At 46.1% G+C, this 72,089-nt stretch overlaps 2 protein-coding genes across 5 annotated transcripts in view; one reads left to right on the top strand and one right to left on the bottom strand.

The window, feature by feature from the left end:
• Positions 1-18,680: 18,680 nt before the first annotated feature.
• On the bottom strand, positions 18,681-57,901 carry LOC125714914 (centrosomal protein of 128 kDa-like). 4 transcript variants are annotated; one of them, XM_048985997.1, is made up of 24 exons: positions 57,759-57,901; positions 57,190-57,396; positions 56,507-56,593; positions 56,308-56,434; positions 54,476-54,591; positions 53,778-53,869; positions 53,378-53,450; positions 52,751-52,867; positions 51,863-51,937; positions 48,539-48,613; positions 47,076-47,202; positions 46,228-46,355; positions 44,164-44,442; positions 40,892-41,476; positions 40,284-40,448; positions 34,533-34,706; positions 33,018-33,077; positions 32,295-32,487; positions 25,006-25,055; positions 24,868-24,891; positions 23,281-23,358; positions 21,832-21,945; positions 20,879-20,984; positions 18,681-19,518 (listed from the first exon to the last, which is right to left on the bottom strand). In XM_048985997.1, exons 2-24 carry the CDS (start codon positions 57,340-57,342, stop codon positions 19,415-19,417), a joined length of 3,102 nt encoding a protein of 1,033 aa, XP_048841954.1. In that variant the 5' UTR covers positions 57,343-57,396; positions 57,759-57,901; the 3' UTR covers positions 18,681-19,414. The 4 variants fall into 4 exon arrangements, with proteins under 4 accessions (XP_048841954.1, XP_048841955.1, XP_048841956.1 ...); XM_048985998.1 differs by having other exon boundaries at positions 57,190-57,404; positions 57,759-57,875; XM_048985999.1 differs by lacking the exon at positions 48,539-48,613.
• Positions 57,902-60,683: 2,782 nt separating this feature from the next.
• tshr (thyroid stimulating hormone receptor) overlaps positions 60,684-72,089 on the top strand; it is an 18,706-nt gene continuing 7,300 nt past the window's right edge. The window contains exons 1-3 of the mRNA XM_048986488.1: positions 60,684-61,240; positions 67,985-68,056; positions 70,488-70,562. Of these exons, the coding sequence (XP_048842445.1) occupies positions 61,071-61,240; positions 67,985-68,056; positions 70,488-70,562 (317 nt within the window). The 5' untranslated portion in view covers positions 60,684-61,070. The remainder of the gene's footprint in view (positions 61,241-67,984; positions 68,057-70,487; positions 70,563-72,089) is intronic.

Here is a 72,089-nt window from a genome sequence, read left to right as displayed (position 1 = left end):
TGTATAGAATCCATATTGTGCTATAAATACAGACATTTATTTCCTGTATGCAGCGTTGAAAATTGCGCTTGCATTATAATGCAGCGTGGTGCATTATAATTGGATTTAACTTGCATGTTTTAGGTTAAACTCCTTAGAGAGCGTCTGCTGTTGTACAATTCAGCGGTTTCTTTATAAATACCCATCTGGATTTTAGAGTAAACACACGTGGATGTCTTCCCAGAAGAGGAAGCTCATTTTAATTACGTACCTTGTTTGCCTTTTTTTACTGTCCTCTAGGTACAACAGCGACCTAGTAAACATGATCGCATATTTTAAAGTGCCATATCCTTGAAATGGCTGATGAGAATGGGAAGAATTCCAGGTGTTTGGATTTCCTGGACGAGCTTGTGAAGAGAATGTGCCTGGGCTGTACGAGATATTGGCTAAAAATGTGTAGATATCCAAAGCCACCTCTAACAGAGCATTGGTCAGTGTGGAGGACATCTCTTCAGGGTTACCGCTGGCCTTTGTCTGGTTGTACAGCAGCACGAAACATTCTAATTCTGTGCAACCTCAATGTGGCCGGATTTGTGATGCACTCTCTTGTCTAAAAGCCGTTTGCTTCCTGCGAATTATGTAACTGTACCAGAGCAGAAATGGCATTGTTATTATTATATTTGCGTATATATATATATTTGCAGGGAATTGTCTCATGGCACCTGTGTTGGAGTATCTCCTTCAAACCCCCTAGCCGTGCCAAACTCCATGCTGTTCCACTCTTCTCCCTTCCATAGCATGTCTAAGAGGATAAATGAATGGATTCACTACCCTCGGTGACATAAGTAAGCATGAAATGACTCTGGTTTGTTTCAGGGGACGGCCCCTTCCTTGCACTTCTCCCATTTCCCTTTTGCCGCAAAGCCAGTGGCAGCATAACAGAGGTACGATGGGCCAGTGTGAGGGAATGACAGTGGCTGAGGAGAGCAGTGGCCGAGGAGAGCAGTGGCACGGAGAGCACTAACCGCTAACTGGCCAGGCAGAGGACAGCAAGGGCAGCTGTCCATGGTCCTGAATCGCCTAAATTCACTTTAAGTTCCTGTCATTTGAATACGTTTCTGTTTTCAACCACTGGCGATTCTACCACTAAACTAGGGTTCAGCCTGTATCACAGTATGACTTGCTTTATCAGTCTTAGAGTCCATTTCAGCAACTATCACTGTGCATTTTTATCAAGAACTATCTGCATCAAATTCAGCAGGATATATAAAGCACAAGCAACACCTAGTAGGTCTGTCAGATAAATTCTTCCCACTTTTAAGGCAGATATATGCATCCAGCAAAATCCATAGATCTATAAATTCCGAGCTTGATGAGTGTTTCTAAACCCCAATTTTTAGGTCATCCGCCCCTGACGGATGGCCAAGCCCCTTATATCACGATGGCTTTTGCAGCAAATAGAATGAAATCAAAATTTTATGAGTCTTGAATTGTCAGCATCAGTCGTGGGCTGGAGATGCTGGCTTCACACTGGGAAAATGCAGTCGGGGCTGTAGGTGAAGTGAACACGTCTTTCTAATTAAAATGCAAACTTGGATTGAGCAAGGTTATTGGAACAAGCCTGTGGCTAGTAATGAAGTTAAAGGGGAAACGATGAGGCATAACGTATTCAGCTCGGGCAATTAGTCTCAAATGTTACCTGAAAAGGGTTTTTCATCCCCCGAACATACATGACAAACAAAGGATGAATCAATTTACACTGAGTAATTTCAATGCCCCTTGATTATAGAGCGATTTCAATCTTCTAATTACGTTTACACCTAGTACTTCATTTACTTTTCACAAATATGTACTTAATGAGTGCGTGATAATTTGATATCCATGTTCTGTGACAGTTATCTAGTTAGCTAGCTTGTGAAAGGTGGAAGGCCACCGGAATTCCGCGGTGCTGTAGTCATAGAAAAGCCATTTTTACGGCACAGGAAATGTGAGGTGAGAAGGTGGGGAGACAAAGAGGTGTGCAGGCTCCCGGTGTCCCTGCAGCCCCAGAGCCTTATGGGAGATGGGGGGGGTGGCAGGGGGAATACACTGAGCACAGCTAAAGGGCGGAGTCTTAGTCAGAAGGCAGGAGTGACGTGTGTGTGTGTGTGTGTGTGTGTGTGTGTGTGTGTGTGTGTGTGTGTGTGTGCCTTTCCTCTTTTAACTTCCAGTTATCTGCCACAGCATGGGAACAATTTAAGCTTTTACAACCAGCAGCTACATTCTCTTTATTAAATGGGTTTTAGTGTCTGTGGTTATTGACGTACCTCAAAGTTTTAAATACCTCAAATGCATCTAAATGGAAACACTGCTTTAGTAATTAACCACTGGTGCCAAGATGAGCTTAACGGTGAATAGACACGAGGCATTGAGAGCAAAGGAACTTAGTCTGGAAGTGGTCCAATCTTATTAAGGGGCCTTTAGCAGTCTCCTGTGCTCTCTGTCGTGTTTGGCTGATGGGTGGGCTGGGGTATGCATTAACCAATCCATACATTTTTAATGAAGCCTTACTTGAGTCAGGAGGTTGTCCGGCGGAACGCTGAGCAGATATAAGTCCATTATTGGAGACTGAGATGCAAGTTCAGTCTCCCAGGTACACGGAGGGCAGCACAGTCACCCGCAGGGCGTTTCATAATTCTGTGGGAGGGGCCAAAGGCTATCAACGTGGGGAAAAGCCTATAGGAGACGTGGTTGAAGCTTGTTCAGGGTGTCATTTGGGACTCAACCGACACTGCGTGTGATCATCGAATGCTAACACAGACACAGGCACTAAGAATGCCAAGATACATTTGTATTAATGAATGATGTCTAAAGCTTCCTTCATTCATCCTGCCCATTTTCTGCCGGTAATTTAATTCATAGCCAGTGGGAACCATTAAGCACCTACATTTAACCAGTCAATCAAACATTATTAATATTATTAATCAAAAAACTTGCTCTTTAATTCTGCCTTTTTATTTTTAAAGACGAACCTCCAACAAAATATTAAAAGAAAAGAACAGGACTCCTAATCAAGATTCAATCAGCAGCTCAATTAAGCTTAATTAATTAGCATCTCAGCTAGAACACGACGCAGCAGCACTCCTGAAATTACTTGGCAGAATATCACACTTAACCGCTTCTTTTCTTTTTTTCCCCTCTTTCTTTTTAGTCGTCACGTTCCTCCCATTGTCCCCCCCCCTCCCCCCCCGGCTTCCCGATCGGGCATTAACCCATGGAAAGCAGAATGGCCGTGGTGGTGAGGAGAGGGGATTCTAGCAGTGGGACAGTCTATGCAGCAGCCCTTCCAGCTGTAATGGATTCTGTCTGAGGTCATCACTCACAATGGGGCAACTCTAAATGTGCCATTATAACCAATAACTAAACCCACCGCAGACCACCGGGAGCCAATACTGGCAAAACAAGTGAAGCGGCATTTATAAGCTGTGCAGGAATTGGAGGCACCTTCTCCTCTCTGTGTGCACATGTAGGATTTTATTACCCCGCTTATCCCATCCTATACATCATTCCTTATGTCTATTTACTGTATGGCCAGGCTGGGCTGTTTATTTCAAGCCTTCTGCCATTAATCAGCGGCCGGCCTTTAATCATCTTGGTCCACTGCGTAAGCAGAAGCTCTTGGCTTGGGATCCATGGAGGACCATGGATCACTCACGCCGCTTTCCTTCTACATTTTAATGAGCCGTTTCTCTGAAGGCCTCCGACATCGAGCGCGGAGCCTTCCATGGCTCCCAGTGCCGACCCTGATGTGTCTCTTTAACAGCCATTTTAATAGGTTCCTTCATTTTCCACAACTTATTTGAACCATGTTAGATCATGACTCTTCAGTTTTGAGGGTGATATTCAAAGGATAATGACCACGTGGAAGCAGTGGCTAAATAACACCTAGGCTCCCCAATGGGTCTTGGGCAGAGCAGGCCAGTGAGAATGTTGGCCAGACTCAAGAACAAGCTATGTGTCAGTACTCAATGTCAGATAGGCTGCTTGGTATCATTCCAGTTGGGGGACATGTTTGATGTTCAAACTTCAGTAACAGATGGTGGACTCAGCTCAGCTTTGGGTCTGCATCATCTCAAAGGAGCAACCTCATGCATGCAGCAGACCAAGTCACCATCTAATATCCATTCACTCAAATTCCTCATTGTTTGCTGAAATCTCTTCTCAAGTCATCTTGTGAAACTGCTCTACAAACTATGAGGTCCACCAAGTATGAAGATTGGAGGGGTGAGCTTTGAATCTCACAAGAGGATTTGTACATTTATTCCTCAAATAATAAAGTATATGCCTTTGTTTGTTCTTCTTATCATCACCAACATCATCTTTATTATTGTCATTGTTATGGGTCTTATTACTGTGTTGCTTTGACAACGCAACCTTACTATTCTGCAAATTTATGCGTTATGCCTTCTTCAAGAGTAAAGCAGGAAATAACATAAATCAACAAAGGAACTAGGAATAGCACAAGACGTCTCTTTTTAAACTGACTTGCTTAATAAATAATACACTTTGCAAGGAAGATTTCAGAGAAGGCTGTAACTTATCCAGAAAAGAGGCATTTTCCAGGGCACTCCATGAGATAAATAAATGTGAGTGCTGCTGAGATGAAGGCCTGGTCGGGACCGGCCCTCAGGACTGCCGCAGAGTCGCCATTATACCTTCGTAGCATCAGCTTTTAAGGGTTCGTTTGTTTCTTGGAGACCTACAGTATATGCCAAGTGTAGCAACTTCAAAGGTGAGATTTTCTCTCAGCTTGTCATGTTAACAGATTAAGCGTAAAGCACGTGAATTCAGGCTATGTTTGTTTGTTTGTTTGTGTGTTTGTTTGTTTGTATGTTTGTTTGTTTGTTTTTCTTTGTTTGTTTCTTTCTTTCTTAATACTCACACACTTGAGTTGCCACAATTTCAGTAATCTCTACTTCGTAAATTTAAGACGTTTCACACACAGAGAAATGTGATGAAGAGTATCACAATATTCTTCCTTGCATGGAATGGGAAGAAATTACTTATTGTTTGTGTTTAAGACAAGGCTGACTGTGAGAATAAGAAAAGGAATGACCTTGAGAGGCCCACCCAAAGACCCAGTATGACGCCACTGACAACCTATGGAGAAACAGCAACAAATTGCTGTCTATATGCAACACAAGAGAGCTCAGGGGAATATGAGAAATAGTGGCACCGGCCGAATGACGCTGTTAGCACTGTATATTAGCACTGTATATTAGCACTGTATATTAGCACTGACTTACCTATAACGCAGGGATGCGTGGAGCTGGTCAGGGTCAAGGGTCACTCAAGTGCCTGGGTGACGGTCAAGCAGATTTCGGCTCGTAAACGCTGAATGGCACTGATGATTTTTCTGTTGAAAAGTTTATTTATTCTAAAACATTAAAACATGGGAGAAAAAATACTGTTCAGTCAGTCATCAGTGATGACTACTGATACCAAAATCATGTGCACACAAGACATTCAGGTAAGAACAGGTGTTATAATGAATGCATAAATGAAAGCTACTCTTGCAGTGGTGTGTAATATTTGGTTCTCTTACGCAGTGCACAGGTGTGGAGATATTTGGGCCATTGGGCCTCTATGAGGACCGTGCCCCATTTCATGTTTTATGATGGCTCCTGCTGAGGGCATCGATCCATGGAACATTCCAGAAGAATGTCAGGAAAGTGCTCGCAGGCCGATCTGCTCACACGGGTATTGCTCGGACTCCATTGCTCCCGGCGCTGCCTACAAAGGCCCTGTGAGCTGTGCCCTCATTAACATACCAGCATGCGGTCCGCTCTCCTGCAGTGCCAAGCTGCACCAAGCTTTAAGGCTGGCTGCCTCTGCTGCCCCCCACCCCCCCCCCCCCCCACACACACACACACCCACACAATGGATCCAGCTTGAAGTGGCTGGAAAGTGCTGGAACATGTGTCTCTGTGTGTGTTTGGCAAGGATGTGTTTTATAACTCTGCTTAATAAAATATGGTGCCATTTCCTTATAATTGTGCTGTTTAACGAACCGATCGCACCTCCTGACCAGGCAACTTATACAACACTTAGACCATTTATTTTCTTTATTTATGGTTGCTGACCGTTCATGATTACTTGTCTGTGCTCCAAACTGGGGAAGGAGTGATAGTGAACCTTTTCATTTTCATTCTACATTGCTGCTGGTTTCAAAAGCTAGCTGCTAAAATATTCATTCTTGTGCACAAATGCTAAGAAAGTCTGCAGTAAATGTAATTAATGAATGTAATTAGGTGACCCTGATCAATACACTGAGCGCATGCAGCACCATTGAGTACACTAACTGTTTCTATGCAAACATAGAAATTAATCTTTGATTCTGAAGGCCAAGCTTGTTATAAAAATCTGGTCTGTCTTGGCCTTTCCTGCTTGTTGCCCACAGATTACGGTCCCCACAGGCCAACGGACTAAATGTTGATTGAAGGTTTAAATTTCTCACAAAATAAAGTTGCAAGGCAGGCAAGAAACTTTAAGAGAAAGAGTAAACGCGGCGTCTCCTTCATACCTCTATGTCCCAAGCCGAGAGTTTCACACAAAGGCCGTCCATCAGAGGGAATCGGGCAGAGGGAGGCCGGTACTCACGAGTATTACAGGTGGTATATTACATACAGTTTGGAGTTTGACTACATACTGAAGCTGTCAGTGGTGGTGTTACAGCTAAGGTGATGTATTGCATACTGAAGCTATCAGGGTTGGTGTTTCAGGTAAGATGATGTATTACTGAAGCTGTCAGGGTTGGTGTTACAGGTAAAGTGATGTACTATATACTGAAGCTGTCAGGGGGATGTTACAGGTAAAGTGATGTACTATATACTGAAGCTGTCAGGGGTGGTGTTACAGGTAAAGTGATGTACTATATACTGAAGCTGTCAGGGGGATGTTACAGGTAAAGTGATGTACTATATACTGAAAGTGTCAGGGGTGATGTTACAGGTAAAGTGATGTACTATATTCTGAAGCTGTCAGGGGTGGTGTTACAGGTAAAGTGATATACTATATACTGAAGCTGTCAGGGGTGGTGTTACAGGTAAAGTGATGTACTATATACTGAAGCTGTCAGGGGTGGTGTTACAGGTAAGCTACCCTATTACATACTGAATTCTCATCAACCTTGTGGCTGAAAAGCATGCTTACAGTTAAAATTAACCCCCCCCCCCCGCACTCTTTTAGAAGCAGCAAAACAGGTCCATGCTGTGTGAGATCTATGAATCCCTCTTCTTCTGTACCAGGCCTCATGGCTGTGCCTTCTCTGGACAGCTCGTGGGAGCCCATGACCCCGGTAGGACAGCACTTACTGGAAGCAGCCGGCTGCCCTTTCCTGCCCCCCCCACCCTCTTCCCCCATACAGATCATTTTCTGTTGCTTTGCGGTTTTACACTTTCTCCATCAAGGTCCGCTCAGATCATCGTTTTTCTGGCTGTGTAAACACATTTGTGGAGATATTTTTAATGTCGAAGGAGTGTGGGTAATTTAAAGGTCAGACAGAGAATGAAGTTTTCCGCTGGCACGTCAGTTAGAACTGGGGGGAGAGGGGGGGGTGCCTGCCCATCATCCCTCTTCATAACTGACCTTTAAGGCGTTTAATCTGGAGTGCTGAGGCCTCGCTGCCTAATTCCTCTTTCTAGGTCCTCAGGCTAGCTCTCCCCATGCCTTTCACTTGTTTTATGTCTGACTCCCATTTCCTTCAGAAGGTTTTCCTAATCTCTGCTTGTCACAGCAATTATATAAAAATCCTGCCAATTGTTAATGGTACCCGTTAAAACCTCATGCTCTACAGAGATTAATGTCCAGGCACATTAAAAGCTGGACAACAATCTTAAAGAGGACCACAATCCTGGATCTTCATGGGTCTATTTTGACCTCATATGACCTGGAAAAGGTAAATCATCCAAACCATAAATTGGTTTTTCGGAGACAGTGCACCAGTCTTGTGGGCTCCGCTCAGCAAGGTTTCCTAATCGGCACAATCATCAGCAAGTCCCTTTCATCACGGGCGACAGAGCTCTCGTGGTGCTGTCTCATGCCATTATGATTCGAGAACAAACCCTTCTCTTTCTGGAGATCGCTAGCAATTTACGCTGCCCATCTGCGTTTTCTTTTTCCGAATCTCTGCCTCCCTCCCTCCCTGTATCCTGAGAAGCTGCTGCGGAGAGCGGCACAAAGACGGGTACGGTAAGACCATCTGCAACAGCATCGGAAACATCGTGTCACAGGCAGAAGGATCCACCTGCTACGGACCTTAATTAATTAGCATCTGCCAGGGCCTTGTTCATTTATTAGCCGACTGGCATGAGAGAAAGTGTCTTTTTATTAGTTTTCTGCTCAGTCAATCAATTACCTGACTGCAAAAAAAAATAGAAGAAAAAGTGGGTTCTGTTTCCCCCCACCCCCGCATCCAGGAGAAGATGGCGTCAACGCTGTGTGGAAGCCACACACGCTCTCCCTCACCCCGCATGCCGGCGCTTCCTTTCTGCCTCTCGTTTAGATGTGTCGCTCGTCCTTTGCCGGTTGGTTGCCAGTACCTTCCCTTAGCAGTTTGGCATTAGCGTACGATACGGTTGGCATAGTCTGCAAAGCCCACAATGCCGCCAAACTGCCGCCGAAAAGGTGTGACAGTTTCACTGCCTCCCAGAGAATTTTTTCTTCCTCCCTGACAAACTGGAAAGTTTCTTTGGCTGAAGCCAGATCAGCAGACATGGTTAGATTCTCGTCGTCACACTTGCAGAAGCCTTGATGCCTTTTTGCAAGCTGCTGTCCTGACAGATCCAGCATATCAGACGATTGCGAAATCTGTACCAGTCTGTGCACACAGGTAAAACAAATCAGTGCACATGTCATAATTATTGTTAGCTTACGCAATGCTGTGGCATATCATTATCTTTGACCGAAGTTCAAGCCCAGCTGCAGGTCTGACAGTTTCCCTCGTGTGTACATGGATCCGATTGGGTTATAGCACACCGTAATAAAGCAGGAAACATGTCAATCTTGCAGCAGATCAGAGCATCTTGCAAGTATTACCTGGCAGACCATAACAATGTTTTTTATCTACACAATACAGAATTTCTTGTTTTATCTGGACCAGAAACAATCCGTGAGATAATCTTAGCAGTATTCAGTAATTCACAGGAATTCCATGGAAGAGATAAATGCAGACATCTATATACATGCAGTTTGGTAGTGAAATATGTGCCTCATCTTTGCAGAAAACTAGGCTGATTTTTAATTCAGTTCCAACAACCGAAATACGAAAGACTAAAACTCGCCGTCTGCTTTGTGCAGATGTTCTTGAAGAGCACCCGTGATGGATGTGTTCCTGCCCTAGGCTTCCAATAACGGAATCCGTGTTGGATGTTTGTTTCTTTCTGTTGGCAGTTAGCCATGAGGAATCACTTTGTTCCTCTTGTGATGGGCTGACTGCCTGTATTAAGTCATTCCGCCTTGTTAAGCTGCTACATTTTTTAATTTAAAATACTTAGCAACAAAATTGAGAAATAATGGCTGCTACATTTGTTTAAAAGTGGAATTGCTCTCTGTAAATATCTTTTGACTGCTTATTTTGGACAGTGTCACACCCTGAATAGGATGCCAGTCCATCAAAGGGCACACGCTACTGACAAAATGGACTGCAGGGCGAAACCCAATACAACGCAGAGAGAATGTGTAGACTGCACATATACCACACACACACATCAGAGGCGGAATTAATTTACATTTTTACATTTTGTTATGTAGCAGACGCTTTTAACCAAAGCAATAAATTTTTTTTTTTAAATAAAGCAGGGTCAGACAAGCCCTGGAGTAATTGGGGGGTTATGGCCTTGTTCAGGGGTCCAGTGCTACCATTAATCTACGTCCTAACCTACTGAGTCGCACACTATCACACAAGCTGGGAGGTGTGAGGGAACAGTGCCGCCCAGGGAGCCACAGTGCCACCCCATTTATAGATATGAGCTGCTTTTATCCACCTCAGAATGGTTGCCAGGTGAGGGGCATCAGCATACAGGAAGTGAGGTCACTCAGCAGGAATGATGCAAATGTGGCTTAGTGGGTTATATTCTGCAGCATGATCCAAATTACTCAGCCCACCTGAACAAAAAGTTTTTTGTTTTTTTTTTAGTTTAGTAATAAAATGGTTTCTGGTGTATTTTCTTTCAGTGAAATTATCTAAAAATCGAGGTGCTTGTCAAATTCAGGACTATTTCTTGCTTAATTTCTGGATCCACTGTGGGTGAGGAGACCTGTTGTCTCCTTAAGTTTTGTTTCATGTTTGGTTTGCGATCGGATCTTCTCTCCCGACTTCGTCTTGGTAGGGATTCCAGCCCACAGTACAGATCCTGGGAGATTTTCTCACATTGCTGCTGTTTACTTACCCAAATTTAATTTCTGCACTGGATATTATACATTGTTGGTGATATTTTGAGAACTGGAGGACAAAGAATCAGCGGCTTGGTGGAGATGACATGTCACTAAAATGGTAACAATGCCGCTGGAGTCAGCTATTCCGTCCAAAAGCACCGGTCTTCATGTGGTCTAGGATGTAACCAGCTCACCCAAAACTTGTATTAGATTACATTAGGATGGATGGATGGATAGATGGATGGAAAGAGATTCCTTCTTTATCGTTATTGTGATGTGTAGAGTGCAAAAATATAAAATGTTTCCACGCTTCAAATATATGCTCATGAGGTTGGTTGGTTCTATCATACGTCAACAGCTGAAAATACTCTTTTTGTGTTAGGAAATGCTGAATTATACATTCAAGTGATTTTTTTGATAGCATATTTCTGCTTAGTCTTAGATATTTATTCCTGCTCATCTGGCAAGTTTATGGCTGGTTTTTGGCATCACACAATCATAGCAGGATTTGAGTGCTCCAGAGAAAGATTTACTGTTACCCAGATTAGTTGTGTGACTCATCCTTGTGTCTTGCTTGTGTTCCTCATAAACAGCAGTTTCACGCCATCATTTTAACATTAAGCATTTTCTGCTAATCCGGCTAGTGTTTGCCAAAAAAAGTTTCTTGCAGATTTCCTCTTATGTGTGGTTGTAAACATGACATAGCGCCCTCTAGAACTCCTGCCCCTGCCCTGTGCCCAATAACATCTTCCTACTTCAAAGGTCTCCCATTCCATACACCGCAGACAATGAAAAGCAGGTTTATCCCTGGTGTGTCAGCGTCAAGTCAAACAGCCTTTCCCAGCATCACGCAACACTCCTGCAATTTGTTATCTCACAGCCTTAAAATGTTGACTTTCAAATTCTTTGGCTGCAGCGGTGTCTTTGAAAGGTTTCCCAGGCTCCATGTGCCCTCCAGTAAAGCCCCCCCCCCCCCCAGTGTTAAATGCCCCTCTCCCATGTCTGGCTCAAGGCAGAATCAAGGCAGATCTTAACATGCTCAGATGTATATTATTATTATTACTACATTGCTTAGCTGACTCAGTTGTACAACTACATATTTCTATAGATTATTTCAGGTTAAGTGGGGGTTTAGTTACAACTGACAGGTCCCTTCTGGGACTCCTGCTATTTCTGTCAACTTAAAAATGATGTTGGGGAAATATATTAAGAAAGAATGTAAGCGATACTATTGTGGGCCTGCATTACAGTCCTGAGCCAGTGTGAAGTGAATCATCTCCTTCGCAGTTACAACTTTTTCCACTTACCTCTCTTGTACTCCTTGTGAAATACTGGTTGCAGCGGGACAGCAGAAGGCGTGTGATTTGGGAGGAACATAAACAGGTGCCCAGGAGGAGGCTTCTTTTACATAATCACGGTGCACATTGCCGTGGTGTCAAAGCGTCACGCTTCTGAAAGTCACGCCAGAAGGCAGAAGTTGTCTCGGCCCGGCCTGCCACTGTTCAGCGCAGGGCTCAACATAGTGGCGAATTCTGACGCACATTTTGATCCAAGTTTTTACCGCGGACGTTACATTTAAAAACGTAGCAGGCGTAGATTGTTTGCTATGGACCCGATTCAGTGCTTTTGTATGAGGCCCATCTGAGCCTACCTGCTTGCAATGGGAGGGACAAAATGGGTCCTTACTCAGTGGTTACAAGATTATATTATTTGTTCATTGATAGCCAATAATGAGAGGGTGGGGGTGGGGTGGTGGGGTGCATAGATGCTCCTAATTCTGTGAGCTGAACTTTATTTAGACTAAGGGTTTAGGTATCAGGATAACAGTTCTGCTGCATTAGCTACTCTTTGTCTTTCTGTCAGTTGGTCAGAGTCTTGGCTGCCTTATCTGTTGGTTGACTGGTTGATTGGCAAACACTCTCTGTACAGCTGAACTGTCTGCCTGTTGGTTATATCCTCAATCTCTCTGTATTTCGGCTGCACTGTCTGTCGCATTGTCTGTCTGTCTCTGTATTTCGGCTGCACTGTCTGTCTGTCACATTGTCTGTCTCTGTATTTCGGCTGCACTGTCTGTCTGTCACATTGTCTGTCTCTGTATTTCAGCTGCACTGGGTCTGTCTGTCACATTGTCTGTCTCTGTCTGTATTTCAGCTGCACTGGGTCTGTCGGTCACATCGTCTGTCTGTATTTCGGCTGCACTTCACTCTGTCTGTATTTCGGCTGCACTGTCTGTCTGTCGGTTATATCATCCGTGTCTGTATTTTGGCTGCACCATCAGCTTACTTCAGCTTCATTCTTCAAGGACACTTTATCTGCATCGATAACGAGCCCAGTCACACTAACTTGCAAAACTTTTGCACCGTCTGCCTTTAATTAAATTTAAAAATGAGACGTGTGGCACACATCAATAATAACACTAATAAAGGTAGCCGACATCAGGCGGATGCCTGATTAATGTCCATCTACACCGGCGATATCCTCTTTTTTCCAGCTGTCTTTCTTTCCACTATCGCGTGGAGGTTAATTTCTTTGCCCTGCAGCCCGATGGAATACATAATAAATGCCTTTACTGCTTTACTTTAATTTATGTGAAGAAGCAGCTTGCTGTTTTTTCTTCATTTAATGGAAAGCCTGTCCATTTCGCTAGCTGGTATGAGGAGCTCGGGCGGCGGAACACACAGCCTCGCTTCCTCTCGGTAAACCGGCACTCTGCAGTCTCCCGGCCAGAGCAAGAAAGGGGCAGCAAGATGGTCAGCAGCCCTGCATCAAGTCAGACATGATGGACATCAAAATGCAAACATTAGGAAATATCCATATACCCAGCATGAGAGTACTGCTGCACAATGCAACTCCAACAGACCCACCCCTTCCTCCCAGATCCAGCCTCTGATAGGCTACTCTAGGTGCTCCTCTGTCCAATCAGTGCCTCTGATTGGTCACTTTTGGTACATAGCATTTCTGTAATTTTATATGAATATTCATTTCAGGTTCTTTACCTTAAATAGTATACTTAGTTTGATATATGCCATTGATACTATCTATCTAGATAGTAAACCAATCTATGCCCTGCAACGGACTGGTTTGCCATCTATTAGGCTAATCGTCGCCTCTAAATTGGTCATAATGTGTGATTTTGTGTGTACACAAATGCCCTGCAACGGGCTGGTTTGCCATTTAGACAGATAGTCTGGTATATACCAGACTATCTAGATGGCAAACCAGTCCATTGCAGGTCATATATGTACACACAAAATCACACATTATAACCGATTTAGAGGCGGCGATTAGCCTAATTGCACGTTTCTGGGCTGTGGGACAGCAGGTGTATGACATGGAAAGTCCACATGCAAAGCAGGTGAGAATCAACCCCCAAGCTATGATGGTGGGACAACAGCGCAGCCCATGGAGTCACCATGACAACCTTACAGAAAAAAATAAAAATATTCATTTTTATTAATTCTACGAAAAAGTAAATACCGTAATACAATGAAGTCAATGATTGTGTCCGAATTTAGGGGCTCCGGGAGGCGGTGTAAGTAGCCGTTTCTAGGCTGCGTCCTTCATAGGTTCTCAAAAAATCTGCACAATAAATCTTGGGACAGGTTTTGGATATAGCCAATTCTTATTAATATTATTACTTTTTTTAGAGCCTTCCTGTGGTTTCATTCCGCTCTTATAAATAAATGTTTCCATAAACGTTTGGAGTCTAGTGTTAACTGCTCACAGCGTCACACCTCCACTCACGTCAGGTGCGATTTCTATAGCACATTCCTCGCCAAAGACTAAGCATTCAGCAAGCGATTTACTGCCAGCTCTGCTAGCCTCTGAAACGTGAACTGTTTAATTTTAGATGTAATTGCATTTTTAATTCTCATGACGATGCTCCAACAAAGGCAGAATACCAAGCCCTTGAGCACATTCCAGAAACTCGCGTTCACCCTGGGGAGGGGGCAAGGAAACTGGATCCACCGAATGGACTCAGCCTGGATACCCGGGAATACCCTGTTTGGGTAACATAGCCCTCGCAGTAACTTCGTCAGCGTCATACCGAGTCCACCGGCCCTCCAGACGGAGGGACCTTTAAACACACTCGGGTTTCCAAACTGGAGAATGGCGCCCCTGCTGGACTTTCAGGGAATTTTATGATCCCTGTGGAGTGAGTGAGAATCTTCAATGCAGACAGTGAGCAAGGAGACAAGCGGCAGGGTCAGACTTGTGATTTCCTGCATATCGATGATTCACCACTACACACACATTAACATTTATGCTGATAACCTGGCATGAATGAGAGGTCCCCTTTCCCTTAACTGCGCAGGGTTCCTGTGCAGTTCTCCATTAGCTTACTTCAGACCCCCCTCCCCGGGTAAAACTGTCACACATAGTTTGTTTGTTTCTACCCTGAACACCTGTTCTCAAAGCGACTTTGGCACGGTCCGCCGTCGGTTTTGTGCTGGCGAACTCAGAACGATGGGAGAGGAGAGGAAAAAATTTAAAGCATCATTTGATGTGAGCAGGACGTGAGAGATACGCACGGAGAGCCCCGGGCGGGGCCGGCTCCCAGGGGCCCCCGGGGGGCTGCTTGGGCTGGCGCTGCCACACGCTCCCAGAAGCTCCAGTGGACGTCCTTGCCAGTGATTTGCATAAGGATATACGACGCAGGAGCTGCTGTCGTCTTACCCCCGTCTCGCTTCATATCACACATCATCAGATGGTGGCTTTGGTGGGGGGGCGGACAAAAAAAATTAAAAGCATCCTTTATTCTCATTTTTTTGTACAAAGCTTGCCTGCAGTCTGTTCGCAGGCAGTAGAGTTTCTGCTGCAGATACTGTGGGTCCCCTCGATTGATGGAACCTGCTTTATTTAGTGTTAACGCCAGAACAGACCGTTTGCCTGGCCGCACAAAAGCTGGCCGAGAGCAGGCAACTGTAGGGGGGCGGGGGGGGGGTCTTCCCCGGCTGCGTGTGAGCCTGCAAGATGTCCTTCATTCAAAACGGGCATAACGGGGTCACACCAAACCCCGCAAACAGCTCTGTTTGGCTCTGTAAAAATGGGTAGTTCCAATGGACAGTATTGTAATCGAGCAACACTCAAAATTAGATTTACATTTTTAAAAATCCAGATTTATAATGTCCATCTTCCTTTGGGAAAACGGCTTATGCCTTAGAAGATAAAATATCTAACTTTGCACATACCACTGCTATTTTTAGTTCTTTGACAGCACCGAAATGCAAAGTATGGAACGTGTCGTGTAGTATTGAATTTTTTGCCTTGCTTTATGGGTCGTTAGCGTCTTACGTTAGCGTTTGAGCTCAGGACATTGTACTGAGCTAAGGCAGTGCCCCTAATAGTCTCTGCAAGGTTAGCACATCGCATTAAACCCTGTACTAACCTTTAACCCCTTTTTGCATTTTAATTCATACTTGTTTTGTTATCGTCTCCATACAAGTATGAAAAGTCCCTGGGAGGTATTTTCTGATCAATTCCCTCAAGCTTCAGTTTTGAATAATTCCATATCCAAGCACAAGGAAGCAAAAACACTCCTCAACCATCCGTCATCTTTATTCAGATTTAAAATGGGCACGGCAGCAGTCTGCAGTTTTTCATTTAATCCATTGTAACATTTTTCCATATGATTTTTCCCTCTTGAACGATGAAAACAGATCTGCGCAGTTTTTTAAAAAATATATGCAAAAATGAAGTACGTTGAGTGAGCGTTAAGTTTCGGCGTTACGTAACAAATGCAGGTTCTGTGAGCGGCGTAATCGGTTTTAAAGCGTCACGACTGAGCCTATCTTGGCTAAGTGCACGGGTGCCCAAACTTAAAAGCGGGAGAGAGAGAGTTGGGTTTCATCCCGAGAGCGATCCTGGTAATGCTGCAAATGGGAAAGCTGAATAATTCATCTCCCTGCCTTTTTCCCCCCGTTGCTCGACATTCTCGTTTTTCCTGCGACTTATTCTCATGTAAAACACTGTGTGCCGCAGCCTGTCATGTCCTTCTGAGTATTGTTGACTTCCCTTCTGTTTACATTAACGGAGGTTTCCGAAGGTTTGTTTTCTACAGTCCTTGCTAGGAAGCGCAGTGTTATACACTTGTCAAATCAGGGTTCAGAGTATGGAACGTAGCAGGAGTCTCGAGCTGAAAGGCGAAGCGAGTATGTCTGGATTCTCTTCCTGGACCATCTAGCTTGTTTTCCTCTCTATGTGCCTTTTGCAAACCATCGCCAACTCAACCTTAACTCGGAAAGGTGGGCCAGTGAGCTCCAGGCTTTAAACGAAGCCGGTCACATGTCACATGATGTCACACCGGTATGCTTCGCGTCATTGGCTGCCGTCAGGAGCCACCCTCCAGGAAGTGATGACGTGTCACCACCCGTCAGCACTGAAGTCTCTTGGCTGAAGGCGCAGATAAGGTGAAACTGGGTCCTCTGACCATTCGTTCAGTGTAGCCTGGTGGTGGATGTCAGGAATATGCTAATGAGTAAAAGCCATGAATCTCTCATGACCTTCCATGACGCTTGTGTGGATACGTCATCGTATGGGTTAAGCGAGGTAATAACGTGCACACAGATGCCAATGACCTCTGTGGCATTCCTGCAACAGCGGCCCAGACGAAGATGCTGACCCTTCAAAGCAAAATTTGCATATTTTCCAAAGAGTGCAACTTCAGACGATGTTAATAAGCTGAATTTATGTGGCAAAAAAAAATGAGCGAATTCTGTTGATAGCAAACACATGCAAAATGCTACCAAAAATGTTTATCCATAAAGTCTCAGATGAGCCTGGTATTAAATTGCAGTCCAATTTTTTATGTTTACTGGGAAAAAGAAACCCAACACTTACAGTAAAAAGTACTCTAGACCCTTTGAATTGTTTGGAAGTATTTGTGTAGCTTGAGAAAAGCTTCAATTTAAGTGCGTTCCCTGTGCTCTCAGCCTGACTTCCGCATAAATGGGCACATAATCACACTACCATAAATCTACACTCGAACGAATGCTGAAGGGATTATTATATGCAATTTGTATTAATGCCTAGCTGTCTTGGTCAGTAGTCAGCAGTAATTAAAGAGCACTGGCCAGAACTGACCACTGTGCGTGGAAACAACAGTCAGCACTGTAATTAAACGCAGCCTCAGAGCAACCTGGGCGACCGGGAGGCGAGTGCTGCAGCGGCAGGGAAACGGTGCAGCCGCCCTTAGCTGATGCAATAAAGCGCTCTGAAGATGGGCTCATACGCTTGTGCGCGTGTGAGATGTGGACCAACGGGCCAGGGAGCTGAAGCAGAGCAGTCACAGAGGATGGGATGAGTGTGCTGGGCTGTGCGAATCAGGGATGTCAACACAACCCACTAACGAAGAGAGCCCTTTGCTCAAGGGGCTCGAGCCACTAGAGAAAGGAAAGCCCTTATGTTTAATTTCTACAACATACATCCATCCATCCATCCATCCATCCATCCATCCATCCATCAATTACAGAGTTACAGGGGAGCTAGGTACTCTATTTCTTAGTTGCAGCCAATGAAATAATGTTGGTTTTTCACTAGACTGGATTAGAGACAGACAAACAGCTTGCTTGTTTTGTATTCACTGCGGAAACAGATGCTCACTTTCCTAAAGGAGCACACTTACCTGTGAAAATTCACACTTGCATTCCTAAAGTAGCGTACTTCCCTGTGCAAACAGAGGCTCGCTTTCCTGAAGAAACGCGTTCATCTGTGAACACTGACGGTCACCTTCCTAAAGCAGTGTGCTTCCCTGTGGAAATAGGCACTCGGGTTCCTAAAGCAGAGCGTTTCCCTGTGGAAACAGGCACTCGGGTTCCTAAAGCAGAGCGTTTCCCTGTGGAAACAGGCACTCGGGTTCCTAAAGCAGCGTGTTTCCCTGTGGAAACAGGCACTCGGGTTCCTAAAGCAGCATTTTTCCCTGTGGAAACAGGCACTCGGGTTCCTAAAGCAGCGCGTTTCCCTGTGGAAATAGGCACTCGGATTCCTAAAGGGCCGTGTTTCAGACTCCAGCTGTGTACCGCAAACCGTTTCGTGACAGCACTTACACTTGAGAGGAGGTGGAAAAGGAGGAGTGCTGGGGTGACTCCGGCTGCTTAATTTTCATTTTGTGTTTGTTCTGTGAGCTTTTTCACAAAAACATAAAATTTCAGGTTTTGTGCTCTCTCAACTTTGCAAAATAAATTGCACGTGAGACATATAATTTACACATATACCATACGCAACGAAGAGGATAAACACCACCAAGTTCAATACAGTGATCAAAGCAAAGCAATAACATCAAGTCGCTGTAAAAACATGTGAGGTCCTTGTTTTTCAGTCCTCTGCATAGAGAGCTGCAGCACACAGGCACCATACAACAGGGTAATAGAGGAGGGGTACACAACTGACTCAGAAAAAGGCACCAGGATTTTCCAAGTTCCCCCATTTATAAAACACTTTTTTTTAAGCATTATATATATAAAAAAGAGCCCAGTAAACAACACAGTATGTCAGTATCCACCACTGAATATTGACTGAAGCACCTTTGTTTAAAAAAAAAAAAAAAAACAATTGTCAATATTTAATACAAATGTTAACAGATCACACTGCAGTGTCTGGGTTAATAAAAAAGGCAAGTAACAGCAGAGTGGGGAGCAGAAGTGCTGATCCAGCCTGTGTGGACAGCAGGAACATCTGGGGACCACGTCCGTCCAGAGGATTCTGCTGCCCCCATCCTCCTCCTCCTCTTCCTACTCTACTCTTCATGCCCCAGCAATGTGGCTTGACTGGCCTGACATGCCGATACACGGCGCTCCCTAAAATACAGTAAACGGCACTTCGAAGGATGCATCATGCGGCAAGTCAGCCATCGGGACGTTTAAGGCCCCCTCATTGTCTTTCGGGTCTGTAAGCCCTGCATTGGCCGGCTTTGGCCCCATTCACTCCATCCAGACTGGCTGCATGCTGAGGTAGGAAGCGCCTGGGGGTCCGTTTCCGCGGTCCGGGAAGAGAGTCGCGAGTTAGCGATGAAGCGAGACGGGGTTTACGTGTGCCCGATGTCTAGCAGAGCCTTGGCACCACGCACATGGGGCTGTCCGTCTTCAGGCAGGCCGCCAAGCCCCGGGGAGGGAGGCCGCCTTGGCGGTGCTGCGGGAATCCACAGATAGAGACACGTCAGGCCTCTCCAGCACCTCCCCCTCCAGCCTACAGCAATGCATTCTGGGAGCTGAGCAACTGAACTGCAAAAAGTGCTAGGGACAGCAGGGGGCGTGGCGATTAAAGAAATGAGTTGGGATCCGGACGCTAACGTTACATGCGGGTCCCTTGAGAGACGCTCCGCTCTTACACTAGTGAACGAGGTCCTAAAGGTAAAGAGCTCCAGTAAAATGGCGACTGGGGGGGTGGTTATAAATGTGGCAGTGAAGGGAATTCATCATAATCCTCAGCGGTGGCAGCTGATATGAGCAGCACTTCGCTTAATAAAATGGCTTTTAAGCCACGTGACTGAACGGCTGCAGGGATTTAAGCGTTTCCACCATGTGCCTGCTGGTCTGCCTCCAAGGGGCTTCGCTTCCGTAAACGGGCTGTAAGGTGCGGAGCCCGAATGGCGGTTGTATCCCCGCGAAACAGCCTGATGCTCACGGCTCTGATCCACCAAGCTTCAGAACCGCTTCATTCATGACCCGACCTGCAGTCACTTCGCACCATTTGTATGTTAAATCGCTTGTTGAATTTTTCTAATTGAAATGCCTTTGGGGGATCAACGTGCTTTTTATACTGCAAGATCTGTAATTACACATTCCTTTGGTTAAAGTACATTAAAATAACAATTTGATTTTATCTGTACTGAAAAAATTAAGGTCCATAGCAAAGATAAAAATACAGAAAAAACACCAATGAACAAGAATCCATTGGGAAAACAGGACAATTACATGCGTTTTACACTATATATACTAGTGGCTGTAGTAAAGTTGGGCAGCAGAGGACTACAACTCCCACAATCCTCATGTGAAACAGGTACCTTTTCCCGCGTTCGATTATCTCTCTCCGAGTTGCAAGTCAGAGAAAAACATCATGACAATGTGTTGAACACTTCACTTCCTGTTGGAAAGATGGCCCCTTCCCGATGTTGATGTCGGAGAGAATTTTATTGTACGAGGATATTTTAAAATGTTTATTTTGTTAAACGTATTAATAGTTATAAGTGTAATTGCACACTGTTGATTTAGAGAATACTGTGAGTGTAAACAGTATCCTAGCATGCAATATCAGATTTTTACCAGACTTGTTAGTTTCTTTTGTTTGTGACTTGTTTGCCTCTCAAAAACAAAGAATCTCTTTCCAAATAGTATAACGCAACAACACACAACAAGAGCGTCTTTGTGGTGGCAGCCATGTTTGTTCCGAGATCTGTACAGTAGGTCGAATGAGAGATTGGTTGGATGTGACATCGCGCACCTCAGAATTCACGACTTCGTCCGAGATAATCGCCTGCACTGATACTCACAAGTGCTGTCAGTGAGGAGGGTGCTGGACAGGAAGCTGCTCTGGCCGACGGACGACGAGAAGGCGGCCAATCGGACGCTGCGGGACATGGCGTCTAACTTCTCATCCTTAACGTAAGGAAAAGGAGGAGGGTCTTAGAGGTTATCCTGAAAAACCACAGCGAAGGTGAGGTGCTGGGGCCGACCAACACAGCTTCTGAGAATACCTGACTGCCTTCCAGGGGTAATCAGCACCGATGAATGCGCCTGGGAGGGGCCACATGAGAGGCAATTTAAAGCCCCCTCTTTCCGTTTATTTTCGGCAAATCACTTGCATTTACGGGAGGCAGCAGCAGCGCTCCAACCACAGAGTTAGTTTACGGTCATCGTGAACGCTGAGCTCCCACACACTTTCTGTCCGCCTACGGGCAATTAGGCCGATCCAATTTCTACTGATGCTTATGCAAGTCATTTAGCCACGGATCGCACTATTTTAAAGGCAGATGGGGGTTAAACACCAGGGGGTAATGCTGCTAGGAAGGGGAATATCGTAATATGACCAGCGTCAGCATCTCACAGCTAGACTCCAGAAGAAACAGCCAAGCAGGACTGCGAACAATAAGGCCTCTCCTTTGATAGTATAACCAGCAAGGATACAGACAGAAAATACTCTAAAATCAACGATGTTTTGGGGAAAAAAACAGTAATACGTCTTTGAGGACAGAGAATAAAAGCTAGTGAAATGTGTGCAAATTCATTAAAATTAATTTATTTTTATATAGCGCCTTTCACAACATGGGTGTGTTGTGATACATTATAACATCTTTAAGCCAGAATAATACAAAAACAGGGGAAATAGAAGAAAAGAAATGAAAGAAAATGACAAAGAAGGAGAGGAATATATCAGCAAATATCCTCCTTATAGAGAGTGAAACCATGCCTGGTGCATTATGGGTAAAACAATAAATCCACATACCCTGTATTCCTGGATCCTCCTTTTGGACTCCTCTAGTTGGCGCTGCAGGTCACACACGATTTCCTTGTACTTGGCATAACGCTGCTCCACCACCTCCCGCTGGCGCTGGGACTCCTGCGGACAGACCCCTGGGTCAGACGGGTGGAGCAGGGGGTCCTCAAGACGGAGGTGACGCGAGCCTGGGGCTGTGCAGTGCGGTGTGGTGCAGTGCAGTGCAGTGCAGCCAAGCAATTTAGGTACTGACTATGCTAATGCGAAGACGGCTGCTACGTTTTACTGGCTTCAGATACAAAAGCATTATGAAATGACCGTCCGGCTTTTAGTGCTAGCCTATTTCGCTCCATCCAGCCAACAACCGATTTGCCAGTACCAGTTCGCAGTGAGGCAGGGGGCCCCCGGTGCTGGGTGCCATGCTGGTTCCCGTAAATCACGTACCTTTGGACTGCGAGAGGAAGCCGGAGTATTCAGTGGAGGTCCACACACACACACTGGATAACGTGCAGAATCGACACACAGAAGGGGGTGTGGGAATGGAAGCCACGAGTCCATAAGCACATTCACCGAGCTCATGCCATCATCAAATGTGTATGAGTTTCATTTACCGCATTGTGGGGACCAAATGTCCCAATAGTCCAGTAAAACCTGTTACTAGTTTGACAGTTTTCAGGTCCCCACAATATAAACCTCAATTTTACAAAAAATCAGTAACAGGCAAAGGTTTTGTATTTTGTTTGGTTACTTATGTAAGGTTAGGGCTGGGTAGGGCTTAGGGTTAGTGTTAGGCTTAGGGTTATGATAGTTAGGCTTAGGGTTATGATAGTTAGGCTTAGGGTTATGACAGTTAGGCTTAGGGTTATGCCATTAGTAATGGTCCCCACAATAATGGGAATACATGAACTGTGTGTGTGTCTGTCCACAGACACCAACCATTATGTCCAAGTAGGACGAGATAAACAAATAAAATCAGAAGCCGCTCACAGCCCCCAGGCTGAACCTGCTGGAGGTGAGAGTAAAGCAGCAGAGAGCGGTACAGCCCCGCCCAGCTCCTGTTAGGGAGGGGGGCTGAGCAGGACGTGGGCGACCCGTGTTTGAGCATCCAGTGCGGCTTCCAGAGGCAGCCAGACCCAGAGCAGTCAGGCTGACAAGCAGGTTACCCTGGCTGTCGAATGGCGGCCTGGTGCTGCGCAACCCGGCTCTGGGCCCCTCTGGGCCTCGCAGCCCCTCTCCGGCCAACCTGCCTGTTCAGACACGAGCGAGCCACACTGCGAGTGGGAATGTGCGCGGCACGACGGGCGAGACAGCGAGCCAGCGAACCACCTGCACAGTGGCTGCAGTGTGAGGGCTTCCTGGGGAGAGCTCAAAGTCAAGGGCCAAGTCCTTATTAACATTATTACATAATGTTAAATAACAATTATCACATCAATAAAACAAAGCCGCTGCTTTTCTCACCTCAAGGTCCTTGATGTTTTCAAGTAAACTCAGCTTCTCGGGCACCGATTCCAGATGATCCAGGGCTAATTTTGTACTCTAAAGGGAATTAAAATACATATATTAGTGGGCTAGTTGAGGTGTTGCAGGAACAGATGGATGTGAGGTGTTTCTTGAAGGTTGAGAGTGAGACTGATACACGCGCTCCAGCAGCATGCAGCCTGACAAATGGCGCTCGGCTGACAGGCCTCTGCGGCTTTAGCACGCTCACCGATCCCTGAGGAGCGCTGCGGTAACATGAGGGGAGCCCCAGAGCCGACAGCATGCCAGAGGAATGGAGTCACCGTTTCCCGGGGAGTGAGAGCCCTGTGAAAGAATGGGGTTACGCCACGCCGCAGAGAAACGCCGGCTGATCCAGGGTGAAGCGCCGAGCTCTGCTGTCTCTCCGATAAAGCAGGGAATAGCGAGGGGCTGTGCGGAGGCAGTTAGGTCCGCAAGCTTTAGTAAAAAGGGCTGTTTGATCTGAGCTGATCACGTTTTCCGTTTACGCTGCAGAAGTAATCCGCTCCTTTCACAAGCTGAAAGCCAGGCCTAACGATATGGCTGTTTACTCGACCAGGAAGCCGCAATTTACAGGACCTGATGTAAATATCGACAGGCTAATTGGGAGGTCAAAGGTCGGACACGCTCGCAAATTCTCCCGGGTAAACATTTTCTTTAAAAATGGGGAGCTTCTGGATCGTAAACAGGCCTGTCTCATAAAAGAATGGCCTTTACTGTTGAAGCTGCTGAGAATAACTGATCTCCGTTAGGGCTGACGATCAATAGCATGTCAGCGGCAGTGATCGAACGGGACCGTTAATATATATAGTCAGGAGGCCTAATCTGCCTCTCAGGTGTCTTATTATTGCTGCAGTTAGGCTGTGCTGTAAGCATCCAGCACGTCTCGCACCCGGCTCCATACCGACAGGAGGCATACTCTCAGGCGACATGACATCACAAACCAGTCTTAGGGCAGGCCACACTCTGACATTACTTACATGTATAAGTGTTATGAAGTGAGTTCCACATAATTAAAGTTCATCTCTTATCTATCTTGATCTGTATTTTGTCCTGAACAATCCCACATATAATTATTGCTGTTTTTATAATCATTCTCTCAGAGGTAAATAAGATCAATAAGAGATTAAGGCCGAGTGCCTTGACTGCAAAGGTCAGCTTGTTAGGGCAGGTTTTCCTGTGAGGTGATGAGCAAGTCCAAGGTAAGACATGTTGGGCCAGTCATTTATCAGGCACTTTGGGGGCAGTTACAGGGCCTAAGGGGCTTGTACAGCGGCCCGACGGCCATATTACTCAGCAGGCACGGGATTCAAACAAGCAACCTTCCGGACATGAGCAAAGGTGAAGCTGTCAGCTTTTTTGGGTAATATTTTAAATGCGTGAAACCTAATAAAATGATGTCACAGCATAAAATAAAATCACCAATACCTGACAGTCTGGACACCTACTACTGAATGTAAGCAGCAGTGTAATAAAGCTTCAGACATTTGTAATACGGGGTATTTTACAAAAATCACACAAACCATTGAACATCGTAGGTCCTCTTACCATTTCCAGATCCAGTATTCGATCCTGCAAAGACAGGGGAATACAGTGATAAGGAGCTGAGCGCTGAGGGGGGGGGGGGGGGGGGCGGGGGTGTGGCACAGTGGCAGCAGCTCGCTCTCGTGAACAGGGGATGCTCACCTGTAGGCTCCTCATCTCCTCGTCCTTCCTGCGCATCTCCTGCAGCAGCTCTGCAATGACAACCTGCCGTCAGTTGCACGCGGAGGGGGACAGGGGGGGACTGAACTTTCCGGAAGCTCAGAATGCCGTTGATGCAGGCAGTTTGCCAATGACGTAAGTAATCTGTTCCACAAACCCTTACGTAAGTCAAACCTTTAAAGTCGGATTTACCATTTGAGACACCATATAGCAAAAGCACATGAGCCAAAAGTATACTAGCAATACGGACTAAAGGACACATATTAAATAAATGAAAAGATAAAGAGTTAACTAACTATCTTGAATATTTTTTGTGTAAACTGGATGTAGGTTGTACATCATTTGAAAGCTGCCTGTATGTTTGCTACATTCAAGGATGTTACCCAGAAAATAGGTAAAGTATTATTCCATTTATAAAGATCCTGAAGTACTCATATATACATTGATTCACCAAGACCCACAACTGCAAACATCCATCCATCCACCCATGAGCCCATCCATCACAGTACAGTGTCGTGGTGAGAAACCGCAGATCACAGGGAAGGAGACCCCAGCGTGTCAGTGTGCGTTACAGATGGATGCTCCTCTCTTCCCCCCAAAAGCCAGCGGTCTGGTAGGATCACACCACCTCAGCCTGTAAGCCTACAGCCTTCCCTTTATAAAGAGTAAGGCCGTGACCGCCGACCCCCTGCTGGGCAGAGGTGACAGTGCGCCGCGGGGCACCCCCTTCAAATGGGCGCCGAACTCCGACACTCCCCACAGGGATGCGGGGGCGGTCGGCGAGAGCATAATGACTTTCGATCCGGCGTCTTCAGCTGCGTAGTAGGACACCATTACCGTCTGCATATTGTGGCTCTGCTTAGAAAATGGATTTTTTTTCCCAGAGAGTTTGAAATTCAAGGCGATTAAAATTATAATTAGAGAGTGCCATTAAACAAAGATGCACCGCGGTGAGAAGCCAATCAATACGCCGGCAGCCTGACGCAATGGTCCATGCACCAACGCCTCTCACATCTCACTCCCCCCCCCCCCCGGTACCACAGACGCTCTTCCGCCCGCGAGGTTTCCAGAGAGTTGCGGGACCGCGGACCCGCATGAGGGGGTCACTTGTACGACCACCTTCTAGAAGATGCTGACTTCGGAAAACACTATAAGCCTATTTCTTAGCTGGCTGAGTACTGGGGTAAATTCTGCCATGATAAAGATAACCTGAGCTCGGCACTCATTAGATAAAAAAAAAAAAAAACCCAATATAATGAGAATTTTATGATACTCAGAAAACACCCTCAGTAATACCTCTGATGGCCCTGAGCTTTTCACTGCGGCAGTTTCTGGAAATATAGAAAGATGTAATTTTCTGGCATTTTCCACCAGACGCCTTTTTAGTTGGTAACCTGTAATAACTCTGGTAAATGGTTTCTGTACAGCTGAAGAGCACCGTTCCCTCAGTGTCGTGCATTAAATAGCACCCCCACCTCCGAGACACCTAAAAATTTGAGCCAGTTCCCCACACAAACCCCAACACAGTTGGGTTGAGCTCTGCTCTCCCCTTCCCCTGATTCACACGCTCCCCCGGGACGCTAATGTGTGCCTGCAACGTGTCACGTCTCAGAAAACCAAAGCATAACGTCCCACCGAATTCACGCCCCATTCGGCGCCGAGGGGTGAAACAGTCAGTGTCCCCTTGACGACATCGCTTCCAAGGGCCAGCCCATGAGGTGACCAATCAGAGACGTGCCTCTGCGTGATCGCTGCCCCGGGGTGAGAAGACACACCTCTGTCATTCAGCAATCAGCAAAAGCACGTAAGCGTGAACCAATCACGGCAAAACACCAAACATAAACAAATACATATATAGGAAATGCATCTGCAACACTGTGGTACATTTACATTTTATTATGTAAGAGATGCTTTTATCCAGTGATGTGCGCTTGAGGAAGCAGGCTCTAACAGTAACCTCACTCTGCTGACCTCTGGATTTGAAACAGCAACCTTCAGGGAGCCCGTTCCTGCTGAGCCACACAGCGCCCCCTGTTGGGTCACGGAGTGCTGGCCTCCCCCTCTGACATTACTAAGGAAGGTGCACCTTCCCCCAAGGCTGCCAACTGTGCTCATTTGGCTCGGGGAAGAATCGCTGCACGGAAAGTTGTAATTTCACCGCCGCACCGCACAAGATGGGCGGGGTGCTGGAAGCAGGCCGCTCTGCCGGAAAATGATTCCCAGCTCACGGGCCATCGACGCGCCGTTTAGGAGGATGGGGTCTTTTGATGCCTTTATCTGTCACGGGTGCCGCGGACGGCCGCGTCAGACCTGCCGATAAGCGGACGGCCCGCGCTTTATCACGGGGACGTGTCGTGACAGGTAACGATTTCGCCGTAAAACAAGTGCAGAGCGGTGGGGTTAGGGGGGAGGCGGGAGGAACGGAAGAGCAACCGGCGATGCGCAGGCAGGAGGACGGCCCTTAAGGACGGGCGATCTAATGAAAGTGAGTGTGAGGAGCCCGGGTAGGGGCAAGCGAGGCATATACAGGCCATGTGAGTGACAGGTACCATCGATCAGCATGCCGTGCGGGACGGCGGAGGCACTGCAGGGGCCGGGACTAAAGGAGAACCACGGCAGGAGCAGGAACAGCACGCTCACTCATATGCTAAAGGCCAATAACGCATCAGCTCCACCAACAGGGGCCTGTCGCCATGCAGCAATAAGCAGAGCGCCCTCTTGTGTTAATGACAGTACACTGCAGCTTATTATGAACCCTACTTGAACCTGCAAACTGCGATACGGTGTGGTCGTTTGAGGAAGCCAGCCGTTTCACCATCCGCCCTGTTAAGTCGACCATCCAAGCACCTGCCACATTAATTCCAGCCTTCGACAAAGTATCCCTGCAGAGGCGTTAAGTCTCCGCCCCTAACTGCCCTAAAGTGACCGCAGTGATGACACTCACTTGAGTGGATGCTACTTAAAAACTAACAGATGTCCTTCAAAACAGTCACTGGGCGATGCTAATTACAAGGATGATTATGTGTTCAGTAAACAGTTTGCTCGCCGGCAGAAGTTTGCTTGCAGGAATGGAAATTCCAGAATTCCAGAATATTCACATAATATTCATTATTGCGTCACAAATATCACAATGCTTTGGTAAACTCACCATGTGGGTTTCAGTTTGTAAACCTCAAAGTGGCTTGGCTGCTACACAAGGGTCCCTGACCAACCCAGACGATTCTGTCACACTTCTGTCTTGGATTAGGAAATATGGATTATCCCTAAGCAACCATTACAGATCTGCCCCACTTCTGTCCTGAACTGATAAATATCGACTCTCCCTAATAAACACTTACAGATCCATTCCTCTTCTGCCCCGCAGCGGTAAATATTGACTATCCTTAATAAACCCTTAGCAATCGATTTCTCATCTGTCCCGGGCCGATAAACATTGACTATCCCTTGCCGATATTTCTGAACCGGTCACAGAGCCAGACAGTCAGCGTGAAAAGTGCACCGTGAACACGCTACATGCCATGTGAAAGAAATGGCTGTACACAACCAAGAGTCACTCCCAGTGTAGAAAGTCTGGCTAAGATTAAAGGTGTTCATACACAATAAAAGGACACTTTTTGAGGATTTGAGGAGCAAAGAGGCGTGGTTTGGTTATGAGGAAGTCTAGCAAAGTAACCCGTTACGGCAGTGAGTATCTGAGCTCATCTGCACTGCTAAAATCAGCCTCTCGATCCACCCGTTTTTCAACGCAACCCTACATGACAGTGAGACCCGTGCCCTTACAAGAGCTCCCTGCACGGCTGGTTATCCACCCGAGGAGAGCCATGTAGAAGAATGCTTCATACGGAGACGTTGGTAAAAAGCCGCAGGTGAATCAGGGCTTTCCAGCGAGTACTGTAACGGTGTAACAACAGGACATGGTGCATCACCAGCATACAGTCAGGCCGAAATGAAAAACAGCACATTCACCGCGCGCAGCCCTCAAGGATCTCGGGCTCTTTTTTGTTAGCCATGCTACGCTATGAAAGTGTTAAAAATCCAGAGCTTTTCTACTGCGCCAGCTATGAGATTCCTGAGATTATAAAAAAAAAATGAATCTGGAGGCATTTGGACACCGCATTCCGTGGCAGTGCTACCAAAACAAATGATGTCCACTAGGGCGGCGCTGTGAATATGCCTCTTACCACCCTGCAGCTGAGGGCCCCGTCAGGGTTTCTGATAGTGACAGAAAACCACATCAATCCAGCTGGGTCTCTATGAAAGAGCAACAGGGCACACGGCACACATGAAAATTGTGTTCTCTGATCAGTTCTTTAAGTATTTCAGGGGGAACAGAAGGGCTCAGCAGGTAAGGATGCTGTGTCTGTGATCAGAAAGTCGCCAGTTCGAAACCCAGGTTCAGCAGAGTGATGTCACCATTGGGCCCTTGAGCAAGGTCCTTAACCCCCATCTGCTCCAGAGACAGACTGACCTGACTTTTTTAAAAAGGTATGTTGCTTCGAGGCATATGCTTAGGGGGACAGCATGTGGCTCAGTGGGCTATGCCTCTGTGCCTGTGATCGGAAGGTCACCGGTTCGAGCCTGGCCTTGGCAGAATCGTCACGTCTGTGGGCCCTTCAGCAAGGCCCTTTAACCCCCAGCTCCGTGGGCGCTGCTGCAGGTGGCTGCCCTTCGCTGCCAAGCTTGTTCTCACCTACATATGTGTCTGTATGTCATGGAGAGCAAGACGGGGTAGGTGAAAAGAGAATTTCCCCACAGAGATCAATTAAGTCTCATTATTATAAAATACAAATGTATGAAACATCAAAGCAATTAACCGGGAGGAAGCAAGTCTAAAGGGAAGTCCATGAGGTCAGTACCAGTTCAATTTGACAGACACACATGCACAGCCCAAGTGGGATTCAAACCCATAACCTACCGAGTCTGTACTTAATCATCACAGGAAAAAAATTGACTACTTCTGAATTCCATGTATGAATGGTCAAAACAGGAAGCATACAGTTTGGACGTGATGGGTTCAGGCCAGCAGGTGTGTGCACAGGCATGGAAAGGAACAACACAGCGGCAGACATCATGCAGAAGCGCTACACTTGTGAATACGCCAGCGCACTCCTCAACTAAAGTTAAAGCCTGCAGAGTCTGGGCAGACGGGCCTTCCTCCCGAAGCCTGTCTGAGCACGTGTGGGGGTGCGGCAGTGCGGCTTTACACTGAAACAGCGCACCACAAACGAAAGCTTAGACGGCCTTCAGCTCAGCATATACCCCGTCGCCAGCAGGTAAACACCGAGGATAGACTCGTACAAGACAAACCGTTTGTGTTGCAGGCAATCGATCATGTAGAAAGCGACTGTACAGATGAAGGTGTATTACTCGAGCAGAGACAGCGAGAGCAGCAGCCTCGCGGCCGTGCGGGAAACAGACATCGCACCCTCTGACGGATGAATACCCTGCAACTGAAAACAAACATGCGGCATTCAGCCTTTGCGGCGCCCAGTCCGCGCCTCATTTCTCCGGCTCTGTCTCCCGGAGGTCTGAAGACGGAGCTCGTGCATTTAGGGCTTGTGTTGATCAAACGGGGCACTGGCTGAAAGCCTTTCAGGTGGGGTTGAAAAGGAATGAATGGTTATTTACTGTGCTTTCTCGCTCCCTTTGTGCCGTCGAGACAGACTTCAAGGAAGAGAGGGGGAAATGAAAGAAAGCGACGAACAGGAAGACTCCCACATTCGATATTCAATCAGGAAAAGGGCAATCTTATGTGGACTCATTTGTATTGAGATTGCCCATTGATCCAGGCCACGGGAGCACTGGGAATACCTAAACAGGTGTGCCTCTCGTCACGGACATCAGACGGGTTCAATCCGCCTCAATGAGCGCCAGCCCATAACCCGCGATCCCACCTTCACGCCGATCCTCGGCCATAATGCCAATTTAATCAAATCCTCAGCGGAAACCACTGAAGCAAGTCCTTTAATCTGGAGACCTCCCATTCTGTCCCATCGTGGGCAAGAAGGGCCTGCCTGAGAGTCTCGACGGGGACTTCCGGAACCTTCCACCGTCACAATGTTAAAGAGAGGGAATGGCGGCGGACAAGGTGCTCAAAGAGACAGGCAAAGGTGAAGTACATTTATCCTGGTACTGAATTTGAAAATCGGTGTCCCGGGACCAAACTCAGGGGGCGAACGGAGCGAGGGACCTTGGCGTGACCGTACCGGACCGCTGGGTGTGTCACCTGATCACCGTTCCGTGACTGAGACCGGCAGCCAGAACGCGGTAATGGATTCTGTGTACTCAATAGGGTGGAGGATCTGGGCGTTAAAATGTCAAGGAGAGGAAAGACAACACAGATGGAGAAACCGTCACGGAAACCGGAGGAAGACGAGAATAGGGGAGGGGCTTCATAGGGCACTGGAGGAGGGGAGAGTGGGCGGGTTTCATCGGTGTGGCAGGGGGGGGCTCTAGGAAAAATTCCTCCATGCTGACCTCATTCTCCGCATCAGCTCTACCCCAAACTCACCCTCAGACTCAGCCCTGCCGCCTGAGCCCCATTTCCGCTACGGCGACCTGAACAGGCCGCACTGGCACCCCCACACGATACACTTCCTCTGCTGGCTGGATGGGTGATTCCAGGCTAGGAAGCTGTAGCTACTTTCCAAGGATTTAAAGAGCATGGAACAGGCTCAGAGAAGCTGGCAACTTCAAAGCTGACCGAAACTACCTGAAGACATTTTTCCAAATGGTGCTTAACACACACAAAGCTACACTTAACAAAAGCATACACCACATATATATATATAGCACTTTAGAAACATGCTCTGTGGATTTAGCCGCTGATTAGCAGCCTGCATGAGCCCCTGCGATGGTCACTCTGACAAAGAGCCTCTGTTCTGAGAAACAAACATTTGCCTTGAGGATCCGCAGCGTGGGCTCACATGATTACATTTCACTCACAGATTGAGCCGGCCTTCTGTTCTTTTCAACAACATATTGCACTCCGTCCTTCCAAGAATGAGGAGAAACATATACATTACGGATAATTGAGGCAATTGATAAAAACAGAATAAACGTGGAAGGTGCTGATGGAGAGAGCGATGGACAGGAACCAAGCAGAACTCATAAAAGGAGATGAGTGAGGATACAGTTTTACTCGCAATACGCCCTCTATATGGTGTGTAATGACAGCTGCAGCCGCCTGTCATATGCACAGCAGCCACCAGGGGGCAACTATATGTAAAGGAAGGTATTTGCTCAACGAGTGTGGACATGTATGGCCCTACCTCTCTTCTCTCCCTGAACGCCCTGCAGGAGGCGCTCCTGCTGAGCGACACGCTCCAGGAGGACGTGCTGCTCCGCCCCTCTGCTCTGCTTCAGGCCCTTCAATTGCTCCCGTCCCTGCTGGAGATGGCGTCGCAGTTTTCTCTCCCGGCCCTCGCGCTCCTTCACCTCCTCACGGAGCCACTGCAGCTTGGTCTGTCCCAACCAGTGTGAGCACACACATGGTCAGGTGATCCGTCTGAGCCAATCAGCACGGACACATATGGTCACATGAGCCATGTGTGTTACCTGGTCTGGGCACAAACATGGTCAGGTGACCCATCTGTGTCAACCAGTGGAGGCATATGCATGGTCACGTGACCCATTGGAGCCAATCAGCATGGGCAAGCAACGCAACCCGTGTGTGCCAACCAGTGCACACACGTGGTCAGGTGACCTGCCAATCAGCCACGGCACACAAGATCATGCATCCACCACCAAGCATGGCTGCACGTGGCTAACTCCTGCATAAAAACTTTAATTTTTCATCTTTGTTGTTTTGTCATCTTTTGTTGTGATCTGAATTCTCACATTTTAGTTAAAAAAAAGTTTAAAACGTGCATTTTTCACACAGCAAATGCTTCACATACATGAAAAAAGCTTCCATGTCTGTGAGATACAGGCAGTTAGTAGGACAAAGCTCAGTTACAAATTGATATCAGTCACTGTGGGGGAGGGGGGCACACCTTGGTCTCAGCCAGCCAGCGGTGGGGGTCCTTTTGAAGGCCAGGGTTCAGGGAGATTGCCTGACAAAACAATATACAAGCGTCACTCTTTCAACTGAGCCCCATGCTGTGGTTTACAAGTGATCAAATTACGTGCGTCAATACTCGCCTCACAGACCCAGGGTAAATTTAACTAATTCTCTAAACTGTGTGATGACCTTTACAGATTTGCTTTTAAATAATCGCAAAGCAAAATCAACAGGGTGACGCTCAAACAAAACGACGCACTTAACAATGTCAAATGAAAAATACACGCAACAGTACTCAGCACACATTTTCCCAGACTACATATGGGCGTAAAATCCATTTCAAAAGAGAAATATTAATTCTCAAAAAATAATTTATTTTCTGAATAATGGAGCCTGTTTCCATTAAATATTCATGCAGTCCTAATGCTGATACAGCCTGAATTTTCAATTAAAACACCAAGAAGGAAAAATTGCTTCCATCGATCGTTCCAGGGCAGCCCTCAGCAGATCATTAAAATGACAGGTCTATGACTGAGGAGCAGCAGTACACCTCCAGCAGGTGCCTGACATCCTTTCCAAATTACTGCCTTTGACACACCACTTATTCAGGAACTCGAAACAGGCGAAAAACTGCTTATTTTTTAAAATGACAACGGGCCTGGATTCAGTACTAACTGGCTAATAGCGGTAATGCAGGGAAATACTCAAACACTTTGGTTTGAAAAGGGCATAAGGGGGTCATATCCCCGGAGTGGGGGGGGGGGGGGGGGGGCTGCCTTTGTCCAGCAGTAGTCCAGGCTTTGTAAACTGAGGCCTAAGCAGTCAGGCTTGGATCGCCAGGCTTAGTCCACAGCTCAGAACTACTCACTGGGAAACCCTACAAACAGAGATGAGTCAGTGACTGGGAGTCCCAGAAAGGAGGCCCACAGGAGGCTGGGAAACCGGGTGTGAAAGCAGCAGCTCAAAGCCGGGATTTACGGAGCATCCTAAGGCAGAAGACAATGGTGGGTGGATGGATGAGTGGGGAGGGGAGCCGTTTAACACTAGAAGCCCACATCTGCTATGGGACTACAAATCGGCGACTTAGCATCCCACGGCGCCACGAGGCTTCGGGCTGCGTCCGCGAGAGGAGCCGGCCCACGCTGTCAGTCGCCGCTGCGGCCCGGCGCTCTGCTCACGGCCCCGCTACCGCACCCCCGCTACACAGTCTGCGCTCCCTGAGAGACTCCTTCTGAAGCCGGCAGAGCGAAGGCGGGTGGAACCAAAGGAGGTGGGACGACAGGGAGCAGGATGCGGCAGTTTGGCGACAGGCCACGTCTCTGGCAGATCAAAAGCGGCCCCCTGCTCCGCAGAGGCAGGGAGCAAAGCTGTACAGAGGAACTTTAAACACGACAGGGAAGTGCTGAACAGCATCGGTGACTAAACGAAAACAGCGGGAAGATGGGAGTGGGGGGGGGGGGTGTCGTTCTTGTGCCTGACCGAACCTGGAGTGGGGCGCAGGGCCTACCTTCAGCTTCTCCGATTCCCTGGAGAGCGCCAGGCAGGCGGAGTCGATCTCTGCCCCCACGGCGCCCAGGACAGACTCCCGCTCCGCCTCCAGGCGGGATACCTGCTCGCGGAGCTCGGTGATTGTGCCGTCCATGCCGCGGAGGTAATCATCGCTCCTAACCACCAGCTTCGCCTGTAGGGGGAGACAGGAGCCGGTGGTGATCCGCTGCCTCGCCAGCTCCGCACCCTGGGGAGGGGCTCCCTGATGTCTCCAGGCAGGATGGGAGAGGCCTGAAGCTCTGACCACCTGGTACAATCATCTAGCTCAGGGGTGGCGAACCTGATCCATAGAGGGCCGCTGTGGGTGCGGGTTTTTGGGGGTGACGTCTCAATCAGCCAATAACAGTGGGTCCCCAGGGCTGGAGTTGGGAACCACTGCTTCATTATTGGCTGATCATCCCAAAAAATCTGCACCGCCAGCAGCTCTCCATGGATCAGGTTCGCCGCCTCTGATCTAGATGGTCAGATCCCAAGATGTGGCATCTTGGTAGAAGGTGGAGGAGGAGGAAAATGGGAGGAAATGAAGGAAAAAACAGGCACCACAACAACAGCACAAACTGATGGCACCTATAAGTGTTGATATGTGGTATTCTGGTAAATTAGGTAATATAAATATCACAGGGTGCACAGATGCACACACTCACACCCCATGGGCAATAAGAAAACTGCATGTTCTCCCTGTATCATGCAACTCCACACGCACAGGGCTGGCAGCTGAACTCACAACCCACTTGCCCACCATGATGCCCCTCAATGATCGGTGCGCTTAACCTATCAATGTAATCAATGAAAGCCGATGCAACTGACAGCTCACAATGCCCCCCCCCCCAAGCTTTCAGATGCAGGGTAGAGTCTCCAGCTACTCCTAGTGTGACCTTCACAAATATGCAGTGGTACCTGAGCCCAGAATGGCCTATAAGCTGCACTTTGGGGGGACTCAGGCTACACCAGCTGTCAAAATTGGAGCGAAATACGTACAAAGAGCGATTGGATCTATTAGCAATTTGGCACACAGTGATAATTAGAGAACATTTTTATCCCCGGTCTCTAACAGGGAGTTGTACGGAAACTGCATTACAGTAACAGAAAGGTCCGACACCCTCTCCCTGCAACCATCTGGTGTTTTCAACGGAAGTCGACACGGCCCGGCGCGTGAAGGCGCGCTCCTCAGGGGGCGCAAACTTTTGCTAAAAAGGGAGCGAGCGAAGGGTGCCGAAAAACACTGAGGCATCTCACTCAATCAAAAGCTATTTAATTTCCTGAAAGGCTGATTGAGACACAATATTTCCCAGCCAAAGAAAAAAAAAACACCCCAGACTTGATTGAATGTCTGAAGATGATTATATCTTTTATTTTGAGGAGGGGGATAATTTCGACACAGAATCTGAGATTTCTCGTACAACACATCATCGGCAGCCATCCCCATGTGCCGTGATCACAGATCGAGAGCTCCAATCAGCACCCTCTCTAAAGGGCCACATTCACCACTGCGTATTTTGAACGACGGTTAGACTTCCCGAGATGTCACGAGTGGCTGAGTTCAGAGATCAGCTCTCTGTCACACAGGGTACGCATAAGATACCGTGAGCTGCTCTGTAGCCCTGAGGGGACGAGCAAAGGCCAATGACATCTTTAAAGAGGGCTGAGAAATGTTACAACACCACAGCCCTATAGCCAACAAAAGTCCTGATAAACCCTGTTAGCCAAGAAATCCATTAAATTACATTCCGAGTACTGTCCAAGCTTCAAGCTTTGATAAACTAGTTACTGTCAGTTCTTATAATGCAACTTTAGATATGTATTATGCTACATTATCAAGCATAACATGCAGTTAAAAGACCCACAAATTAAAGCGCAACCCTCCTTCTGTACCAACACATCAATCATTTGGAAACAGTTTTAAGATTAGCAATATGTAACACAGAAAAGGATGTTAATTTGCTAAGATGAGAAAAACAAGGAAACACAATGCACAATGCAGGCAAGAATTAAATAGTCAAGAAGTTTGCCAACCAGAGCCAGGCTTCCCTGATTACTATACACTATATCATCCTTCTGAAAGCAAGCCTGGAATCACCAGAAAGGGAAGGGGGGGGGGAAGAGAGAGAGAGAGAGAGAGAGAGAGAGGAGAGAGAGAGAGAGAGAGAGAGAGAGAGAGAGAGAGAGAGATTAACAGGCCAAAATGACCCAATCTACACAAAGCTCATTTTCTGCCAGTCTCTGCTGCATTTGGAGCAAACTTTTAATTACTTTGGGCTTTGTTCTAACGGTTTTCCTGCCTGCCTCCCTCACTCTGATTCTGCGGAGTGCATTTTATATTAAACAATCCGGAATCCTTACTGATATGATTACAGTAAAGCTGCCGCTAGTATTAAAGTTTAATTTTCCGCGTATCATCAGATAAAAATTGCATTCCGATTACACCGCACTATTCAGATGATGGCTGAAGCCATTGTTGCAGGACTAACCGATAACTTCAGGGAAAAAAAAAAGCTTTTAGGAATTTCCCAGCCTCTTCACTGGTATAATAATAATCACTGTAAAAGCACCTTGTGATAAACCAGCTTGTAAAAACGTGATTTGACACTAAATCAAACAGCATTTATTAACTGATCTAATGAATAGATAATTGAAATAATTTGAGAAATGCACTGCTGATTTTCTTCTGAATATTTCAAAGTATGTATGCAATTATGATATTAGCCTTGTTCAAGCTACTATAATACATTGACAATTATTCAGGTTACAGTTCATTGGGGAACTGACCGTGTAGCTTATCACTTGTTGCCTGGGAATATTTAACATTTGAGAACATATTCTTGTTTTGTTTTCCATAGAACGCTGTCTGAAAACAGACTCCAGAAAGCCAAACATCTTGAACGTACAACCTGGTAAAGCTGTGATTAAAAAAGACACAGGCCGGTATTACACAGAGTGACACACTACCATGCCATCACGATTAGTATCCCAAACCCACCTGGACACAGAAGCCTGTCATTCACCTGCTCTTCTTTAATGAAACTTTAAACATTTCCTTCAAACACCACCATGCAGAACTATGATGAAAGATATGATCACAACATAAATCTTAAGGGGAGGGAGTGCTGCTCCACATTTTTTTTTATTTAATTAATGTCCAGTGGGGATTCCTATCCAGCTAAAAGCTGATGCATGACCACTTGCATGTTTCGAATTAACCGGGGTACGATGAGCAGTGTACCGCAAAGTCAAGTGACAGCTCTTCAGTGGACCATACCAAACACACAAGTGTGGGGGGTATAAATAGGTAATAATTTGGCAGGCTGAGCACAGGAGAGCAGTACTGTAGCCAAAGCATGCAGCACCAGCCACCAGCTTGCACGTTTTCAGTTCTGCTCTGACTCGGCATGGGGGCCGACATGCAGGTGTGAAGAGTCAGATCCGAACTCGTTCATCCGAGGAGCGATACAGCCACCTGCGTTTGGGTGCCGTGTGCCGGCATCTGAAGCTACAATGCGACTCAGCGAGGGTCCGTAGGACCATGCCAGAAGTGACAGAGACTCGGGCACCTCTGCCGGACACCTGCGGTCTGACTGCCGTGCACCCTTCCCAATTACCCAATGAACACCGACGACTGTCAAGGATTCTGACAGAATCCACAAGGGATCGCCAGTCCACATTAGAGAATCCTTACAAGGAGAGTATTTCCTTGGGCATCAGAGAGGAGAGTCCGCCCGTCTCCTTGGTCACCGAGGGCGTACACATCGCCACCCGCTGCTGCCTCCCCATGCCTGTTCTCACCGCCCTGCTCTCTCGAGTCCAAAACCAACTCCATCAATATGGTAAATCAAAGGTTGGGGTCCATAAATCAGGCAGACCGTGCTGAGCGTGAGCAGCTCGGTGGCTCTAGTCCCGCACGCATACCGCAGTATCTGCGGCTTCCCGCCGATCCGGAACCGGGACGCGGCAGAGACGCTCACCTGGCACGAGGGCCGACCCTGATCACTCCTCTCTTCACCAGTACTTTCCATTTGTGTTACTGACATTTAAATTGCATCATCACAGCTTTTTAAATCTGATCTACTATTTTTTCCCTCTTTATTGGCATGGATACTGCATAGCACTGCTCTCCACATGCAAGCTAAAACCCAAAAGCTTCTTTTATGTGTTAAATGCAAAATCGTTAACCCAAAAAAGGGACAATAACAGTGATGCTGTATACCTCGCCGTGGGAACAGGGAGTAGCACAGACACTCCAGCAGTTTGATTCATGAGAGCAGAAGACAGCGAGGCAGGTAATTAAAACTGATTATCTCCCCGGCTGCCACAATGCCGTCTCTCCGTACATGCGACTGATGGGCCAGATAACTGGCACATTACGTGCGCGCTGAGCGGACAGCATTCTGCAAGAATACTGATTCGTTTCTCCTTCATCTGCACGCGATGGAGGTTGGAGGTTGTGCCAGGGTATGGAGACCTGTGTTGACATACTAGAGGCTTCTAAAAAAACTGATGCTAAAGGACGTTAGCGTGCAGTGACTTTACAGGGACTGGTTCTAAAGCCTGGTAGCCTGCAGTGACTTGGAATAAACCTGGGCTAATGTATGCTGACATACGGCAGATTCTTACAGGAACCGTTGATGTAATGCCAGTGGCTTTGTGCAGGTTTACACAGGAGCAAAAACATGTTTTGCTAATGGGTGCTACTATACAGTGTTTCTGTATAGTAACTTAGGTTTACAGCTTGGGGGGGGGGGGCAGATAGTCAACCACAGGATTCATTGTGTTCATGCGTTTCTTTTAATAACAATAGGCAATATAACAACTGAACTAAACAACAGAACATTTCTTTTTATGACAATTATCCACAAAGTGTGCAACTTTTGTCACTGCAGTGTATCGTTGTGGGAGCGTTTAAAAAAAACGCAGATATTTTTGTCTGCTTTTCAGGTGGTTTCTGACGCGCTCTCACGCTCGCCTGAGAATGCGCACACGTGTCTGTGCGCTCTTCGGGGCGGAACTCCGCCATGCGCGATACAGAAAGCAGAGGACAATTGTAAACGTACGACCGCGTAGAGATAAAAAATGACAAGCTGTTGTGTAAATAACATAAGGCTATTTAGTTTGTTAATAGAAGGCACAATGTATAGACCTGTTCTATAGGAAAAGTAACCTTAAATAACTTCTGTTGTGATCTGGCGCTATATAGAAAATTAAATTAAATCAAATTAACTTGACCTTCAAGGGGGGGCGTCACCCTAATATAATGGTAGAGAACACACTGCTATACGAGTTTGATGTGCTATGCAAAAGTTTTGTCCAGTGGTTTTAATAGTTGCATAAATGTATTCTGGTTGCCATGTTTAACTTAAATTACACATTGCAGGCTGGCAGTACTGTAGGGGAAACCATAAACTTGAAAAAAGAGGATTAAATACAAGCACAATGTGCGAAGACAGACTAGAACATGCTGGTTTCAGTAGTTCCTGAAAAACAAACATGTGATCATACTTTTGTTCTGTTCCGCATCTGTTTTTTTATATATATAAAAGTGTCAAACTCTTTTTCTTTTGATAAATGTTAGTGAGTGAGTGAAAAACAGCGAGTGCATAGGTGTGCGTGTCCTCATGTGCTGGTCCCTCCGTGCACGTGTGACCCCATGCGTGCGGCCACGTCCACCAATGCATGTCCCCATGAGTGCGTGTGTGTGCACCAGGAGCCGGGCCCCCACCTTCTTCTCCAGGTCCTGCTTCAGAAGCTGGTATTTCCTGCGCAGCTGCTCGCGTCCCTCCTCGGCCCGGGCCTGCTCCTCCGACAGCTTGTCGCACTCCGCTTTCATGCGTTCCACCTGCCTCCGGTGGGCCCGCACTAGCTCCCTATCCGCCCCCGCGTCTGCCTGGGGGGGGGGGGGGGGGGGGGGGGGCAGAGCAGTATGAAAAATCCTCGCTGGGCTGAGCTTCGTTACGGGACCTGGCCAGTGTGCTGGCAGTAGGCCAGGGATGTTGTGAAACTGATGTACTGCTGAAGCATTGGCCTGGGGGAGCAGAGCGGGGAAAGGCCGGCAGCGTAGGCCTGCCTGGAGCTTGCGAGATCCTACAGCTGCTTATGTTCCAGGAGCAAAGATCCCGAGCAGAGTGGCTGTTAAAACCGAGCATCAAACTCGAGACATTTGGCTAAACGTCAACAGTTAACCAAACATCATTTTTTTTCGGTCCTCACAAAGGGAAATTCAATTTTATAAAAATTTGTGACTAATCTAAAAATTTAAAATGCCAAATGACTTTTATTTTGTTTGGTTACTTATGGTTACGGTTAGGGCTGGGTAGGGGTTAACGCTACCTTTAGCTGCTCCAGCTGCACCAACAGCGCCTGTCCTTCCAGCACGGCCCGCTCCTGCCTCGCCTCACTGTCCCGCAGCTCTGCCCGTAGGCTGGCAGACTCTTGCTCACGCAGCTCCTTCTCCCGCCGCAGCTGTTGGCCCAGCGACGCAGCCTCCTTCTGTGCCTCGTCCAGCCGCTGACGGAGCCCCGCCTCCTCCCGCTCCTCCACAGCCAGCCGCTCAGCCAGTGCTGCCCGCGCCGCGCTCAGCTCCCTCACAGATCCCTGCAGCTCCAGCAAGGCCGCCCGCTCCGCCCCCGCCTGCGCCTCCAGCACCCGCTTTTCCTCACGGAGCCGCTCCCGCAGAGGGCCCTGTAGCTCAACCTGTGCTTCCAGGGTCCGAGCTGCTTCACGGGCCTCCCGTGCCTCTCGCTCCACACTCTGGAGGCGGGTCCGGCTCTCCAGCAGCTCCTCTTCACGCCGACGTAGCTCCTCCTCACGCTGGGACAGCCTGGCCAGGGCCTCCGCCAGTTCCTTGCGGAGCCCCTCTGCCTGCTGGCCTAGGGCTCGTAGCTGTGCCTGAGCAGCCTCCTTCTCCTTAGCCGCCTGCAGACGGGAGATGGGGTGCTTGAGAGAGTTGTGGCCGGTCTGGGGCACCAACCTGCCAGCTTCCTATGCTCCGCCCACAATGCCAGAATGGTCACATGATTAAAGCAATAACCAAAATGTACATTCAACAGGATCTGTGCACTTTTCGGTCAAGTATTTACTTTGTGTAGAGGAACCAGGTGTTGTGATTTTGCATTTATCTATTAGATGGGAATAATAACAACAATAATAATAACACCATATAAATAATGCCATGGTGCACTTGAACATGTAAAAATGTAGGAAGGAAGTTGTTTGGGTGTGTGGCAGCTGTTAGTACCTGCATGGAATTATAAGCTAGACATGATTTTATACCTTTTTTTAACGTGCTTTTTTATATATTAAATGTGTTCCTTCCAGTAACCACTTAAATGATACATAATTTCTCTCTCTCGCTGTCTCACTCACACACACACACACTTTTATTTTTACATTGTCTGATACTTGAAATTGAACTTTACACATTCTGTATGTAAATATCTCTGCTAGCTTGTACTCATAGCAGAGCATCTTTTCCACAGGCAGCACATTACGTGTTTATATGTGAAGTACACTGGTCTTTACGCATTCAAATCTTCAAGTTAACAATTATATACAAAAAAAAATTGTCTTTTAGCATTGTACCACAAGACCACACTAAATGCATGACGTTGACAAAACACACACGCACGCACACACACACACACACACACACACACACACACACACACACACACACACACACACACACACACACACACAGACCTTTTTTGTTTACACCATTAAATGTTTCAACTTTACACATTCTATAACATGTTGGAAACACCTCAAGATAACATTTCATTTCATTCTTTTGTGACATTTTTAATGCATATCTTGCGCTAATGTCGCCATCAGGGCAATTATAATGGCATGCATAAATACTTTGCTGTTAAGCACAAACTTTTAAAAAGTAATGATAAATGTACACAGATTGTTACCTTTTACTTCAATTGTTCTAATTTAGACATATTCAGCATATCAGACACGTATTTTAATGCCAGTGCTCCGTAGGAAAGTGCTGTGTGGAGACGTACAAAGGGGAAAAATACTGTGTCTAGAGGGGGAACTACTGCTCGAGGGAGACGGGGTTATACTGCGACTGTCGATTAAAAACAAAAACGTAGTTCTCAAAAATCCCATGACTTTTCCAAAATCTTCTGATATTTTCTATAATTTTTATAGGTCAGAAATTAGATTTCATAATTCCATGATTTTTCCAGGAATTTTATGACAGTACAAACCCCGTTTCAATTGCTGTAAAAAGCCAACCATCTTTTAATGCAACAGATAGTGTCCTGACCTTGATCTCTCAAGAACTTTTGTAGTACTTTCGCAGGTACTTTTTTCTCTAGGTCACCCGGCTAAAGGTCAAAACAAACCTAAACACAAACACCTTCTGTTCTTACCAGACTGTAAGGCTTGATTACCTACACCAAACAAGTGATGACTAGTTCATGAGTTCAAGCTAGTCAATAATCAACGTATCTGAACAGCTAGAACTAGAGAAAATGGGTTGGTGCTGCTGGATCTGCTGCCTATCCACACTGTTGTCCATCCAGCCTTTTCATCATGGATATGCAGGGGAATGGGGGGTGGAGGGTGGGGGGGCTGTTTCACAGATGATAATGCAGCCAGCTCACTACACAGATGTTTAGTGTCACATTTACAACAGTGATTTTGTGCAAATTGGTGACCCAGTTCTGTCTCCCCCAGGCAGGACGTGTCACGCTCCCAGACCCTGATGTCACACCCCTAGGAACAGTAATGTCCAGTCTACTGAGAAGAGGCTGATTGTTACATGGTATCTGCTGAGGCTGGAGGCCCCTGACTGCATGAGTTGGGCTTCACACAATAGGACAGAGAGCCCGACCAGGACACACTGTGGCTGCCTAGTAACTAGATCCCGCACTCAAACCAAGATACAAAACTAAACAGCTTGCAGTCCCATCAATCTCAGAAAGATGTCTAAACGTGGGACATATCTCAAATACCTGCACCACTGAGCAGCCCTAATGACTGACACAACACAGAGCGTCTGACCCTGATGACTGACACAACACAGAGCGTACGACCCTGATGACTGACACAACACAGAGCGTACGACCCTGATGACTGACACAACACAGAGCGTACGACCCTGATGACTGACACAACACAGAGCGTACGACCCTGATGACTGACACAACACAGAGCGTACGACCCTGATGACTGACACAACACAGAGCATACGACCCTGATGACTGACACAACAGAGAGTACGACCCTGATGACTGACACAACACAGAGAGTACGACCCTGATGACTGATACACACAGAGCATTTGGCCCTAATTACTGATACAGACAGAGTGTACAGCCCTATTGACTGATACACGCGAAACATATGGTCCTAATGACTTATATTCATAGAGCATACGGTCCTAATGACTGACAGATACAAAACATCTGGCCTTAATGACTGATACACACAGAGTGCACAGCCCTAATCGCTGATATTCACACAGACTGTTAATGCTAAAAGATCATTAGTTTTCCCTTTAATTTCTGACTGCTGGAGAACAATTGTCCTATTGTAAGGGAAACCTGTAAACCACTAGGACTTGGGGTCTGATTCGTTCCACTGACCTGCTGGGCTTCGTCAGTGCTCCGCTGGGCCTCTCGGCGCCGCTCCTCCAGGTCCCGCTCCAAAGTCTTACATCGACCTTTCCACTGCCGTACGGCTTCCTGGGCCCGGGTCCTCAGCTCCTCCCTTCTCCGTTCTCCCTGGGCCAGCTCTGCCTCAGCCTCAGCCAGGCTCCGGCCCACACGGGCCTGCTCCGCCTCCGAGCGCACCTCCAGCTCCTTCAGCTGGGCCAGCATCTGCAGCTGCTGCTGTTCCCGCCGTTCCAAATCAGAGGAGAGTGTCTGCAGAGCACATCAGGGAGGGGGCGCAAGGCATTATGGGAAGGGAAGCCCTGAGAGAAACACATCGAACACTGGGAAGAAACGCATGTAAACAAACACAGAATATTCAAAAATACCAAATGCACACCCTCAGACCTACCACACGACACACAATCAAACCCAACATCAGACATGCCCCTTTTCAAAGTGCCTAGCTAATTGAGTGGACTGACGCACAATGACCCGTTATCCAGCTGCAGCTCAGATGGAGCCTGAGAATCTTGCAGGCAGAGCATCATAGACAGCCCTAAACAGAGCCCTCACTGCAAAACTCGCCATAATGTTAGTGCTGGCCGGCTGACACAGACTCCTTTCTTGAGGCACTGACGGTAAACAATGGTATGACAAAGAAGGACTGGGATGGGTGCAGGGGGCAGGTATAACCCCAGGAGTGGGCAGGTTACTACAGACTGACAAGGTTCCTCTCGACTCGCCAAACTTTAGGACTCTGTGTTGGGCACAGGATAAGCAGGTGCTGGCCAGTGCCATACAAGCTTCAGGTACCAAGATGGCACTCTCCCGGGTTAGGAACGGCCGGGATCACACTCTCCCGGGTTAGGAACGGCCGGGATCACACTCTCCCGGGTTAGGAACGGCCGGGATCACACTCTCCCGGGTTAGGAACGGCCGGGATCACACTCTCCCGGCTTAGGAACGGCCGGGATCACACTCTCCCGGGTTAGGAACGGCCGGGATCACACTCTCCTGGGGCACCATCCAAAGCCACAATTAAGCCTCCAGTCCAGGGAAAATTCTTCCCTGCATAACAGAAGGTCTCTGTAACACCTTAAACTGCCTGCTTCATGTGTATTATGACGTCTTTTCATTCTATTAAATGTTATTGTAGCTCCTAGGCAAAAAAAAAATGGATCTAGATTTCCTATTACCCATTTCTGAGAAGTCGCGTTGAGCATGAGGCATAAATATAGCCAGAAGCTAGAAACATACGCATCTATTAACTTTTACCGTGTTTTTTAAAGGCTGGAATGCAAGGCACACTTGGATATTATGACAGTATCCAGAGGCGGTGTTCTTCTGAAGTGACCCGAGTCCGGGGGTGTTGTTAATTAATAGCAGGCCTTCACAGAGGGACTAGCAAGGGGGGAGTGGGTCATGTGACTCTGACAGGCATGTCACAGGTGTAGGTGCATGCCCCTAGACACATAAGAAGCACACACTAACACAGATCATGAACTCCTAGGCCTGAGACTGTCACTGCATGCAAATATAATCTTCACACATGCAGGTGTGCTGGTCTCCCACTCACTCGCACACACACGCAAAGGGCAGGATCTCACACACACACGCAAAGGGCAGGATCTCACACACACACGCAAAGGGCAGGATCTCACACACACACGCAAAGGGCAGGATCTCACACACACACGCAAAGGGCAGGATCTCACACACACACAGAAACACACACGCAAAGGGCAAGATCTCACACACACACACACACACACACAGAGAAACACACACGCAAAGGGCAGGATCTCACACACACAGAGAAACACACACGCAAAGGGCAGGATCTCACACACACACACAAACACACACGCAAAGGGCAGGATCTCACACACACACACAAACACACACGCAAAGGGCAGGATCTCACACACACACACACACACACACACACGCAAAGGGCAGGATCTCACACAGACACACACACACAAACACACACGCAAAGGGCAGGATCTCGCTCACACTCACACACACACACACACACACAGTACGTAGCTTCACCTCCACTCGCATAGACAGCTGGGCCCGCTCCCTCTCCTTGCGCTCCACAGTCCTCCTTAGCTCCTCTACTTCTCTCAGGGGTCCACCACCAGCCAGCTGCCTACGGAGCTCCTGCACCTCATGCTCCACTGTGGGGGGGGGGGGAGTGGGGAGACAACAGTACCATGTCTGCTCAAGTCAGGAACACCCGTGACTGCAGCGTATGACATCCCTAACAGTCACGCAGTGCCGTGACATCGTCACACGGGCCCAGAAGGTCGTGATTACAGCAGAAATCCATCCAAAGACCACATTAAGCCCATTCTGTTTGTCAGCAGACGCTGTCCTACATAGGAAAAAGAAAACGTCATATGACTGGATCCTGCAGGAAACAGGATGGGGTGCTGACAGGACCCAGGCAAAGAGAGGGAACTATCTACCTCATCCAGAACCACAGCTGCACATCACAGCTTCCCTCAGAGGTTCTGGTTCAGACTGAAGGAAAGTGTACTTTGATAAAATACTCACAGGATGGGAAAGTGTGAAATTGCACACTCCAGGAGAAGACTAATTATATCACTTATGAAAACCTCTCTCTCTGTTATAGCTTCCTTTTATAGTAAAAACAAACACAAACATATTACATGATCATATTTCTAGCAAAATTCAATTTTGCGGTAAGCAGGAGTGTTTTCAGGAAAGAGCAGAAATTTAGAGGTATTTGTTCCGGTTGAATGTCAGGTGTGTTCAGGTGAGCGCCGGTCTACAGGGGCGTGTTTGGGCAAATGCTGATCTACAGGGGATTGTTCAGGCGAGAGATGGTGCACACAGCTGTGTTAAGTAGGCGCTCAAATGCACAGGAGACTCACACAAGCCCCGGGAAAGATCTCCGCCATCAGCTGTGCTCCGCTGCTCAGAGAGGAGCCGCGATGCCTGCAGCTGCACCTCCACGCTCTGCTTCTCGGTCCGTGCTAGCTGGAGACGCAGCTCCTCCACCTGACACACGCACAGGGCTGGTGTCAAACTCCTCTCACCATCCTGTTCTTTCCACTTTCTCCAAGACACTCTAAGCTAATAAAGTGAGTGATACTGTCACAGAGGTCCCAGGGCTTGAGAGCAGATGGCTGGCTTTACCGTACACCCCGCGAATCCCTATCTATTTCAGCCTAAAAAGCTGGAGTCACACCCTAAGCCTAGGATTCCTCCCCCCCCTCACCATGCGCTGGAAGCATCCCCACCCCTCAGAGGAATCGGCAGATGGAGGCGCGGCAGTGCCGCGGGTGGGTGGCGTGCTCCGGGACCCCCTGCAGCGGCCTGTCGGCAATGCCCCCGGCACAGGACGTTACAGAGGGGAGTGTTCAGCGGCGAAAGAATGCTAACCATGCTAACCATTTAGCATGAGGTTGGATTTAACTCCCACAGAAAGCCAGCGTGACCCATCAGAGAATCCGTGCACTGCAATATTTCATGTATCTTTACATTAATTTGACACTCACAACGTTCGCAGAAACGCACCAAGGAAATTTTAATAGGATTTTTTTTGTTAATGAAACATAGCTGGTGTGCTTCATAGATTATGCTGATTTACACCGGCTGCTGTATACCTCTAATACGTTCATTTTCATTTAAATTAGCCCAAGCCCTGTAGCTTCATAGCAAGAGGCGTCACAGTGAAATGACTCGCATCCTTCTTCCATGGCCAGCTGCATTTCCCAGCATCGGGAAATGTAAACGGGGCGTTGTTTAATTAACGCCTTTGCGGCGATGATGAGAGCCTGTATAGGCAGGTAAGATATCCCCACATGGAGAAATACTAACATGTACCAGGACCTTAGATAATACCCTATAGAGTCCCTCTTCACCTGTCAGTCCCGAAGAGCTACGAGGTTGTAACACATCATTTAATAGCCTGATTAATTGTAGGTAATTGGAGCGGAAGATGGACAGACAGATGGACAGGCTTACTGGAACGCTGAAATTTACCTGATAACAGGCCAATAGCTAGAAATAAATTGGGGGGGGGGGTGTTTGTAGTTTGCCCTAGGTAGATTTCGTCAATCAGGGGAGATGCCCCCACTACAAAGATTTTGCCAGCTTAAGGGGGTCCCCCTCGGGGAGGAAGGACATTTCAAGGGGAGTTCAGCCAGACTTGTAACCTTACAAAATGGCTAGATGCCTGATCGACGCCTGGACTTCAGGGGGAGGTTCAAACCCATTTCACTATACGGCTATATGCCTGCCTGGTAAGCTAAGGGTAAGCTGCTAATTTAAGGGAAAAACACACCAGTGTATGGGGCCTGCCACTCTTTGGCCGGCCCTGGGTTTGGCCTACCTGAAGGAGCAGAGCATCCCGGCTGCCTTCTGACTTGTCCAGCTGCCTTCTGGCCCTCTCCAGCTCCAGCTCCATCTGCCAGGCACACAGCATCAGGCCGACATGTCCATAATGGAGGCAGAGCCGCCAGGACACCCGAACCCTGACCTCCGGGCAAACCCATCAGCTACTTGGTTTAGGGGCAGGAGAGCTGTGAGAGTGTCCCCATGTGTTGGGTAGTGTAGCAACTTCCGTTCCATTTAAAAGCTGAGAATACCGCTGGGGCAGGCACTTAAAATTCACTAAGAGTCTGATGTACCTGGCAAAACAGCAGTACACGTCAGTGCGCGTGTTCATATACACAAAAAGACGACCAACATGAGCCCCATACTGAGAGGGAAACTTCTAGATCGATAGCTGTCATGTCCGATATCACACTGGGAGTACAATAAAATGAACACGTCACAGGAATGGAAGGACCCGCTGTTCAGGGTGGAGTAGCACTCCGGCTTGATGTTACACTCCTCTAAAGGAGACAAAGAGGAGATCAGAGGAAGAGAACATGGTCCAAGCTGATAAAAGTCTGTCATCCATATCCGCGGCTTCCGCATCCACGGAATCAACCAAACATGGATCTAAAATATTCGGGAAAAAAAAATTCTGGACAATTCCAGAAAGCAAAGCATCCTACATCCTACCAACACGAGCTCTCGTTATGAAACAGGAGCCATTCTTACTATGGGAAAGTTATGCGGCGCTCCCGTGTCACTCTCGAGGAAGGTAATTCAGCAAAATCGCTTTAATAAGAATATTCGCCAGTTTAAATGAGAAAAATTGCAGAATTAATAGTATGAAAAAAAACCACCAAAAAAAATTATGCTGCAGAACCCATCCTCATTATTCAGACCCTTGTTAAGTATAACGAAAACATGACAAAAAGATTTTATTCTCGCTCTGATAAACAGAGAATAAGTTCAACTGTAACACAACTCAGAAAACATCCATACACTTTATTTAATTAGCCGATCGTTGGGTGGAAAGCGGAGATGGCAGAATCAGAACTGTTCCTGTAATCGGTACTTTACACTCCACCTTAGAGCTTTGATCCGACTGACGACGCGGCCACTGTACTGTTATCGGGCTGCTCCCCAAAGCGCTCTGAACAGTGCCCAGAGGAGAATCACTGCAGCTTCACCCACTCCCTCTTATCTGCCATGTTCACGCTCTTACAGTTTTGATTTCAATACGATTTCTTTGTGAATTACAATGAACGCTTGGTATCCGTTAAGGTGCAGTGGGCGGATTCCACCCAACAATCGCAGAGTTTGAGATTAAATCGCTGCGTTTTGGGCTGCAGTCTTGGAACCATCGTTCCCTCGATTCTAATAAGGGCGGCAGGCAGGTGTCAGCATCACGCGGGTCAGCATGGACATAAATCTGACTTTCACGCGGCAGTCATCGCAGCCAAATAGTTCTTTGATGGAGGATTCAGAGAGATTCATACTATCCCTTGACGTCTCCGCCTCAAATGCCTCATTCACGTGTCGAGGGCTCCAAGGCATCACATCTGGATATAGATCTGAGCTTCTCTCAAACAGTTTTTCTCCTCGTAGCTTGTGTTCACAATAATCTGCTCCATTTTCTTTCTGTCAATAAAGCATCTCTCAGTGGCCTTGGAATGTTGCACAGAACACCAGTATGCTCTCTCTCTCTTTTAATAGCACCCTGACCATTAAATTGATTACGCTTCTCCGCAGAACTGCAATACCTCCTTGTCCTTAAGTGAGTTGGCACATACATCCAGAGGATTTTTTAAATGAATGCTACATTCCTTAACATGAAAACCAGGACGCAGTTAAGGTTTCTGGACAGTTCCAGGAGCTGAACATAAATCAATAGAAGACAGAAGACTGATAATTGCTTTGCTTTCCAGTGGATATTAAAACGTTTTCATGTCAGTAAATACCACTTTGTACAGTGGTAAGTGTGCTGGTCTTTACTGAGAGTAGTAGCAGTATTGCACTTTCGTTGCCCTTAAGGCAACTATAGATATGGGGGGAACTATGTAAACCACTTTAGCTCAAGGAAAAAACATAAGTACTGAATGTTTGACATGTGTGTTGTGTGTAATGTTTGAAAGCCTGGAGAACACCCCCCCCTTTCATAAAAAAACAGTAATACATGTCTATCAATGGGGGTGGCATAGTGGTGCAGTGGTTCGCACTGTTGCCTCACACCTCTGGGACCCGGGTTCAAGTCTCCGCCTGGGTCACATGTGTGCGTGTTCTCCCCATGTCGTTGTGGGGTTTACTCCGGGTACTCCGGTTTCCCCCCACAGTCCAAAGACATGCTGAGGATAATCGGAGTTGCTAAATTGCCCATAGGTGTGCATGTGTGAGTGAATGGTGTGTGAGTGTGCCCTGCGATGGGCTGGCCCCCCATCCTGGGTTGTTCCCTGCCTTGTGCCCATTGCTTCTGGGATAGGCTCCGGACCCCCCGCGACCTAGCAGGAAAAGCGGTTTGGAAAATGGATGGATGGATGTCTATCAATACCTGTCCGCACTACAGTATTACTGAGTATTCCATCATGGCACACAATTCATTACAATGCCCATGTTAACGAGGGATTATTCTTCTCTCAGGAGAAAAATTACTTAAAACTGGCATATGTGAATGAAGCCTCCATAGGCGGTAGATGAAGCCAGCAGTGATATTACAGCAGAAACCCCATTAATTCAAGAAGTTATTTCGCCCATGTAGTCATAACTGATCTACACGTTTATCTAATCTCGTATTCATCCTCATGTTGCCTAAAAGTGAGAATTAGTTTATTGGGCTGCTTCTCCGTAATTTGGACTCTTTAGAAATGTTTAATCATCAGACAAAGCTATTTTTCAGCTTATTTTCCATTTATATATGGATAAATAACAATATCCACTGGGTCTATTTGTCATACTTTGGCTGAATTATGAAACCGTTTGTTCTTAATGATTTTCTGTTTTGAGTGCATTATTTTTAGTTATCGTATCTGCCAGCAGATCTCGAGCTTCTGCGCTTGCTGGCGCCCGAAGCACGATTGCAGGCGGCATGCCCGGCCCCGCGTCTCTCATCTCATTTCGACACCTCTGACTTCCTCCCATGCGTTTGTCACGCGCTTTTTCTTTTTTTAATAACTGCACAAAATCGTGCGCTGGCTTGTTTCTCTTTGTCTCCTACGTGCTTCCCCGCCCCAGCGATAGCAGGATGAGCACACTGCCGGGTTAAATACCACCCCACCTGGTGCTGCCCCGTTATTCTCCTGGCTCCCTCCAGGGGGCGCACCCGGGCGTTCGGACATGTTTCTACCTTGCTTCGCTCGCGTTCCGATTTCAGCAGTCGATTCTTCATAGCCTCCTCCTCCTTCTCTCTCTTCATCGGCACCTGCCATCAGATCCGGACAGCTGTGAATCCTCACTCAGGACAAGCTGGCGATGTGCACATTTACTGTTTACTTCCATACACCTTCTGTTACTGACCCACATACAAAACATCCTCTGAACACAGAATGCAGGTCTGAAATGGAGGCTGAAAGGGGTGTTTGCAAAGTGATGGGTGGAAACTAAGCATAAATCAGAAACTTATCCTGTAGAGGAACTGGGCTGGGCGAGACACCGGTCAGTGACGCGGCTGCTGCCGACACCCTGAAAGCTCCCAGTCTCAGGAAGAAGCCCCGCCCCCTTCCTACCTACCTAAAGGGACGTTAAAACTACCCACCCTCCCGAATATCTCGCCGTCGTCCCACGACGGACACGGAGGTGGCACACGGGCGCCGGGACGTGGCTAGAGGACGCTTTGCCGCAGCACTGACTGTACTTTGTCTCCTCATTAGTGCAGTTCAAATATTACAAATGCAAATTTGTCACCATTTATCTTTAACGGCAGCGGGGGATGAGGAACCCGCCACCAAATTCTATGTGGGAACACTGCCCCCTTGTGGTATGACACTCGACTACGGAAAATCTCTCTGAAGCTGAACCTATTATACAAATAATGTTTATCAGCCCCAAAGAAATGTATGTCCTGTCAGCTTGTTACAAATGCGGCTCTCTGTCCATATGGCACTGCAACTCGAGAAAATGAGAGGCCGCAGGTGCAGGCCGACATTAATACTGTACGGGCGTGCCAGGTGTGCAGGTATTACAGGGTAGGGCTTGACTGTACAGTCCATGGTGGGGGGAGGGGGGGGGGGCGCACCTCCTGCAGCTCAGGTGACACCTTCCCCCGGGGCTCCGGACGCCCCTCCAGTGCCTGCCGGCTCGAGCGCATCTCCCTCTCCATCTCCAGTAGACGCCGCTCCACCCGCGAGGACACCTAGAGGTGGTCATCATAAAAGCAAGGCACAAGGAACATGAACACAGGGAAACCGGCGCTCCACAACCAATACACAGCAAGAATAAAACCATGCCTCCCATATAATAACCGCCATTACAATTAGGGGCATTAACACCATGAGTATTAGTATGAGCAAGATAAAAAAAACACATACATACATGCATATTCCAATACATTTAGTATTTAAGTTATTTATTATTAATAAAAACAAGTTCAGCTTTTATCCTGTCAGGGTCTCAGCCTCTGGTGGATCATCTGGATCAGGATCTTGCATAATTAATTAAATTTGCTCCATAAATTAAACAATTTCCTTCACATATTTACTTTATAGCTCGGAAAATGAGAGCATGTGAATAAGGAAGCAGCTTCACCGAATAAGCAGAGCCCCAGGGTGCACGGCAGCTCACTCCGAGTTCAGGTCCCCGAACGAGGCGAGTGCCACACAGGCACCGTGACAGACACCCCCCCACGGCCCCTGCTCACACTCACCGATTCGTCCCTCTGAGAGGTACGCAGATGGTCAGACAGAGCTTCTAGGGTCTTCCTGGTCTCCAGATCAGACCTTTGAGAATTGTGCTTGTGTTATTAATGAATAAAATGTAATGTCAGGAAGAGCATCATGTGAAAATGCATCCCATAGGTAACTATATAGAAAAGCTATTATACCCTTTAAATCAGTGTTTCCCTATCTGGTCCTCAAAGACCTACAGACACAACATATTTTTGCTCCCTCCCAACTCCTGGTGGAGAGCAAAATTGTGAAATGTCTTGCAGGGTGCAGAGAGGGAGCAAAAATGTGGACTGGTTGTGCCCCCCCCCCCACACTGCATTAAAGCATACTGCTGGGGTAGGGCACTGAGGACATGGCCCCACCCTCCCAGAGCCTCACCTGTTCCGCCGCAAGATCTCCCTGTCCACATCCTCCCCGAGCTGCATCTGGTCGCTCCGCAAGTCCCTGAGAGACTGGTGCAGGCTGTGGATCTGGATGGGATGGGAGATAAGTCCACTAGCGCCAGAGGAAATGTCAAGACAACAGGTAGCCATTTAAAAAAAGCTGAGCTCAGACCATAAGGCCGCAGAGGGGCCCGCAGGTGTACCCGAGAGAGAATTGTGCAGAGCCTCAATAACATTCAAAACTGCAGGTTCCCATGCTATATGGGAAAAGACAGTGGTTATGCAACAAAATGAGCAGAATTAAATTAATCAATCGTGATAAACACCAGTTTAATTACAGGCCCAACCTGCTCACACCATCATCCAAAGTGTATCAAAAATCAGGAGAGCCAGTGATCAAATAATGGGTTGATTGTTACTAATTGGCCTGGCGTGATGAGCATGTCAGGAGCCACAAAATCAGCGGTACAGCGGTAAGCGTCGAGGATGAGGCTTGGTACAATTATCTTACTGGCCTGCAATGCAGATCCGCCCTGTTCAGTCAAAGGGGTAACACTGCAGTGTTGAGGCGGCCAGCACAGAGAACCGACCCTAACATGGAAGACCCTGGTCTGGATGAACCGGACCGCACCGAGTCCCCATGTGCAGTGCACTGAAGCCAAGGCAGATACACAGCCAGGAACCAACACTCACATCCTGATGCCCGGGGTCCCTGAATCGCACGGAGGTCGATCGGGACCGTCTCCTCGTCGCGGACTCCGGACCACCATGGTGCCTCAATGGGGAGGTCGGGAGGTAGCGATGACCTTCTGTGTGAGCACAAGTAAACGCTAACTGGTACATAACTCCTGACCAGCGGCTTCAAATGCAATTAATCATTTCTATTAACCGCTGATGAGCAGATATCGCCTTAAGAGCAGTTCAGTCAGAGAGAATGCATGTATTCGGCATCCTGTATTCATCATTCTTAAGCACAACGCTCCTCAGCATTGCTGCTACAAAAAAAAAATCTGCTCCACCAAACTTCAGTGCCACACAGCCAAACGCCAGAGAAAGTAACTGTAAATAACAAAAAAAAAAAACCCTCTTCAGAAGGAATACGCTTTCTAGCACAACACTCGACAGAAAAAGCAAGAGCTTTAAGGGTCCTTTTTCAAGGACCGTTCCAAGTTTGAGAAGCACCGTTGGCTTCAAGTCCATCCACCACCCAACGTACGTCACCAGTTTACAGTCTTTTACGTTCATTCTGTGGTTCTATTTTGGGTCAGTTACAATGTAATTCTTTAACAGTTCTATATATTTATTCAGGCTACACGTTTTAGCTCTTTGCTTTGAATATCGTGCAAGATCTCAGCTTGCAGCCCTGGACTCATTTTATTAAAACATTTATATATATAAAAAACAACTAGACAGTGTCAGACCTTGACAAACCCTCTAACTAAAGTCTCCCAGGGCAGAAAGGGGAGTAACTGGGCTTTATGTATATATGTACATTTTTGCGTTAAAGTCAATGCACTCCGATAACATCAAACCCCAGATACCATTTATCACTGACTGCTCTCATTTGCTGTTGATTAGTTTATATCATTTAGCTATTAAAATGTCACACTTTTATTATACACAAAAGATTTACCAATTAATTATACTGAATAAACATCTGATTCTGACCTGCACACAGTGTAAAAATGATAATATGAATAAACTATTGTTTCTATAGCAACAAGAATCTTAAATAAACTTAGCCGTGCTTGGTCTCGCTGCACCGAAGCCCTTGCTTAAGGTAAACAGCAGTGCACGTTTCCATCACAGCCATGAAAACAATGCGTGTCTTTTAGAGAGAAGGAATGAAACGCCCCGGCTGGTTAAGAAAACAGTGCTTAAGCATCACACGCAGGCAACACAACGTCAAGCACTGCCCAGCGTGCATGAAATGGGCTGAAATTAAGGCTGAGCACCTTGGGGTGCTGTCTGGATTATGGAAGGAGAACAGTGCACAACTCCTACACCAAGAGGCTGCAGGAGCCTGGCGAAGATACCATTAACGCAATGTTTGTGAAGCTGAAAGGACTACCCACATCATGTTAGTCCTAAATAATGCATTCTCATTCTCCAAAAACTTTCAACACAGACCATCACAGAGTGTCTTTACTGATGTCCATGGACGACATTTTCCCCAAAGACAGAGTTTGGCTCCAAGGGGTCACATAACACTGACCTTGTGACACGCCTTGTGATTAACGAAATGGGGTTTCTTTGGCTAGGATTCCCTTTTCAGCTAGAAACTGCTGACTTGGTGGGGGGAAGGGTGGCCATATATTTATATGTAGAACCCTCGCACCCAAACCTCAGAGACAGAGTCGCATCACACCCATGGATGATGGTTATCACAGAGAGTACAGCAGTGTTCACAAATCTGACACCTTAACTCCTGCATTCTGGCCCACGCATGTCATATGGTGTGAATCCACCGCGTACACAGCATCACATGATGGCATGGCTCCACCCCCCTGACCACACCCCCTTACCTGAGCTGTAGCCTGCCTCCAAGTCGCTGGTGTGCATTGTGGATGGGGAGGGGCTGTGGGTGGAGGCCGCCCCCCACGACCGCTGGCTCCGTAGTTGCTGGACGGAGTCCTCGAGGTCCCCCCTCAGCTGTGAGAAGGGGAACGCGGCACTGTCAGGCTGGACTGAAAAAGCAGGCGCTGGACTTATCGCCATACTTACTGCCGCCATGGCTTTGGCTTGGTCGTCTGTGTGCTGCCTGTACTGACCCAGCATCCGGTCCACATTGTGGAGATTCCTACTGGTGTCCTTACACAGGAAAGAAGGCTACATGTTACATGCAGTGATTTAAATACACAGTGATATGAAAAGCCATTAAAGTCACTCATTTTTTTCAAAGTGACAGCTGGGCTCTGCAGTTACACCCTTCCTCCAAGGTGACACTCTTGTCACTACAAAATCTCAGGCCAAGTTGTTTGGCTGTCACATGGCACCCATGTCTGATCGCCAGGACTTTATACTCACTATACAGATGCTTCTCCAAACCTCACAGCACATCCAAAACCTAATGGGTAAATGCCGTCATACTGTGTTAATTTTACTTCACTTCTCTAGACCCGCCAGCAGGGCGGCAGCATCGCTCCTGACACAGCCCTGTGTGTGTCACATGCACAGGTTCCCTCCCCTATCCCCCCACTGTCCAAACTACTACTAGTGCCACTTCTGAATATCCACTTGAACCATCACATCATCTCTGTGACAACCTGCTAAAGGCTGGTTGTCCATTATACCAGTCACTTAACAATCCAAGATCTAGGGGCCCCAGTCTGCACCAACGCTCCTCGCTGACCTGTCAGTTTCTCTATCACATGCGGGCAGCCATCTACATCAGACAGGTACCTCACCTCTAAAGTGTCGGCCAAGGTGTCAATCTTCCTCGAAATGTCGCCGTCCCCCCTGGGCCTCGTACTCCTGTGCTTGTGACGCCCGTTCCGCCCCCTCGACGGGCCCCCCCGAGAGCCAAGATACGTGTCCGATTCGCTGGAGGACTCGGCCATGGTCCGGGCGCCCCTGGCATCGGCACGCCCAACTGGACTTTATCTCAATCGCATCTATGTAACTCGGATATCAGAATGAAAGATGATGTTACACGTTCTAGGCGTCATCACCATGACGAATTCTAACTGACATGTTGATCAAAATTCATTTTTTATATTTAAAAAAAAACGCAACATACATAGAATTTTTTTCTCAGTCAAATCGTTTTGCCACTGACACGTTTGTGGATTTACAGACAGGCTGACGATTCCCTGCACCTTTCACTTACAATAGCACATCCTTAGGGAGCTTTCTACAAACTATTTAACTACTACATCAGCTAGAAGCCTTATAAACTACCTTACCATTTACGCTTTCCTTATATACTAATTAATAAATGATGTTACTAGAACACCAACGACGCAGTAACTCTTACCGTCAAAAAACATATAAATCGCAAGATAACCAGCAGTAATACTGCTGCTTTGTATTGTATCTATGATGGCACTTCCTTTTCCCTGCTATGGCAACTTGAACTGGCCGCCCTAAATCGGGAAAACGACAAGGACCCAAGTCGCCACACTAATCCCTGGGATATGTAGTTTAGTAGTGGACATTTCACTGACGCTTTCTAGGGGGCGGTGGATCGTTTAGAACTACAACACCCACACTGTTCTCTAATAACATGGTCGGTTCTTTTCGTTTTTGAATAAACGATTGAAACGAGGGGACTTTTAAATTTGCCGGATTCGCTGCGCGCCAGACACCCCGCCCAATAACTGCACGAAGACGTACCGTGAAAAAATATACAGGGTGATCCTGTCTAATGTTAAATAATCTCCGGAACACTGGCGTTCCTTTTTAAAACCTGTGCTTTCAGGGATCAGAAAATGCAACCTAATTTTCTTCCACTCTTCTCCAATTTGTTTAACATGACAGTAATTGATTACTGAAAGTTTCTGATTCAAGGTCTATGGGGGACTATTTTATTGAGGTTAAGCAAGATATTTAAATTACACTAATGAAATGTCCATATTTATGTGTTAAGTGGACACACCAATTTAAGCCCAAATAATACTGTACTTAAGTATAGACTCAGAGATTTACCAGCTCTGGTCAGCTGGCTGGAGTGAGATTTTCAGTTTGAGACTAGTCTGCACGCACATTTACATGTATGTAAGGGATGTTTCATCTTGTAAATAAGTCTGTAGGTTTTGTAAACTGTCCCGGTGCTTTTGGTAATTATATTTTAGGTTTATAATGGAATAATATAGCGTCAGGGTCTGAAAACGTGAATGTCACGCCATATCCCTGATAGGTGGCAACCCCGCTCTTATTGCAATGTTACGGTGAGATTTAAACATTCTGTTTAGCCATTTTCCACGACTACTTGTACAAGGTCATGGTGAGCTGGTAGTCTGTCCCAGAGTCCACGAGGAACGAATGGGACAGGATGCGTGTCCATCATAGAGCCTTTAAAATATTAGAACACCAATACAATACATGGTGCACTTCTACACTGCCATCATTAAGTCCATCCTCACTACCTCCATGACCGTCTGGTACCCTGCTGCCGCTGCCAAGGACAAGAGCGGACTACAGCGCGCTCCTCCATCTTTACAGGACCCGTACGATTTCCAGGTCTTTGAAAAAAGCAGGAAGGATTATGGCTGATTCCTCTCACCCTGGTCACAAAGTCTTTTGGACTCTCCCCTCTGGCAGAAAGTTGCAGTGCATTGGGACCAAAACATCACGTCATAGGGACGGTTCCTTCCCCACTGCAACCCGCTTCATCAATAAGGCTAGGATCACTCGCTCAAATACTATTTCCTCATCCTAGTATAAGCATGCACTCTCTTAAATATGTATATATTTCCACTCCTCATATTTCACAATCTCCTATATATTTATATTAGTACATATATATATACCCCTATGTGTGTGTGTGTGTTTGTCTGCCAATATATATATATATATATATATATATATATATATATATATATATATATATATATATATATATATATATATAAACCCACCTTATCTCTCGATGTCTGGCAGCAACCACCATAGCAAATTCCTTGTATGTGTGGACGTACTTGCCAATAAACTCTATTCTGACTCTGATTACAAATTCTCGTATCAGTATGTATTAACCCCATGCGCCACGACTAATATGATGCCTTATTGCACTCTGTGAAGTTAAATGCAAGATCATTTTAATAATTAATCATAAAAGTTTTATTTGATACTTAACAGTTAAAAATATTTAACTAGTCATGTTGAGACACGTAGCTAGAAGTAAATATGTAACATTAAGATCATCGAAGTTGTGGAAATAAGTATTTCCGACATATTGGCTGAACGCTCAAATATGCCGTTTGTTATGGAAATTTTTAAAACAATGCACATCACATGTTTGCAAATCTTGATGTTACATGACACAAACGGCTCTTTGAAATCATGAAATTGAACATTTGTATTGTATTGAAATGTTTGTGCGAGTCATCTGTTTTGGGGTTTGGCTTATGAACGATGACATTCCAACGCAAAAATGTTAAAAACACCCGCAACGATTTATGGTACCCCAACTAGAGACAGTAAACGTTTTATATAGTTTCACAAAGTCTCTACCTAGAAGTGTCACACATTGCCTGAATTCACTCTCCAGATGTCATCGGATTTTAAAAGAAGGCATTTTAAGTATTTGTAATGTTCTGCCCCTAGAGGACAGCAAACCTTATTAAAAGTTTTTGAATGTGGTCTTTGGACATTTGACATGGTCTGCGTTTGTCATCAATGGATCCACGTACTGGTGCAGCGGCCTCTGTTTTGACCAGAGCTCACCTTCTCTTTATTAACTAAAGAATCATCATTAGATACGAAAATGTTAATACTGCAATCAGCCAATAATTGAAATGCATATTAATGTTTTCCATGAACGTAAAAAATGGGCCTATTTGGTTTTTTACACCACAGCAAAAGTAAGGAATTATGCATTTGTGTTTCCGGGAATTTATATATACTGCAGTGTAGTTTCCTTATGTCAATAACTCTATTAATTATTTCTACACAATAAACTTGCTTGAAACTATGAAAATATAATGCAGCTTTATATTTCCTTACGAGATGTACGGAGTAAAAAAATGGGCGTTTTACTATAATCTAATGCGTTGACAACTTTCATTAATTCATTCATCTTCTATACCTCTTGTCCTATATACAAGGTCGCGGGCTTTGAGAACATGAAAAATGAATTCCCATAAGCTGTGATTGTGGCAATGACATTCTATATATAACAAGAACATTTTATCGAGAATTTTCCATTAACAAGGTGCAAAGCACAGAAGTGGAAAAAGCGCCATAATTCGTAAAACTGTCAGTTCCAGTCGCTGACACAAGGGAGCCTCAAACCTCAACTTTACGGCTCCTGTACCCAGCCAGACCGCAAAGTCTCCCAAATCATCTTACATCCCTCAAGTATAAAGTCGACAGCCAATAAGAGCAAGGTGCGTGTGATTGAACGAAACGCATGGGGAAAAAAGGACAGAAGTAGTTTGCGTGACAAAAAGCGCTCCCAGCATCAATTTGCACCAAGGACCAGGTGAGGACGAACGACAGACTGGGTCCTGCATCATTCGGAATATTGACACGTAGGAATTTTAATCGCACAGCTGCTGCTTACTCAAATATTTACCGTAATTGCAGTTTGCTTAAATACCACGGGGGGAAAAATAGCAACATAGCAATGCAATGTATTGCACCTGTGCTTCTTCTCCTTATCGGGTCCCCAACCGGCGCTTTGGGGCACTTCGAAACTTGTCCCCTGATTTGCGAGTGTTCCGAGTGGAAGAGCCGCACCGTTTCGTGCGTCGACATAGACGTGCTGCCTGCCTTCCCTCCCAGCACCGAGACGCTGTAAGTACCCATCTACTTACCTATGTATGTATTCATTTTTTTGTTATATATTTGCATTTATTTTGTAATATAATTATTTGAAAAATCAGCGTTTAGTAGGATGCCCAACTTTGCCTTTACTGACCGAGTAAAAGAGTTTATAATTGGTTTTGTGACATATTCATAAATGTAGCATGGCAACTTTAACGTTAATTAATGTTTTTATTTGAGGAATGTATATAAAAAAACTAAACTGGTGGACAAATGTTCCTTTTTAGTAATGGCATCCTATATAATGGGAATAATAATAATATGCCTAATAATAATAATAATAATGTTATATTTGTTGCTGTTAGCACTGAATTATTCTTCGTGATCCTCGCCTCTCATCACCATGTGCCCATGCCAGTTCCCTAAATATGATCACAGAGGAGGTTCATCGCGTTGCAGTTTGCAGTTCGTCACAGTTTTCACCTTATGACACGCTGAAATCCCATCAGTCAACATCAGACAGTCATTTACCCCGCGTTTCAGTCCTTGCAGCATATATATAAAACTTGAATATCTTTTTTCCCATGTGTAGCCATTGTTTATTTGAGGCCTTACCTCTGAAAGACATTGACAGCCGTATTTCCTAAGGGAGTAGGACCTTGACAGGAATTTGATTAAGAAGTTTATCCCAAAATGACCCCCCCCCCCCCCTCCCCCCCGGAGCAGTGCTTTGGGAGTGTAGAGGTCGTTGCACTCATTCCTCCTCAGGATAATTCCATGCACTCACACCCTTCTGGCTGCACTGATCCGTGGGTTTTTTTAGGCCACATGCGTCCCCTCTGTCAGCTTAGCCGTCGGGCCACTGCAGAGAGTGACCTCAGAGTGCACTTTGGTGTGACTCTCAACGAAACATGCATGGAGGAGCAGTTTGTTAGCAATCTCATTTCAAAGGTGTTTCCAGCCAAAGGCAGAAGATAAAAGGGAGCACATGGATGGTTCTAGTTCCTCACGTTATCGTAAAGCAGTTAAATATCTTACATACTTGGAAATGCGCAAGTTATTGGGACATAATGATCCACTCTGTCATATCATCTAAGGCAGAGGTGGCCAATCTTATCCGCAAAGGGCCGGTGTGTATGCGGGATTTTGGGGTAACCTGTAGGTCAGGTACTCAAACCCAGGTGTGGTTTGTGTCAATCAGTCAAAAAAAAACAGGAAGACTTTAGCTGCACATTTTACTGTTAGCCGCAAACTCCATCAATCACATGCTTGTAAACACTAGAGGTTCTGCTGATCAGAGACATGTGAGAAGAGTTTTCCCTTTTCAGGCAACACAACAAGTTTTAGGGAGCATTTGTGTATTTTGGGGTAAAACCTTGACCTATGTCAAGCTAAAGACATCGCAGAAAAGATTTTGCGGTGGATGGCTTGCCGATTAACATAGTCGAGAGAGAGTCATTTAATAAATTAATCACAGCTTTAGCCCCAGGCTACCCAGGAAGACTGAACGATAAGATATGTGAGCGATAAAAGAGACCTAAACATGCTAAATAAAATATAGAATTGTACAATGGATTTCATTATTATTATCATAATTCATTATTATATTATTATAATTAATTTGTCATCGTAAATTTTCTTCAGGATCAATGTCTATCTATCTATCTATCTATCTATCTATCTATCTATCTATCTGTCTGTCTATCTATCACTATTATTATTGTTATTGTTATTATATTATTAACAACAGTATCAATAATAATATCAATAATTATGCATTAAACAAATTGGTTATTGCCCTAGTCCTAGTTCAAAGGTGCCCGCATCAAATCCTGAGGTCTAGTGTTTCTTCTGTGATCTGATGAGCAAACTCGAGGAAAGGCAGGCCTTTGTGCAGGTCTGCAAATCGGCCTGGCAGCTGAGTTTGAGAGCTGTACTCGAGGCGTGAGACGCAGCAGCAAATGCAGATGCAGGCAGTCAGCCCATAAGGTTTGTAACTCCAGAGCGAGAGTGACTTTTGTTAAGGTTTGGGATTTGGAATCCTCTGGATTGTGCAATACCTGCGTAATCAAATTAATTCAGCACCAGTCCTGTTCTTTTGCTTAACCCCTCATTTACCCCGGCTGAAGGAGTGAGGTTAACAGAGGATTTCCTTTAATCACTATCTGATTGTCAGGATGTGGGTTAATTTGGTGTTGTGTTTCAAAAGCGCATTTGAAGAACATAGACCTCAGAACCACACTGCGGTACACTGAACCCAAAGGTTATACAGTCAATGAATGGAACTAAAGAATGTAAAATAGAAATTTAAGTCGTCTACAGAAAAACTATTTTAAAGAAACTGAGGCCAAATAGTCATTGAGTCAAATCTCCAACAACAGCAACATCTGTTGTGTCCTTGAGCAATGCGCCTTGAAGTGCTCCTGTAAATATTTTGCTGCAAAAATAGGGGAAATTGAGCTGTAGTAATGAAAAAAGCCATTGCCAGTGAAGTCACCCTAGTGAAGTGTGTGCAGCCCCAACAGAAACATGAAAGCCACTTTCAGTGGTGTTTAACAGCTGAAGAATCACAGAAGATGAAATTAAATGACGGCGACGAGAAACGAACTGATAAGTGACAGGAAGGCTGAAAGAAAACAGCGTGAGTGACACGGAGGCAGACGCTCCCGTCGTGCTCCTTGTGTGCTGTCGTTGGCGAGGATACGACGGCATCGTAGTGGCTGGAACAGAAACAACACAAACACACTTTATGCTGTTGCTGCTACCATGAGTGAGTGAATATTTACGGTGTGTTTCCGTCATGCGTTGAATCGTCGCATCTGTTTGGTTCGGATACAAAGTTCTTCACCATGAAAGATAAATACTGCAGAGATTGAGTCGCTTGAAATGGACACCATGAAGGAGAGCTTGCTAACGTACCGCTTTGGTGGACCGGCGACCTTTAGAGGCAGTTTACTGAGATCCGGCTGAGAGTGTCAATGGTGTCAGAAAGGTGACGGAAGGCTTGTGTCCGGTGGGAATGTTTTTCTGGTGTTCAGGGGCTTTACACGCCGCTGGAGTGCCGACATTCTCCTCCACCACATTCCACACTATTCCACACTAGTGCTGCTTCCAAAGGGGTCGCAGCACCCCCCTCCCACCACCACCAATTCATACCCATCGCATGCAATCACGTCCAACCAGTGCTCCGATACGACTCCCAGGAATGGCAGCGCCATAGCTGGGGGAAATACTCATTCATCCCGCTATGAGAACCAGAGCAGAGGACAAAAACAAAACCGGGTGAATGAAAATATCCTGAAAATATGGGGCTGAAAATAGAAGGCCAGGCTGGCTGTGCCTGCGTGGACCCCTTCTCCTGACGCACTGCGGGTCCATTAAGCCCCGGCTGAGCGGATATAATGGTGGCTAAATCCACAACACAAACACGCTAGTCTCCCACGGCTGTGGTGAATCCTTGGCCCCGAAGCTGCTGTTCCACTCTGGATTTGGTAGATAGGGATACAGATACCTGCTATGAGAGGCTGGTATTATCCGCAGCGTTCCCTTTGACCCACCTCTCAGCTAGACTGCCTGACAGGATAATGTGATGGCTGAACTAGCTTTGCGAAGAACAGAGATCATTGGGGCGAGTGTGTTGGAAAGCGCACGGCTGCGATGGAGTTTCTGTGTGTGCGCTGGTGTGTGCATGGACTGGCTGGTGTTTTCTCAGGCAGGCTGAGGCACTCGAGGGGTGAAGCGGTAAAAGAAAGCAAAAACGCTCTTTATATGCCCTGGCGGTATAACTGCTGGCTCCCCCTGAACCTCGAGGGGGCTCAAATACAATATTTACACTTTACTGCACGGCTCAGAAATGGAAGCCTGCTGCGTTTCGTTGGAGGAGCCCCAGTGCAGGGAGTGGATGGAGAATGTGTGATCCATCTGTAATAAGGCCCATCAACAGCCTTTGATTAAGGCCGACATTTCCAGTGCCATGAAACTATCCACAATAAGGTTCATACCCAAACTCCCTGCGATCTGTGATTACAGTTAAAATCTCTCCGCTATCCAGTGTCTAAACATATTATCTTTGATTACCAAAAAGGAATAGCATGTTTAAAAAGGTGGACATTGAAAGAGATTTTTTTAAGCTGTGCTTGTTACTGGAGGAAATCGCATGACATCAAAACAGTATGATTGCATTTGTATTCCTGTGATTCTTTTTTAGCAGAATTTAGGAATGAGAAAGTGAGCTTTTAAAAGCCAAAGGCAGTTTGCTGGCAGCGGTGAATAACCAGTAGGCCAGTAGCACTAAACCATTCGGCCAGAATGTACTAAAACGAGGAAAACATGGTAAAGACTGAGCTGCTCTTTAATTAAAGGCCTGTTACGAGAAAACTGTGGTTGTCAACGGGCCCATGTGTCACATGAGATCACTGTAACTGTGTGCCCTGTGAGACTGTCACAGTGTGACCTAAAGTGGAAGTCACCCCTTCCATTTATCAGTATATCTACATTAATGGAAATTACTTAATAACAAGAATAAGAATGATAAATTTCCCATGACCATGCACTGGAAAAGCAGTTGGAGACAGTTGGATGGATGGATGGATGGATGGATAGATGGATGGATCATTATAATGGAATCTGTCCATCCAATGATATATACCTTTATATATACAGTATATACAAGGGTGTGTGTGTGTGGACTGGGGGCTATCGATGAATATTCAGCCATTTTAGAGCTTTCTTGGACATAAACTTCGAGTTATAAATTGATGGAGACTCTCTGGCTTCTGCAGGTGCCCCCCCCTGCCCCATGTGTTTAAAACCCGCTGCCGAGTCGTACTCCGGAGCACCCCTGTTCTGATTGGTGGCCTTTATCACGTCTGGACGACGTGCAGCTTCTGCGTCGAGCGACTGGCCAGATTCTGCTCAGTGTCCCCATGCTTCTTTCCATTTCTCAAAAACGTGCCTCGTTCTCAGCTCTTCAGAAGAAGCCCTCACTCCTCTCTGAATTGGTCCTTTGTTTCAGCAAGCTATTGCCTCCCCCCCCCCCCCCCCTACTTCCGACCTCACCCCGAAATCTGCTGGTCAAATAATATTAAGAATAATACCAGCATGCTATATATTACAAAGGGCTAGGTTAGGACTTACCAGTCCCTGCTGTTAATGCAGTTTCCTGGCAGCCGTAATGTAATTCACACACACTTGAAAGTGATCATTCCCGTCTGGACGTAAACACATGTTATCCTCATATAAAATCAACCTTAGGGGATATTTCATGTCTGAAGCCCACTGGTACCGGTTTATGACGGTACTGTGGAGAGGATCTCCTCGGGCCTCTCACCACGGCTACTCCGGTGTTCTGTGATTCCTCATGTGACTCGGCCAGCTGCGAACGCCACAATAACAGTCCTCTAACAAGCAGAAATCACAGACTTTACGGAATGTGTTTACAAATATATGACTGTCACCTATTGCAGAGCGATGCCAATATAAATATCTATCTATCTATCTATCTATCTATCTATCTATCTATCTATCTATCTATCTATCTATCTATCTATCTATCTATCTATCAACTGGATCTCTATCCCTTGTAAAAACGTAGTCTGTGAGACTGATTTACCAGTCCTGGACTGTGTGCCATCTTATACAAATGACCCAGTCTGCTTTTCTCTTATACCAGAAGAGGTCCACATCCTATTTGATTTGGCCCCTGCTTTAGGTCCAATCAGAGCCAGTATTCCTTTTCTGTTTTTTTTCCCCTGAATGTTACCATGACAAGGTTTACACCGTGAACATCAAAGGAAACGCTTAGTCTACACATTGGAGAAGAAAGGAAAGAAACCGAGGCTTTGTCTAAAGAACCTATAACAAGAACCAGGCATTGTACCGCCGCATGGCATTATGGGAGCGGCAGAAGCGGTTAGGGAGGGGTACATGTGCCCGATGATAAATAATCATAACTGGGCTTTCAGCTCTGTCTCTGAAATTCCAGTTATTCCCTTCCTCATTTGTGTTTTGCCATTTTCTACTCCCTTTAGTGCTATTCATTATGCTGGTCTGTTTCCAAAGAACATCTATAGCGCATATTGGTTAAACTTTGAAGTTCTACCATTAACAATTTTAGCTATTGCAAGAGCAATTTTCCCCTTTTATAATTCAGTATTTCCAATTGAATCATTATTTATTGAGACGATAAATATTATTATATCGTGCTTTATTTTTCTTGTACTCATGTATGCGTGACTAAAAATTTGTTTTAATTTTGAATCAAGTTTCTTTTTTTAGTTATGTAACTCTAGAATAGTGTGAAACTTAATGATGATATTTTGTTTTGTTTTTTCTTTTTAGCTATTTTTTCATTTTGATAGTATCAGTTCCCAAACTAACTGTTTATCATCTTATAAAGCGCATCTTCAATATAATCAAACAGTCATAAAATAATTGAAATCGAGTGCAGTTCTTGTGTGTTTTATTTTTTTTTCAGCCGGCATTGATGTGACATTTTGGTTATTGTGAAAGTTAAATTACTGATTCTATTTTTTGTAGCCTTTTGTACAGCCTTCAATCTGAAAATACTTAAAGGGGAAAGAAAAACTGCCGAAGAAGCACAAACGGCAGCAAATGAGCAGCGCAGTCACGTCACACCAGGAGACACTGTAGAAATGACAATCGCGTGGACGGCGAGCATTACGTACCAAAGAGCGAAGTTCTCTGAACTGACCCACGGTGAATTTCTCCCTGAGACGCACCCCATCTTACTTTCAAGGTTAATTTCTTTAACAGTTGGCTGTTGGAGACGAGGTTGACTTCCCTGAAAGAAGATGCCTTTGCGAACCTAGTCAACATTTCCCGCATGTGAGTAAGCATTTCCCCTACCAAGTGGGGCTGGTTCCTATGTCGATTGCCATGTTAAATTCCCACTGGAACAACTGGTGTGGCGCATACACTACTGGGCAGAAGCGTGGAAACACCTAACGATTTTGACGTTGCACTTTGTAAATTACAGCACAAATATTGCAGGTAATTTTTATAATCATTCAATGATACAAATACATTCTTGTTAATATTTAAACAACTTTACAGAAATAATACATCGGATGAATAAAATTCTGCAATCTTGACAAATAAGTTTCCACAATTTTGGCCACTAGTGTATATATACGGCATTTAATATTTGATCAGAAATTACCAGACTCTTCAGTCAAATTAGTATATTACTACAAAAATCAGTTCATATAATTTCAGGTTAACTGCACTTTCATTAATATGTATGGAGGCAGCCGGTATAATCTCACCATATGAGGGACTGAACAGTCAGATTCCTCACAACCGTTCCAAACTAATAATAACCGGGTCCTTTCAGGCCAACCATAGAGCCCCAAATTCAGAGGAAGGCAAAAAAAACTGGAGCTCCCATCACCTGAGGTGAACATACGGGGAAAAGAGAGAGGATTCGCAGGAACATATCAAATGGCCTAAGGCACTCAGCATGAGGACCATCGCAAAAGACACAGTTATACAAACTGTTATTAATGCAGAGAGCTGTGACCTACATCCCTCTCATACCGAATCTTAACTTACCGGAATGTCATTCATCTTCCAGTGAACTTCACTGTAAATGTAAACATTGTGCTGTACATTAAAAACTATATGCAAAGGATTGAGGATAGAACCTCATCTCCTCAAATCTGAAAATGACTAGGTTTGGTGTTACAGTTAATTGGTTATTGAATTTTTTTATTTCATTTATTAATAATCAGTCGTAATGAGCTTCTGTTTGCGCACTGAAGTGTCTTCATCTCAGGATTCAAAATAAAAACTGAACACGTTAAAACAATATTATATACGTGTACGGCCTGAAGTGAAAGTAATCACAGAAAATTTAACTAAGCTGCTAATTGAATGCAAATCTTTTAAGTAAGTAAGTAGAGTTCTGTTGTCATCCCAACAATAAACAATAAGAATACAATGAGATGAAATATCATTCTCCATGACCATAAGTGCAACATAAAACACAAGACAGATCACAATAATAATGGGATCTTAACAAATTATGAGTTGCTGCACAATGAACACTAAACTGTAGAACCATTTTAATTGTTTATTCCTCATCAAAAATGTTAAAGGTATTTACAAAATGCAATTTCTAGTTTGCTTAGTAACACTAGCCAGGTTAAGTGGCTAGACAATGGATGGATGGATATATAGTTTGCCATGCTAAAACTAGCCCCAAGCTTTGAAAGCATTCATCACCAGCCGTACTGTTTTAATGAATAGATTTCAGTAGCTAAATGTGCTAGATACCCAAAATTCACACTCCACGCACACAAAGGTGATTCTAGGGAGTCTGGGGTCCGGAGGGTGAAAAACTCTATGGAGCCCTCCAACGCACCCCGATAAACCAACATGATAAAATTTGTGACCATTATTTTTGCATGAAGTCTAAATAAATAATATCGACAAAAGAGAACTTAATAAAAACACTTCCTTTATTTTCACTTCTGTGAAAAAGATTGCATGCACTTTATAATCAGCCCGGCTTTGAGGCCACAGACAATCTGCCTGTCCTGTCCCAACACCTCTGACCACACATCCAGCTGCACGGTTCAGCTGGAGGCCTGTTATCGTCAGTGACCCCCCCCCCCCTCCCCCCCCCAAGAGCCGACCAGCCGCAGGAGGGACCTGTAAAGTCCAACAAACAAAACGTTCTCCTGCTGGAGCTGTTGGCGGGGGGCAAGGCAGTCTGAGGGGCTACTGGTTTCCATTTAACCTCAGCAGTCTGTAGCGTGATCGAGTACCCGAGCTCGAGGGAAGCAGTGGCTGATGGGAAGGTATCTGCAGAACTAACAATGCCACTGTGACAGGGAATGTTTCATTGCCAGTGGGAAAATATGGGTGGCTTTCATGCACACTTTCATTTATAATAATAAACCTTTGCAGTAACAAGTGCATATATAGAGATGATTCTTCATGGTACAGTTATTCAGAGAATAATTATTTTATGAATTTAAGTTATTTTACCAAAATAAATTAGTAAACAATTCAACTAAAAGAAAAAAAATGTTATAAATCAATGCTTTTTAAATTTGCTGTCGAGGTTGTCAAAAAATATATTTTGCTTGTAGGTATTGAAATTTGAATTGAATGATAGTGATGGTGTGAAAATGTGAAATTTCACACGCAACATGAGTGACATTTTCTCCTCGGGGTTAAAGGGCAGAAGCCCATTGGACCATAAGTGCAAGCTTTAGGTTCTGCAGCTGAGATGACACTTGGTCTCCCTCAGATACATGTCGGTGGACATGACCCTGGAGAGGCTGGAGAAACATTCCTTCTACAACCTGAAGAAAGTCACACACATGTGAGTATAAGGGGCAGCAGCTTGAATTACCGGGGAGGATTGTGGGTATTCAGGCAAAGCAGAGAGGAGAGCGGACGAAATTTGGTACTTTTATGGAGAAATAATTTAATTATGAGTCATTCGACTGCAATTTTGTTTTTTATTTTCTAATCTACTGTGAAACTGGGTTTTTTCTTTGGCTAATGAAACATGGATCTATCATTAATGAAATATAAAGTATTAAGCAATGAGATCCTAAGGAGAGTTGATGGGTTTCCAGGTTTACAGAGTCATGAGCTGTGATTCAATGCAAACAGCCCCTGTTGGCAGAGACGCTCAACCATTAAAACGACCCATATCGGGCTGCGGACTCGTGTCATTTCAGGACGACAGTCGGCACGTTATTTAAGCATCACAAATATATCTCTGTCTCCATCATTACCATTAGGGAAAGAAAAATAAGCGTCGACTAGGTTTTAACATCTTTTGGGGCAGGACACGTGTGGTGAGAAAGCACCTCGCTACAATAACATCTCCGAGCTGGATGAGGGTCCGCATATAGTGGGCCGGCAGGAAGCACAGCGATTAAGGAGCTGGACCCGCGACAGGAGCTTTCCAGCCCAGCCGGGTCCCAGGAAAGACAGGCCTGCTGTTTTACTTTTGAGCAAAGTGCTCAGCCTGAAGCATCTCGGTTAAAATATCTGCCTGTCTGAACGTGTACGGACCTTTGGGACTTACCCCGGAACCTGTGGGAGGCGTTAGCAGAAAGTTAGGGCTCCTTAAAGGAGGCTGCAGGAAACATCGCTGATGAAACACTTCATAACTTAGGATCTTATGTTGGAGAATGGAGGTGAACGGGACTGCCCTCAGCACTAGTGTGTTCTAATTTTGTATGACTGGAACAACATGTAGCTTCAGAAGCTCGTTTCCGGACATGTGATTGGCTTGTGGTGTAGGGCTTTTTTCCCTGAGCTTTGATTGGCTCCTCTGAGCTTCCGGCATCTACGAGAAATAAATTTGAAAGATGTTTGGGTTGGATCCCCTTCACCCATTTGGCCCAGACGGGCCTAGTATGTGCCATACCTCAAATTATGCTGCCTCTCAGGTTTCTCTCATGAGTAGGAAATTAATATTAAGCTTCCCGTCAGCTGTCAATGTTTTATGGCCATTGTCAAGGTAACGGGAATGTTGCTACACATATATGTAACACAATGGGGAATCTTCCAACCGGGACTGCCAGGTGCACATGTGATTCTCCAGGCGTGTGAACGCAGGCTGTATATATGAGTGCTGAAGGAACTCCCCATGAAAACTGTGTCATCACTGGCACTAACCAGCCCAGGGGAACCTGTGTTAAGCCAGCGGTTACCAACTTGTCCATCTTCTTGACCAGTCTAGACATTGCTATTAATTAATGCATACATTTAATGTGGAATGTCTGACCTCAGTTGAAAATAATGCTGATTAAAAATTACAACAAAAACAAAAAATAAATTCCAGGCAGATACTTTCACGTACTATGCAAACGAAACCTTCTGCATTAAAACG

This window comes from Brienomyrus brachyistius, chromosome 19, assembly GCF_023856365.1.
Source record: "Brienomyrus brachyistius isolate T26 chromosome 19, BBRACH_0.4, whole genome shotgun sequence".
NCBI classification, from domain to species: Eukaryota; Metazoa; Chordata; class Actinopteri; order Osteoglossiformes; family Mormyridae; genus Brienomyrus; species Brienomyrus brachyistius.
Note: the sequence above shows the minus strand (reverse complement) of the source record. Positions and strands in the feature narration are given on the sequence as shown.

What these genes read in the sequence shown, in the direction of transcription:
- LOC125714914 (XM_048985997.1), bottom strand. Translation starts at nt 57,342, where the DNA reads ATGGCCGAGTCCTCCAGCGAATCGGACACGTATCTTGGCTCTCGGGGG. An exon ending in TGTCACCTGAGCTGCAGGAG is followed by an intron (nt 51,938 to 52,750) that starts GTGCGCCCCCCC and finishes ATCTGATGGCAG; the next exon opens with GTGCCGATGAAGAGAGAGAA. An exon ending in AGCTGTCTATGCGAGTGGAG is followed by an intron (nt 44,443 to 46,227) that starts GTGAAGCTACGT and finishes TGTGCTCTGCAG; the next exon opens with ACACTCTCCTCTGATTTGGA.